Genomic DNA, 72,089 nt, shown 5'->3' on the forward strand with positions numbered 1-72,089 from the left:
TCAGAGATGCATGCCAACATTAATTCTTCCACCAAAGCAAACCAGGGCTGCCAGAGCCAGCACAGGACGTTCTAATAACCAAACAGCTGACTGGAAATTAACCCCAGCAAAGTAAAGGAAAACAGTCCAACCAATACGGTAACTTTTATTGGATTAGTCATCTAGCCCAGGAAGGAGCTGGAATGAGTTTGACTCAGGTACTTTTTTTTTTTAGTTTTCTTGCTATCTAGGTTTTCCCTAAATGCAAATTCTCTCTAGCCTGATTTTTCTGGGACAGTGATCTTCTTTAGAATACCAAAATAGCATAATATCCTCAGGCAGGTGAGTTTCAAATATGACAAATGGCTATTCAAATTAATTTTAAAGTCTGGGTTATCCCCAGGAGGGTGTTTATAATGTAAATGTTCAAATTGCCCCCTCCTTTGGAGGGCTTCGGAGCCCTGGTGGCACAGTGGTTGAGAGCTCACCTGCCAACCAAAAGGCCGGCAGTTTGAATCCACCAGCTGCTCCTTGGAAACCTTATGGGGCAGTTCTCTGTCCTACGGGGATCGCTATGAGTTGGAATCAACTCGACAGTAACAGGTTTGGTATTTTGATTTGGGAGGGCTTCAGGAAGTACAAGCGCATCCTAAGATATGGAAGGAAGAAAGTGGGCTCCCCCATGGGGTCTGAAAGTGGGGAACTGCAAACACACTGGAGAAGCCCAGTTACAACTTTCTCTTTGCTGTCTACAGCCAGCTCCTAAAAATAGCAATGGCCTTTGGATTTTCCAGCCTTATTCATGGAGAACCTTCCTGAACCTTCTCTCTTTGCACTGTTTGCTTCTCTCTTTCTGCTCTATACCTGTGCTTACCTGTTGCTTGACCCATGGGTGTCCTCCTCCATTCCTAGCCCTCACTCACTTTTGGGCAGGCTTCACACCTTCTAAATAGGTCTTTGCTTGGCATCAAATCTCAGACTCCATTGAACTCATTGGCTTACTACTTTGCCCAGGTAAGCCATTGACCCTTCAGCCAACACCCTCAGTGGGCCTGCCTGTGCACCCTGACCCATGGGAGACCTAGGCTGCACTTTCTACATTCTCTAATCCAGACTACACCATTATGGGAGTCTCGGGATGGCACAAATGGTTAGGCACAAATGGCACAGGCTGCGAGAACAAGGGACTCGGACAGGCTCAAGCTTCACCTCTCAGCACATGACGCCTTTTATTGTGAGACCCTGCCAAGTTGTCTGCTTTCATCTTTTACACTACCCCCATTGCACCTGGCAGTCCAGCCCCAGCGATTCTGCAATCACAATTCCCTAAAAGCCCCCATGCTCTTTTAAACCCTGATGTCTTTCGTGCACGCTATTTCTTCAGTGTAAAGTGCCCTTCCTCTCACTGGCCTATCTAATTTCTCCTTGCCCTTTAAAACACATCTCAGCGGTCGTTGTTGGGAAGACTTCTCTGCCACTATACCCTTTATCACCACCACGATCTGCAGCCTCCTCTCTGCTTCTTTTCTGGAATCCTCTGTGTACCTGTCTGCCTTTCCCAACTGACTACAAGCTCCTTGAGGTCAGACACTGTGCCATATTCGAGTTTGACTTTCTAGTCCTAACACATGCCTGGAGCAGAGACAGCAGGTGCTGTCAAGTCAGTTCTCATTCATAGTGACCCCATGTACAACAGAACAAGACACTGCTCAGTCCTGCGCCATCCTCACAATCATTGCTATGTTTGAGTCCATTGTTGCAGCCACTGTGTCAATCCGTCTCATCAAGAGTCTTCCTCTTTTTCATTGATCCTCTACTTTACCAAGCATAATGTCTTTCTCCAGGAACTGGTCCCTCCCGATAACATGTCCAAAGTGTGTGAGATGAAGTTTCCCCATCCTTGCTTCTAATGAGCGTTTTGGCCATACTTCTTCCAAGGCAGATTTGTTTGTTCTTCTGGCAGTCCATGGTATAGTCAATATTCTTTGCCAACACCATAATTCAAAGGCATCAATTCTTCTTTGGTCTTCCTTATTCATTGCCCAGCTTTCGCATGCATATGGAGCGGTTGAAAACACCACGGCCTGGGTCAGGAGCACCTTAGTCCTTAAAGTGACATCTTTGCTTTTTAACGCTTTACATCTTTTGCAGTTGTTGTTAGGTGCTGTCAAGTAGGTTCCAACTCATGACGACCCTATGCAAACAGAACAAAAAACTGCCTGGTCCTGCTCCATCCTCACAAGTGTTGCTATGCTTGAACCCGTTATTGCAGCCACTGTGTCAGTCCATCTCATTGAGGGTCTTCCTCTTTTTTGCTGACCCTCTACTTTACTAAGCATGATGTCCTTCTCCAGGGACTGATCCCCCCGATAACATGTCCAAAATATGTAAGATGCAGTCTCACCGTCCTTGCTTCTAAGGAACATTCTGGTTGTACTTCTTCCAAGACAGATTTGTTTGTTCTTTTGGCAGTCCATGGTACACTCAGTATTCTTCGCCAACACAATTCAAAGGCGTCAGCTCTTCTTCGGTCTTCCTTATTCATTGTCCAGCTTTTGCATGCATATGAGGGGATTGAAAACACCATGGCTTGGGTCAGGCGCACCTTAGTCTTCAAGGTGACATCCTTGCTTTTCAACACTTTAAAGAGGTCCTTTGCAGCTGTTTTGCCCAATGCAACGTGTCTTTTAATTTCTTGACTGCTACTTCCATGGGTGTTGATTGTAGATCCAAGTAAAATAAAATCCTTGACAACCTCATTCTCCTCTCAGTTTATCATGATGTTGCTTATTGGTCCAGCCATGAGGATTTTTGTTTTCTTTTTGTTGAGCTGTAATGCATACTAAAAGGTGTGGTCTTCGATCTTCATCAGTAAGTGCTTCAAGTCTTTTTTCACTTTCAATAAGCAAGGATGTGTCATCTGTATAATGCAGGTTGTTAACAAGTCTTCCTCCAATCCTGATGGCCCATTCTTCTTCATATAGTCCAACTTCTCAGATTATTTGCTCAGCGCTCAGATTGAATAAGTATTGTGAAAAAGCACAACCCTAACTCACACTTTTCCTGACTTTAAACCACGCTGTATCCTCTTGTTCTGTTCAAATGACTACCTCCTCGTCTAAGCACAGGTTCCTCATGAGCACAGTTAAGTGTTCTGGACTTCCCATCCTTCACGATGTTGTTCATAATTTGTTATGATTCACACAGGTGAACATCTTTCTGGTATTCTCTGCTTTCAGCCAGGATCCATCTGACGTCAGCAGTGATAGCCCTTGTAGTACTTTAAAAGCATTTGTAGAATGACTGAGATCTAAGATGCTTCCCAAGTTGTTGTCAGTTGTCATCCAGTCGGCTCTGACTCAAGGTGACCTATCTTAACAGAAGAAAACGCTGCCTGCTCCTGCGCCATCTCCATGATCATTGTTATGTTTGAGTCCATTGTTGCAGCTTTTGTGCCCGTCCAGACCGTGGAGGGTTTCCCTCATGTTCACCGACCCTCTCCTTTACCAGACATGATGTCCTTTTCTAGTGACTGATCTTTCCTGATGACGTGTCCAACGTAAATGAGCCAATGTCGTGTCATCCTTGCTTCTAAGGAGCATTCTGGCTGTATGTCTTCTAAGACTGATTTGTTCATTTTTCTGGCAGTCCATGGTATACGCCTCACTAACAACACAGTTCAAACACATTGAGTCTTCTTTGGTCCTCCTTTTTCAACTTTCCAGTTTTCACATGCATATGAGGTGATTAAAAAGACCATGGCTTGGCCTACATGCACCTTAGTCATCAAAGTGACATACCTCTTCCTTTTTTAAAACTTTAAAGAGGTCTTTTGCAGTATGGTTTCCAATGCAATATGTTGGTTGATTTCTTAGCTGCTGCTTCCGTGGGTGTTGATTGTGGATCCGAGCACACCGAAATTGATATTGATGACAACTCCATTTTTTTCCCATTTATCTTCATATTATTCATTGATGCTTCACATACATCTCTCATTTAACCCTCAGAAGTCTGAATTAATATCCCATTTGGCAGATGAAAACACTGAGGCTTCTCTTTCATTGCCTAATAGCTGGTTTAAGTCACACAATTACTGAGTGACCGAGATGTTTTGTGAGCTTGGGTCTGCTTGATTTGAAATCCTGCTCCCTTCCCATTGGAAACCCTGGTGACATAGTGGTTAAGTGCGACAGCTGCTAACCAAAAGGACAGCAGTTCCAATCCAGGGGCTCCTTGGAAACTCTATGGGGCAGTTCTCTGTCCTATAGGGTCCCTGTGAGTCAGAATCGACTCCACAGCAATGGGTTTGGTTTTTCTGTTTGTTTGTTTTTCTCTTCCCAGTGTATCAAGCTTCATCTACTACATGGAGCCAACCCGAGTGATGGATTTAAGTATACAATTAACCTCATGTGGATTTAACCCCCTCTGAAGGCTTCTAGACCCTGACAGAATGAAATATGCCGTTTATAACTACCTCCAACTGGTGGCTTTACAATTGAGATAGGCCTTGTTTCTGTAGAAAGCTGAAACAGCACTTTTGTACTCTTGTAATGGAAATTTTTCACCCCTCAAACCTATAAGGAAGAGACGGAGGATAGACAGGTGAGAGTGAGGGAAGGCATGGCGGAAGAAGAGAAAGCAAAATAAATGAAATGACAGAGGCTAGAGGATCAAGAGGAGTCCCTAGGTGGTACAAAGATTTAAGTGCTCGACTACTAACCAAAAGGTTGGTGGTTCAAATCCACCCAGGTACACCTCAGAAGAAAGGCCTGGCGGTCGACTTTCGAGAAAGCAGCCACTGAAAACCCTGTGGGGCACAACTGTACTCTGACACACGTGGGGGCGTCATGAGTTGGACTGACTCAGTGACAACTAGTCTTTGGTTTTGTTTTTATAGGATCGAGAAAGCCAAGGCAACTCGTGACTAAGAATGTCATGATCACATAACTTAATGGAAAGGCTGCTTGGCTGTAAGACATAGCACTTCACGATTGAGATTTCAAGGATCTTTTCTCCCAGCACACTCACTCAGTTTCCTGGTTGTTGTTTTTTTCTTTTTTAGTGACAACCTCTGGTGTGGCTTTGTGACTCCATGCTTTGAGCTCTGTGATGCCTTCTATAAGCAAAGAGTACCCTCTAATAAAACCTATGAGTAGGGTTTTCCATACCTGTCACTAGAATGCTGGGAAAATTCATTGTCACAAAAAATTAGGCCTGCAGGGTCTTTTAGACAAGTGTGTACCACAATTGGCTCTGCCGATATGGTGGTGCAAAGTGTGTGTGTGTGTGTGTGTGTGTGTGTTTGGGCATGAAATAGAGAGAGAGATAATATTTGAGGCCAAGATGAGATGCGTGAAGCAATATTAGTCAGCAATTAACAAGTATTGACAGGCCTAATAATAGTTTATCCTCAGCTAATCCTATAATTTGCTCCCATAATACTGTAGCTAATCACGTCAAGGCCTGGCCCTCTAGCAAGCTTGCCTCAGCACAAAGCTTCCTGCTGTGGGTGGGACACTAGGTAAATAGTGACTTGACGTATCTCTATTTTAAAGACACCCACAGCTGTGGGTGCTGTGTCTGTATTTTATTAATTCAGTTGTTCATTTTCTCTGTGCCAAAAAAAAAAAAAAAAACCATTGCTGTCAAGTTGATTGTGACTCGCGGTAACCCTGTGCGTGCAGAGGAGAACTGTGTTCCACAGGATTTTCATGGCTGTGACCTCTTGGGAAAAAATCACCAGACCTTTCTTCCAAGGCACCTCTAGGTGGGATTGAACTTCCAACCTCTGAGTTAGTCCAGTGCTTAGCCGTTTTCGCCATCCAGGGACTCCTTGTTTTCTCTATAGCCTCATTATCAACGTAAATTAAGATTTTCCATGTGATTGGCCCGGCCAGGCTGCATAAGCACCGAGTATAACTTCTTGAGTTCCTGTGATGGCAGAATACACCTTAGGAAAATTCTCTTTTTGCTCTTAAGGCCTTCAACTGATTGGGTAAGGCCCACCCACATTATGGAAAGTCATCTGCTTTAGTTAAGACCAACCGATTTAATCACATGTAACTATTCCATAACAGCAACTAGGTTAGTGTTGAGCTGAACAACTGGGCACCACAGCCTAGGCAAGTTGACATTTAAAATTCACCCTCACACAGTTCATTACATAAGGCTGTTTAAGAACTCTCAGAAGAGATGTATTTCTTTGGTAGTACTAGGAATAGATGTACTTCTTCTCAGCAAGCAGTTTTTACTATTTTATATACAGTACGATTGTGTAACTGTCAAGTTTCCATTTCCAAGTTGGTTTCTTGAAAAGGAGCCAAATCTGTAGAAAGACTCATCTGCTCTCTGGTGTTTGTCTCATTCTTGGCTCCCTTTTAGATCTCTGCCATTGTTTTCTGTTTTCCCCCCACGTCAAATTGATGTTATCCTGCCACATTTTATGGACCTGTGTTAGCTGCCTAGTAGGGGGCCGTGTTCGTGCCCACAAGCCTTGGCCCCCTGAAAATCAGGTAGTTGTTGCCATTGTCATGGCTCTCTCTAGCTCTCTGTACCTGTGGGGGAAGGTCCTTGTCTCTTTTCAGCTCCCGTTCCTCCATTGGCTCCTTGGTGATGTAATGTGGTACGTACTTGCCCTCCGTTTGTGCTTCTTGGTCTGTGCCTAATCTGCACCCTAAACTGATACGGTCTCATGAACTTAACAAAGAAGGTCCTATTCCCAAGTGGGACTACATACACAGGTATGAGGGTTTAGGGTTTACAACACATTTTTTGGGGGGGGTGAATAGGGGGCACAATTCAGTCCATAGCAAGAGGCCTTTGCATTAACCCAAACCTAAGGAGAGAGTTCACGCTCGTAAACTCCCCGAAGCTGTGGGAAAATCAAAGACCACAGACCCAGGGAAGAGTAAAACTCTTTTAGGGAATGGCCACAGTTAAAGGAGAAGGAAAAAACGGGCCAGCCAAAGGGATAGGATAAGGGCAGTGGTGTCTCGAGGCGGGTGCGGGGGTGCGGACCATACTGGGTGGCACTGTCAGAGGGGATGACACCAAAATGATGTTTATAAAATTTTTGTGCAGTGTCTCTGCAGAAAATTTTTATTTTTTATAAAAATATCCCTGTAGTTAATTATAATAACAAAAATATTTTTTGTAAGCCCAGCTTATATGTATCAATATGCCTACAAGGCTAAAACTCAACGCTTATTTACTTTTTGAACCTCCTAACTCGCTCTGGTCAGAGCTGTTATTATTACGCAGTCACAATGATGCTTCTAATTGCATGGTTTCATCTGCATGCGCCACAAGCAAGCACACGCTCTTGTTTACGTTGCTCCTCGTGTTTTTATAGTCTCTGATTTTGTCAAATGTTCTGGTGTTTTAGCTACAATATTGTGGTGCTTGCCATGCAGGGGTGAGGAGTGGTGTCCTGAATTACCACACTGGGTGACACCAACCCAGCATAGAGCCAGAAGGCTGCCGTAAGCCCTCCTTGCCCAGCCTGCTCTAATTGTAGGTGAGGACTCGGGCTGCCAAAGTGAACTCAGTATCACAAGGTCTTTGTCCCTGGGCTCGTTCCACACCCCCTGCTAGGAGGCACGCCAGGATATGGCAACATCAGAGAACGGCAGCAAGGGCGCAGAGGATAAGATACTCCTGAGAGAAGCCATTTGCCTCCAAACATCGCTGAGAATTCCTCTCTAACCCCATTAGCTTTGAACCTGTTCCTATTCGGATACCAATGGGGTGAGCAGCCGTGATTTACGCTGTCATTGAAGCTGCTCAGCATCACTACCTAGCTGCCTCCACTGACTTGGTGGCACTGATTTAGTGCTACTGCCCTTATTGACGGAACAAACAACTGCCGAAAGGCTGCAGTCAGGAAGAGGTTGATAGCCTTGCTGCCTGAAGAAAAATGGGTGAAGTCGGGATACAGTCTAAGTATCGTCCTCCTGCCTTCTCCCTCCATGCCGTAGTAAAAAATAAATATCTTATTTCTGGAAAGGCCTTATTTTTCAGGACCCACAGGGTAAGGCCAGATTTGGCACCAAGAGCCAGGAAAGGTGGAGGGAGGGTGGAGGCAGGCCGGCTGAGGAAGAGAGCACCACCTGTTCACACTTGAACCTGGCGTGAGTGCTGCCACTTACCAGCTAGGACGCTGGCCATCGCTTCTCTGAGATTCAGTTTCCTTGTCTGCCAAAAATAGTCCCACCGCTTTGTCTGTAGGCTGTAAAGGAGAAAATGTCTGACCGTTCTGACTACGTAAGGAGCATTCAAAAACAGCAGCTATGGCTGACATTAGATGCCTGGCGGGTACGAGCAGTTCATGCCCAGCTAACAACCGAGAGGTTGGCGGTTCAAAGCCACCCAGAGGTGTCACGAAAGAAAGGCCTGGTGCTCTGTTCCTATAAAGAGTGCAGCAGGTCTGCTCTGTAACACGTGGGGTCACCATGACTCTGAACCCACTTGGCAGCAATGGGTTCGAGCTTTTTATTTTTAGTGTCATTAAGGGAAGGAAGTAACACTCCTTGTCCACGTCCTCTGTGCCAGGGAGTGGCTAAGTGCTGCTCGCGTGAATTACCTCATTTAGCTCCCATACCCACCTTATGGGAGCCCTGGGGGCTCCGTGGTTAAGAGCTCGGCTGCTAACCAAAAGGTTGGCAGTTCGAGTCTCCCAGCTGCTCCTTGGAGACCCTACGGGGCAGTGCTACTCTGTCCTGTAGGGTCACTATGAGTCAGAATGGACTTGACGGCAATGAGTTTGGTTTTTTGGTTTTTTTATGCACCTATGTCACTGTCTTAGTTAGCTCTTACTGCTGTGAGAGAAATAGCACAAGTGGGTGGCTTTGAAGAACAAAAATGTACGTTCTCACGCTTCTGGAGGCTAAAAGCCCACACCTGAGTCTCATGCTGATTTTTCCGTGAGCCTCTCTCCTAGTTTCTAATGTTCGCCAGGGATATTTGGCGTTCCTGTGCTTGTAGACGGTCCTTGCATGGCACCTGTCTTCCTCCACGTCTGTGTGTCTGTACCTACTCTGCCCCTTTTATACCTCAGAAGTGAGTACATTTAGAATTCACCCTATTCTGGTGTGACCTCAACTGACTGATCACATGACGTTAGTTTACTGCCAGTGGTCAGAGATGTGGAGTTAATGCGCTCGACCGCTAACCAACAAGTTGGCAGTTCAAATCCACCCAGAGGCACCTCGGAAGAAATACTTGGTGACCTGTTTCCGAAGAATCGGCGCCTGAAAACCTGACAGAGCACAGTTCTACTCTGACACACGTGGGTTCACCATGAGTCAGGGTCGGCTTGGTGGCAACTGGTTTCTGGTTAGTTTCCCTGACCTTCAAGGTCTAGCTGCAACTTTGTCTCCTTAAAATGGAACAGAACATTTCTTTTTCCAATTGTGGCACCAGATTTATAAAAAATAATGAATAACCCCAAAGAAGCCATGATTCAAACCCAAGCATCGGGCTGTACAGCCTTGCTTATAACCACTGTATTCTACTACTTCCCCACTGATGCCGGATAATTAGCGTTAAAAACAATAGCGATAACTACTTGTGTTGCAATTCATTTAGCTTTCCCAAGGCTCAGTTTCCCCATCAGTAAAATGGGAATAATACCTCCCTTGGAAAATTGTGGCGACAGGTAAACTCTAACACGTGGAAAGCACCTAACCTACTAGTTCCAACTTGTGGCAACTCCCTGGGTATCGGAGTAGAACTGTGTGCTCCAGAGGACTTCCAGTGGCTGACTCTTCTAAAGTAGCTCACCAGGCCTTTCTTTCAAGGTGTCTCCAGGAGGCACTTTGAGTTAGTAGCAGAGGGCACTAACTGTTCGCACCACGCAGGGACTCCCCCAGCGCACCTAGTGGGGTGCATTGCGGTGCTTAGCCCCTGTTCCTACCCTTTCATTTGTCTGATGCTAAGATCTTCATTCATTTATACTCCTGGGCTTCGCTGAAAGAGTTGAGTGACTGTGTGTGCTCAATGAGAAACATGTCTGCAGACCGTCAGCAGGTCCCCAGCCCTTAACAGATGCATAAGGAGTATTTGTTCAACTAAATTGGACTGAATGGATAACTCACGGGGTAAAAATAGAAGGATGACGCTGTTCTATTCTGAGACAATCCTCGATCCATTTATCAGGAACCCTCAACCCATAGGGGATATAAACAACGTTTCTTGTGGATGAGGTAACTCTGTTTATGGTTGGCTTGATTTCAGTCCGGATTTAGGCTACTTTCTTAAAAGCTGCCTTTTTACATGCAGTTTGACTACCTTGAACCACTGAAGCCAATGGAAAACTGGTGTTTGGAGACCACCTGTAATAAGGGAAAGGGCAGCAAGCGGTACAAGACGCAGATTCACACAGGCACGAGTCACTGAATCTCTGACTGAAATATGGAACTAGGTATTATCTGGACCTTTCTTTCACGTTTAGGGTTGTAGAGACTCTACAGGAATAATCACTGTAATTACGTAATTTAAGATACACTGCTTTTAAATCCAGACCAAGGAGCAAAATCCTTATGCCACAAATGGACAACTTCTAGAAGTATACAATACTTTGATTTCACATTCTGGTAGGTTAAGTGAAGAAGATGAGGTTGAGTGGAAACAGAAAAATAAGTAACAGAGCAAAAGGGAGAGAGAGGAACAGGGTAGCGGAACAGAGGAGCTACAGGAAAAGAGAGAACCTTCAAGGGAAGAGACATAAATACAGAGAAAAAAAGAAGCACATAGAAGGCCCTGGTGGTTGTTACTTGCCATCGAGTCAGCCCCCGACTCACGGCGACCCCATGCACAACAGAACAAAAGACCACCCAGTCCTGCGCCATCCCTGCGATTGGTTGCCAGTTGGACCGTTGTGATCCGTACGATTTTCACTGCTGGTTTTCAGAAGTAGATTGCCAGGCCTTTCTTCCTTGTCTGTCTTTAGCCTAGAAGCTCCGCTGAAACCAGTTCTGCATCACAGCAACACAGGAGCGTCCACTGACAGGTGGGTGGTGGCTGCACATGAAGAGTACTGGCCAAGAAGGGAACTCAGAGCTCTCACAGGGAAGGCAAGAATTCTACCACTGAACTGCCAATGTCCCCACAGAAGACACTTACCAGTTACTGGTCGCCATCGAATTCATTCTGACTCATGGCAACCCCATGTGTGTCAGAGTAGAGCTGGGCTCCATAGGGTTTGAATGACTGATTTTTCAGAAGCAGATCACCAGGCCTTTCTTCCAAGGCACCTCTGGGTCGACTCAAACCATCGGCCTTTCAGTTAGCAGCTGAGCGCGCTTATCGTCTGCACTCCCCAGAGACCATAGAAGACCTAGGTTGGTAAAGGAAACCCTGGTGGCATAGCAGTTAAGAGCTACAGCTGCTAACCAAAAATCGGCAGTTCGAATCCATCAGGTGCTCCTTGGAAATCCTATGGGGCAGTTCTACTGTGTCCCTTAGGGTTGCTATGAGTCAGAATCGACTTGACGGCAACATTTTTTTTTTGGGGGGGGTGGTAAAAAAAATTCTCAGGTGGTTCTGAGGAAAACGGAAGAGTAAACTGCCTTGGCTGTGCCCTGATGCCACTGTTGCCCTCTGTGATTTCCATTTTATGTCCAGCGTTCATAGTCCTACCATAGCTGTCCCTGTTGTCACCGTCCATGAGAGAGGCTTCCCTCCCTCAGACACCCAGGACAGGAACCCAGAACATTCTTGAGTCCTCTCTCTCCCTCTTCACTGATTCCACGTTCTGCTGATTCTGACATCTACGTGTGTCCGAATCTCTTTGCAGGTCAGGGCTCTGCTCTAGGGCAGCCGCTCCTCTCTCCTCTGGATAGTAAGCTTCCCGCCCCTCAGGTCTGGGTCTGCGCTCCAGGCTCCGCGCTGTGCTTGCTCGGAAGGCAAGCCCAACTGTCCTGCTCAAGGTTCTTTTAGTTTCAAGTAACAGAAACTCGAAGAGGCTTAAGCCCCAAGTAGGGAAATGCATAAGGCATATAATAAACAACAACAACCACCAAAAAAACCCAAACCAGATGCCGTGGAGTTGATTCCAACTTATGCAACCCTACGTGGGTCAGAGCAGCGCTGTGCTCCATAAGGTTTTCAATAGCTGAGTTTTCGGAAGTAGATCACCAGGGCTTTCTTCAAAGGCACCTCTGGGTGGGTTCAAACTGCCACCTTTTCAGTTAGTGATGGAGTACTTTAACCGCTGGCGCCACCCAGGGGATCCTAATCCACATAACATGGTAGAGACTTTTTCCCCTGAAAAAGTGCCTCTTGCTCTGTGAGGGTCAGTGGGGATTGTTTGGGGAGAAGAAAAGAGAGCATCTTCCAGGAGTGCGGTGAAGAAAAACAAGACCGAGAAAGAAAAGGGGATGGAAAGATTTACTTGGAAATGGATGATGGTGATAGTTGCCCATGGTGTGCACGACTAATCACACACGTGAAGAACGCTGAAATGGCTAACATTTTGTGCATACATAAATCCCACAATAAAGAAGAAAGGAGCTGTGACAGCAGGGAGCCCCTGGTCCTGAGCCAGGCCCCTGAGGCAGCTGGGGCTCAGGGAATCTGTGGGGCTGGCACCTCAGGAGCCCAGGTCCAGGGAGTGGTACCATCTGCAGCCCCTCTAACCCTGGAGAGCTGCTGTGCCTGGGCAGGGGGCCAGCACCAGAGTTCCCACCCAGCCACATCACTGAGGACAAGACTGGCATGGTGAGGGGAAGTCTGTCAGACGCAGGGAGAACACCTTGCCACCACACTGCGGCACCAGAGCAAGCAAGCCGGCCCCTGGAACACAGGAGCACCTTGAGATGCCTGGATAGCGAAAGGGGAGGAGGTGGTGGACTGAGACTGGACTTCCTGCAAATGGGGCATGTGGGAGAGATCATCCGATTGGTTCGGGTGGGCCAGGTGTGTTCTCATGGCCCAGTCAGCCACAACCAAACAGACTTCTTTTTGTTCTCTTGCTTTAGCCTAGATAACAGTGACCTGAAGAATACTAAAACACAGAGCCCGGACCCCATCCCTGAGACTCTGACTTAATAGACTGGGATGGGGCCAGAGAATTGCATCTCCAAGAACTACACTGACTAGCAATGACCTGTGGGATGTGCTCTTATTGGTGCTAGTTGCAGTCTTATTTTAACATCAAAACAACCCTGCCATTTGGGCATTTTTATATCCTTTTGTCAGGCGATAGAGCTCTGGTGGTGCAGTGGTTAAGAGCTATGGTTGCTAACCAAAAGATCAGCTGCTAACCAAAAAGGTCGGTAATTCGAATCTACCAGCTGCTCTTGGAAACCTTATAGGGCAGTTCTACTCTGTCCTATAGGGTCACTATGAGTCGGAATCAACTCGACAGCAATGGGTTTTATTAGATAAGGAAACTGCAGGCTAAGCAACCTATACTTGATCACACAGTGTCAGGAACCAGAGTTCAAATTTACAGACCTTTTAGTTACCCACTAATTTGTCAAGATAGGGGTGTAGACACAGCCTCTGCTTTGTGTTTAACAACAAGGAGACAGTAAGACTCTTTGCATCCCTAAGTCATAGGTACGCCAGTGTCCCCTCATCTTATCTGCTTCTTAGGAGACATAGTGATTCTAAACCTTCATCAACAACTTTCTTTGCGTCCCAAGACCTTAAGAATAGGGCATTCCAAAGAAGTTTCCGGGATAAACTGAATGCTTCAAAGGTCAGCGGAGCAAGGACGGGGGTTTGGGGACTATGGTTTAAGGGGACTTCTAAGTCAATTGGCAAAATAATTCTATTATGAAAACATTCTTCATCCCACTTTGAAATGTGGCATCTGGGGTCTTAAATGCTAACAAGTGGCCATCTAAGATGCATCAATTGGTCTCAACCCACCTGGATCAAAGGAGAATGAAGAACACCAAGGTCACACGATAACTATGAGCCCAAGAGACAGAAAGGGCCACATGAACCAGAGACTTACATCATCCTGACACCAGAAGAACTAGTTGGTGCCCGGCCACAATCGATGACTGCCCTGACAGGGAGCACAACAGAGAACCCCTGAGGGAGCAGCAGAACAGTGGGATGCAGACCCCAAATTCTCATAAAAAGACCACACTTAATGGTCTGACTGAGACTAGAGGAATTCCGGCGGTCATGGTCCCCAAACCTTCTGTTGGCCCGGGACAGGAACCATTCCCAAAGACAACTCATCAGACATGGAAGGGACTGGTCAGCGGGTAGGAGAGAGATGCTGAAGAAGAGTGAGCTACTTGTATCAGGTGAACACTTGAGACTGTGTTGGCATCTCCTGTCTGGAGGGGGGATGGGAGGGTAGAGAGGGTTGGAAGCTGGCAAAATTGTCACGAAAGGAGAGACTGGAAGGGCTGACTCATTAGAGGGAGAGCAAGTGGGAGTATGGAGTAAGGTGTATATAAACTTATATGTGACAGACTGACTTGATTTGTAAACGTTCACTTGAAGCTCAATAAAAATTAAAAAAAAAGAACAGGGCATTCCTCCATGAGACCAGAAGAACTGGATGGTACCCGGCTACCATTATTAAACATTTTGATTAAAGATTCTATAGCTGAATCCTGATCAAAAGGGGGAGAAATGTGGAACAGGATTTCAAATTTTCATGGAATTCAGACTTTCTGGAGCCACTGAGGCTGGATGAAGCCCCAAAACTATTGCCTTGAGATCATCTTTAAACCTTAAACCTAAAATACCCACTGCAGCCTTCTTTAAACCAAATGCTAGTTTAGCTTAGCTAGTAAAGTATGTCTGCCTTGAGCCTTGTGCTCTTTTAAAGAACTACGTACATGGGATCAAACTGACAACAGCAATTTGAAAGGTTGGATAGGACATTTAGGGGACAGTCAGCTTACGTCAATGTGGGAGGAACAATTCAGAAAAGGAGTAAGAATGGGTGCACAACTTGAAAGATGTAATCAACGGTGCTGAACTGTACATGTAGAAATTGTTAAATTGGTGTATGTTTTGCTATGTATATTTTCAACAGCAACAACAATATAAAATAATTATTAAAAAAACAAACAAAAAAGAATAAGGCATCCCGTCCTCCCCCTTTCTAACATTTTCGTCGCCTCTTCTGTCTCTATCTTGGCACTGGGCAGACGTCTCCTCTCTTCAAGCAAACTGCACCCCAGCTGGACTTGCCATTTTTTGCACAAAGAAAGGCAAGGAGTAGAGAACCGAGCCTGGAGCTTTTCTCCTGGAAGCAGTGTTACCGCACATCAATTGCATACCTGTACCTGGGGCCTGGGGAGGTGGGGTGCGGGAGGTGGCAAGCTGAAAGGATAAAGCAAATAACCTCCTAAAATCATTCACCTGTATTCTCATGAAGTGGTTGATGAGGAATGGCAGCTATCAAAGTGACTTAAAACCGGCTTACTGCAGTTGTGGGTATAACTCTTCTGACAACAGATTTTCATGAAAAAAAGGGAGCTGGTGGTGGATAATGGGGTGAGCAGGTCCTGGAACAGAGTCATTACAACCACCTTAGTCCCCAAACTCAGCAGCCACTGCCGTTTGCTCAGTTCCTCCCCATCTCTGAGCCAGAGATCCCATATCCAGCCTTGAAATATCATCCTCTGGGGAACTTTTGGGGTCCCTGGATGGCGCAAATGGCTAGGCGCTCAGCTACTAACCAAAAGGTTGGAGGTTCAAAGCCCCCCAGCGGTGCCACAGAAGAAAGACCCAGGGATCTGTTTCCGTAAAGTTTGTTGTCGTTAGCTGCCTTTGAGTTGATTTACAACACACAGCAACCCCATGTAACAAAGTAAAACTGCCCCGTAGGATTTTCTAGGCTGTAATCTTTCCAGGAGCAGGTTGCCAGATCTTCGTCACGTAGAGCGGCTGGGTGGGTTTGAACTGCCAAACTTTTGGTTAGCAGCTGAGTGCTTAACCACTTCACCACCAGGGCTCCTTCCATAAAGATTACAGCCATGAAAATCCTATGAAGTGTGTTCTACTTTAACACACACGGGGTCGCCATGAGTCGGAATCCATTTGATAGCAATGGGTTTTCTGGTGGTTGTTGTTGGGGGAGGAGGGAGTTTTGAAAATGCAGATTCTCAGGCCTCATGTCCAATCTGAGGAACAAGAATCCTAGGGGAGTGGGACTAGAAATTAGTATTCGTTGGACTTTAGTTTATCATTGCTGTTATGTTGATGGAAACCCTGGTGGCACAGTGGTTAAGTGCTACGGCTGCTAACCAAAGGGTCGGCAGTTCGAATCCACCATGTGCTCCTTGGAAACTCTGTGGGGCAGTTCTACTCTGTTCTACAGGGTCACTATGAGTCGGAATCAACTCGACGGCACTGTTGTTAGGTGCCATCGAGTCACTTCTGACTCATAGCAACCCTATGTACAGGTTCATCATTGGTTGATTCTAATGCACCCAGTCACTCCAGGAACGAGCTGTCTTAATGGACATTGACGCACAAGAGAATTTTCTGGAAGAAACAAAACATCCTCCACAAGTTCCCTTGCTGTTTGGGATGTTTCTGGGTGGGCTGAAGACTTTCACCCACGTGAGCTTACCAGCATGAGCGCCTTAGTACGGTTCACCTCTTTTGCCAGGCCCCCTGAACCACTTGTTAGTTTTTAACATCTTTTCTGTGTAAGGAAACCCTAATGATTTTGTAACATAATATATTTTAATTTGTATTCAAGACACAAAGGAAGCCATACTTTGCTGACAGACAGAAACTACCACATTCCCCAGGGAGACACTTAGAGAAAGGAAAAGTGAGAACCCCGAGCCAGTTTTCCTTAAAGCTTCTCTCTTTATTAACACGTGGATGCCATAACAAAAGCTCAAAACCTGGCTAAGGTCAGCGTAAAGGGCGGGCAGCGAGCACTTTAATTCACGTCCTATGCCCAAAGCTCAGTTTTTGCTTAAGTAAGCAAAAGCTTTTCTTCCTGTCTCCTCTTTGTAAAATAACTATGTTCAGTGACGTTTGCATGGCACTTTACAGTTTCCAAATCAGTTCCCCTTTCAGAACTATCTCATCTAGTCATCAAAATAACCCAGAGAAGTAGGTATCATTGCCCCTATGTAGCCTAAAGAGGATGAGGCTCAGACAAGTTTAATGACATACTGAAGGTCAAATAGCCAGGAAATAAAACCAAGTCTTTTGACTTCAAGTCTTCTCGTGTAAATGTCTTGCCTTTATAAGGGCCTAACAAATATTGCTGAATGAATAAATTGAAGGATGGATGGATGGACGGATGGACGGGCGGATGGGCGGGGGGGCCGGGGGGCGGGGGGGAGGGATGGGGGAGGGATGGGTGGATGGGTGGGTGGATAAATAGATCTGTCATGAAAAAAACAGAATGGTAAAAATTCAAATTAACTTTAATATGCACCATTGGATATAACCAAGAAAGGCATCAATATCTAAATAAAACATCGGCATTAGAAATGGGCTGCCAAACAAAAGCCCAAAATGTGAATTTGGTCTTAGAATCTGAGTGAGGCATTTGTCGGCAATCTGTCTTCTGAGCTATCACAGAGAAGTATGACATAGTGATTAAAAGCATGGACTCTGGAACCAAACAGGTCTGCCACCTTGTAGCTATGTAACCAACGACAGGTTACTTAACTTCTTTGTGCCTCAGTTTTTTCTTCCACAAAATGAATAAAATAATACTGTGCAAAACTTACAGACAGGTTACAAGGATTAAAATAATTAAATACCTGGCACATAGTAAGTTATACATGGAGTCCCTGCGTGGCTCAAGTGGTTAGGTGCTCAGCTATTAACCGAAAGGTTGGAGGTTTGAATACATTCAGAGGTGCCTTGGAAGAAAGGCCTGGCAATCTATTTCCAAAAAATCAGCCATTGAAGACCCTATGGTTTTCTGACACACATAGGTTTCCATGAGTTGGAGTCAATAACAACTATTTTTTTGGGTTTTTTAAAGTTATACATACATTTCTTCTAGAGTAATAAAAACACCTGCTCGCACATAATCAACTCTCGATTGTCTACGTGTGGATTATTCACTGGGTTGTAGGTTTTAGTTGGCACTGGTTTTGTACCCTTCACATGTAGAGGTCAGCTGTCCTTGGGAAGGGAACTGCACTTGCAAACAAGTACCATGTGCCAGGCTAGGCCAGACAGTTCGCACATGTCATCTCCTTAGTTCTCACACCACCACCACAGCCCCCATTTGACAGATGAGAAAAACTAAGGCTCGAACATTTTAAAATAATCCGCTTATGATTCAGAGCTGGTAAGTGCTGAAGGGAAGATTATATTCAAGCCTTTTCCTTTCCGCAGCCCTAGCTCTTTCCGACTGCCTCTTGTTCGATATGGATATAAATGTCATCCTTCCTAAATTCAAACTGCATCTATCCGCCTTCCACCAAATCATGTAATACATCACAACCTAGCACCAGCTCTGGGGCAAACCTGATGGTCGGTAGAAACCACTTCTTGGGAAGGGCACAGGAGGATCGACCCATGGGTCAAGCCACCATCAAACCAGTGTTTACACTCAGCACCATCGGGGTGCCGTGGGCTACTATGTGCCGAGCACTGGGAGCAGGAACAGTACTCCAGCTACACCTTAGAAGGACGTTGTGATAGTTGCTTGAGTTATGACAACACTCACCACAGAGCGAGCACTCAATAGCTGTTAGGCGTGAAAGGCACTGCATTGTAAAGCTTAAGTGCACGCACACAGAGGGCAGGTATTCAGCTCCCCTTTCACTTACTAGCAGTGTGACCTGGGGCAAGTTATTTAATCTCTCTGTGTCTCAGTTGCTCACCTGCAAACTGGGGGTTATAATAGCATCTACCTCAAAGGGTTGTTACGAGGATAAAATGAACTAATACAAACGAAGCCTTAGAGCAATGCCTGGAACATTCACATAAAACACCCAAACCCAATGGTGTCAAGTCAGCTCTAAGTCACGGCGACCTCACGTGTTTCCGAGTAGAACAGTGCTCTGCAGGGTTTGCAACGGCTACGATCTTTCCGAAGGGGATCACCAGGACCTTCTTCTGAGGGGCCTCTGGGTGGGTCCTTGGGTTAGTAACTGAGTGCTTAACAATTTGTGCTACCCCGTTTCCGTCTGGAACATGGTAGCTGCTGTATAACTTAGTTTTATTTTTAGTATTAAGAAAATGATGGGTTGCATTTGGAAGAAACTCCTGGTTGATGAAATGTGGGGAAGCTGATATGTACATATACTGTTGGTGGGGTTTAAAATTGACACAACCTCGCCCCTGTGCGTTGCTGGTGGGAATGCAAAATGGTGCAGTGACTGTTGAAAAGTTTGTGAATTCCTCAAAAATTTAAATGTAGAGTTACCGTATGACCCAGCAACTCCATTCCTAGGTATAAAACCATGAGAAATAAAAACACATATTCACACAGAAACTTGTACAGAAATATTTATATCAGCATTATTCACAATAGCCAAAAGGTGGAGACAACCCAAATGTCCACTGATAGATGAATGGATAAATGAAAGCTGGTATAGACACACTAGGGAGAATTATTCAGCCATAACGAGGAAGGAACTACTGATACACACTATAGCATGGATGAACCTTGAAAGAATAAGGCTGAGCGAAAAACCAAACCCACTGCCATCGAGTCGATTCCAATTCATAGCAACCCTATAGGACAGAGTAGAAGGCAGATACAAAAGGTCACATATGGTATGATTCCTTTCAAATACATAAATCCAGAGTCAGAAAGATTGGTGCCTAGCAGGGCATGGGAGAAGGGAATGGGGAGGGATTACTTAACGCGTACAAGGTGTTCCACGGTGATGAAACCGTTTGGAAACTAGAGAGAGATGGCGTGTACCCAACATCATGGATGCAGTAAATGCCATTGACTTGTACACTTTAAAATGGCTCATTGAATGTTATATGAATTTCACCTCAATTTAAGAATTATGTTAACAGTAGTTATTTGGGGTTGAAAGATGAATTTTATTTTCTTCTTTGTACCTTTCTCTATTGACTTTTTTTTATATTGACCATGTATCTTTTTCTTTGATGGACTTTATTTTTTTTAGAGGATTTTTAGGTTTGCAGAAAGCACAGAGAATCCCAGCCATCCCCTCCTCCCCCTCCCCCTGCACACAGTTTCTCCTACCATTCACGTGTTGCGTTCCTGTGGTACATTCGTTACAACTGATGAACCAATACTGATACGTCATGATTAACTCAAGCCCATAGTTGACCTGAGGGTTCACTCTGTGTCCTACAGTCCCGCTGGTTTTGACAAATGCGTAATGTTGTGTGTCCAACATAAATCATACAAAATAGTTTCATCTTCCTAATCATTTGCTTAAACAACAAACTGCAAAAAGCTAGATTGTCCTGGATAATTCTAGATATCAAGAGCATGACCAACGGGCTGAAACAAATGTTCCTATTAGAACGTGAACATCGCATATAGAGATCACAGCAGTATGTACCGGCCCAAACACAGGGATCAGGGAAAGAATATGTATTCAGGAGCAAATGATGAGTGTTCTAAAGTTTCCAAATAGTCTGGGTTTTATCTCTATATAAACATCCGTGATGGTAATACAGGACATTCAAAGTTCCTATTTACACCAAGTGACAAATACTCTATCTAAGTGGGCACACTAATACCTAAACATCTAAAGTCCCAACCAGACTATATAGAAGGTAAAATAATCACCATCCCGAACTCCCTTGTGACCTAGATCTGGCCAATGAGAAGTAAGTGGAAGTTGCCGGGTGGTTCTTCCTTCTGAAATATCTTTTTTAAAAGGGTTCCAGTGTTCCTTTGTCCGCTTCTCTTTGTCTTTCCTTCTTCTCACAGCCTGTGACAGCGACTTGACCCCTGGTGGTACAAAAACCAACTTGCAACCAAGGAAAAAAGCTATTTGCTTAAAATCGCAAAGCAGTAGAGGGAACCTGGATCCCTGATGACATCCTTAGTATCTCCAAAAGCTCTAGACTACCAATCCTTGGGCATCTTGTCACAGGGGGAAAAGAAACGCCTATACGCAGAAGTCTGTATTTAGCGGCCTTTCAGTTACGTGCAGCTGAATGTACTCCTAACAGAAGCGTGATAAAATCTCCCTGCACTGACTCTACTTAGTCATCATTTGTGATGTTCTCACATAAGAATGAGCAAAAATTGATTTTTGAAAAATTAATTTTGAAAGCAATCAAGAGTGAAATAACGGAGACAAGGAAAATCATTAACTTTCTTGAAAGATAAGCTGCTCATGAATGTCAAGCCCTTCAGCAGTCCTCGAGCACGCAGTTACATGCAAACGACTGACATGTCAGCTAAAATCGCTGTTATCTATCCCAGAGACCCTTCTTGGTGACGCCTTGCCAATCCAGTTCCAGTCTGATCTTCAATGCAGAATAGGGGCTGTTCTCGTGGAGTTTTTGGAAATGAGCTTTCTGCTTCAGTTGTGATCTAACATCTACAAAAGATTCCTGCTCATGGCAACCCCACGAGTATCGCGTAGAACTGTGCTCCACAGGGTTTTCAGCAGCTATAATCTCAAAGAAGTAGATCACCAGGCCCTTCTTCTACAAGACCTGTATAACCACAAATATATTTATTCCAAATCTATTATTTGTGATTCTCAGGGACTGTAACTCCCCCGATGGTTCTTCTTTGTTTCCAATGAATATACCATGGACTGCCAAAAGAACAAACAAATCTGTCTTGGAAGAAGCACAACCAGGATGCTTCTTAGAAACAAGGATGGCGAGACTGTGACTTACATACTTTGGACAGGTTGTCAGGAGGGATCATGCTTGGTAAAGTACGGGGTCAGTGGAAAAGAGGAAGACCCTGAACGAGATGGACTGACACAGTGGCTACAACAATGGGCTCAAGCATAACAACGATTGTGAGGATGGCACAGGACCGGGCGGTGTTTCGTTCTGCGGTGCGTAAGGTCTCTATGAGTCGGAACCGACTCGACGGCACCTAACAACAGCAACAACGTAATTCCCCCCCCCACACATTTACCACCTTGGGTCTAACTTTTCTGCTCTGACTTTACAAACAGCCCTTGCACTGCAAACACCATACTTTTTTTTTAAGGCCCACGTTTATGCTTTATTTTTTAATCGTACTTTAGATGAAGGTTTACAGAGCAATCTCGTTTCTCATTAAACAGTTAGTGCACATACTGTTTTATGACATTGGTTAACAATCCCACAACATGTCAATACTCTCCGTTCTTGACCTTGGGTTTCCTCTCACCAGCTTTCCTGTCCCCTCCTCCCTTCTCATCCTTGGCCCTGGGCTGGGACGCCCCTTTAGTGTCCTTTTGTTTCTTGGGCCTGTCTAATCTTTGGCTAAAGGTGAGCCTCGGGAGTGACTTCATTACTGAGCTGAAAGAGTGCTGGGGCCATACTCTCAGGGTTTCTCTAGGCCAGTAAGTCAGGTCTTTTTTTTTTTGTGAGTTATAATTTTGATCTACATCTTTCTTCAGCTCTGTGTGGGGCACTCTATTGTGACCCCTGTCAGAGCAGCCAGTGTGGTAGCCAGGCACCATCTAGTTGTACTAGACTCAGTCTAGTGGAGGGCTTTGTAGATGTGGTCCATTAGTCCTTTGGACTAATCTTTCTCTTGTATGTTTCGTTTTCTTCATTCTCCCTTGCTCCTGAAGGGGTGAGACCAGTGGAATATCTTAGATGGCTGCTCACAGGTTTTTAAGAACCCAGATGCTACTCACCCAAGTAGAATGTAGAACATTTTCTTTATAAACTACGTTATGCCAGTTGAGCTAGATGTTCCCCGAGATCGTGGTCCCCACAGCCCTCAGCCCAGCAGTTCGGTCCCTCAGGGAGTTTGGATGTGTCTGTGGAGCTACCACGGCCTTGCCTTGTACAGGCTGTGCTGGCTTCCCCAGTACTGTGTACTGTCTTACCCTTCACCAGAGTTACCACTTATCTAAGGACAATATATGTTGGGAAGCGGCTCAGAAAGTATTTACCTACAGTACATAATTTTGACAGAACTGATAACCACTGACATACAAAAAAGCACCTTTAGGAGTAAAACTATATAGGACATTCTGCTAATGTAACTGAATCATCATCAGTCATGTGTAACCCTTCCTTTTTGCCACATTTAAACATTTTCAGAGGACAGTTCTATTCCAATGTTCTCCACGTACCATCCGTTCAAGCACATTCCTTATATTCTTACGAGGCTTTTGCAGATGCCACTTTTTAAGTCGGCCAATCTCCCCAGGAGCATCTTCTGGCTCCCGCCATCACCCTGGCTCCAGGGAGCCCCAGTCATGGCAGTCCTCCAGCCTGGGAGCAGATGTTCCCTTTTCCCTGGTGGCGCTCCCTCTCATGGCGCATTTTCTCTGGCATGCAGATTTTGAGGTTGGAAAAGCACCTTTAAGGTAAAAGCATTTCCCCCCAGTGCTTTCTCTCTGCATCGCTGCAGGGCTCCCAGCATCTCTGCTGCTCCTCTGCAGGTGTGACGAGAGTCTCCTGGCTCAGAGCGGAGAGACAGAGGCAGAAACGAGAGACAGAAACCATGAGAGACCCCTGGAAAACCAGAGCAAGTTTCGTGCAGCGCTACGTCAAATCATACAAAGCTAAACTTTTTAAAGGACAACAGATCTGGGCCTCAGTGGGGAGTAAGCAAGGTTCTGTGGGCAGAAGAGAACATATTGGTTTTGGAAGGTACTCGAAATACAACTGTGACTACCCGTTGCCTTGGAAACCCTATGAGGCAGTTCTACTCTGTCCTGTAGTATCGCTATGAGTTGGAATTGACTCGATGGCAGTGGGTTTGATGTTTTGTTTGTTTGTTTGGAATCTCTACAGGAGCAGACTGCTACATCTTTCTCTTGCAGAATGGCCGGTGGTTCAAACCACCAACGTTTCAGTTAGCAGCCGAGTGCTTAACCACTGTGCCACCAGGGCTCTTTATAACTGTGACTACCTACCAACAAACCAAACCAGTTGCCATCAGTTGGTTCTGACTCACAGTGACCCCACGTGTTGCACAGAAGAACCACTCCATAGGGTTTCCAAGGATGTGACCTTTTGGGAGCAGATCACCAGGCCTTTCTTTCAAGGTGCCTCTGGGTAGGCTCAAACTGCCAGACCTCAGCTAGCAGAGGAGCACTTAACCACGGTGCCATCCGTGACTCCCTAGACAACACTAAATGGAGGACTGAAAAGTTTCCCAGGGAATTAGATTAGTGAAGGCAATTCATTTGGCTGACTGATCCCAGGCTCTCCACCAAATACCAGGATCTGGTATCTAAATGACTCAGAAACATTCCTTCCAAGTTCACAACTTGCTTGTCGCACACAGTTACAACCTGAATATGAAAGATGTATGCAATGATGGTGAAACAATGTCAGGTTAGGAGGAAAAGGGTTAGGAGGACGGTTCTACAGTATGGCATGCTATTAACGCACCTATCTGCAACACCCTGGGCAAGTCACCTGTCCTATCTGACATCTCAAGGTCCTTACCTCTAAAGTGAAGGGTGGGCCTAGATGACCACGTAGATCCCTCCCAGTTTGAAAGTAGCACAGTGTCTTCTATGCAGTTGTCGTCAGCTGTCATCAACTCAGCCCTTGGTTCATGGCGACCCCATGCACAATGGAACAAAATGCTACCCCGTCCTGCACCATCCCCGTGACTCACTGCAGACAGGACCACTGTGATCCACAGCATTTTCACGGGCTGACTTTCAGAAGTGGATTACCAGGCCTTTCTTCCTAGTCCCTCTTAGACTGGAAGCTCCCGTGAAACTTGTTCGGCATCATAGCAGCATGCAAGCTTCCACCAACAGATGGGTGGCGGCTGCCCGTGAGATGCATTGGTCGGAATCACACTCGGGTCTGCCACATGGAAGGTGAGAATTCTACCACTGAACTACCACCGCCCCCTGTATGCTTACGACAAGAGCTGTTGCATCAGCTGGGGCCAGAAAAGCCAAAAGGAACCATACTGAAAGACTGTCCATGTGTGTTTAGGAGGATGAGAATCTAAACAAAGGGTTTCTAAGTCAGGGACACATCGTTGGGGCTTACACATCCCGCCAGGGCACCCCAAAGAGAGGAAAGTACCAGAGTGGCAGGCGGGTGTGCCCCAGATTCTAGAGCCAGCTCTGCCAGCCCCTCGCTGAGCCCCGCCAGGCAGGAAAGCCTGCATCCCTGAGTCTCAGGCTCTTCACCTTTTGAAAAAGGGAATGGCATGGATCAGCGTGTTTTGGGAAAGTGGCTGCACCCTCCCCACTCATCTGATCACAAGTCATCAAGGGAAAGAATGTTTACTTACAAGCTGATCATCCCCTATCATTCACTCTTCTTTTTCCCAAACTCACAGACAACTTTAATTCAGTCAGCACGAATTCCAACCGACTGAGACATTTTGCCACCCGTCGCTGTTCTCATTCATTCTGCACTTCACCTAGAGCTAGATGGGCACCTTTGCAGAGAAGGAGGTTAACACCTAAGTAATTCATTCACCAGGCTTCAAGAGTCTCAGGGCTTGTAAGGAGACTACTCTTTTCTCCTTTATTGGGGGTTGGAGGGATGATTGTTTCTTCTAATCTCTGTTTTGGCTGGGGTGTGAATTATCCAGCTCCTCATTGACTCCCCCCTTTACAAGTGCATCTTAGCCATTTACTGAGGGGCCTTCAAAGGCCATAAAGGAAATGCAAATTCCCAAGGACATGCCAACGCCCTTTCTCCCTTTCTTCTCTCTCCTCCTCCCTCTCCTTCTCTCTTCCTCTCATTCTCTATCATCTCCCTCTCCCTCTCTTCCTCTTTCCCTCTCTTTCAGAACTTTCTTGTTAGTCTCCATAGTGTCATCTCCGATTCACGGAGAGCCCACGTACAACAGAATGAAACACTGCCAGGTCCTGCACCATCTTCAAGATCGTTGGCGTGCTCGAGTCCATTGTGGCAGCCAGTGTGCATTCTGAGCGCCTTCCAATCTCAGAGGCTCATCTTCCAGCACTTTATCTGTTGTGACGATATTCTGTTGTGATCCATAGGCTTTCACTGGCTGATTTTTGAAAGTAGATTGTCAGGCCTTTCTTTCTAGTCTAGTCTGGAAGTTCCACTGAAACCTATCCACCACGGGTGACCCTGCTGGTATGTGAAATACTGATGGCATAGCTTCCATTATCACAGCAACACACAAGGCACTACAGTTCCACAAACTGACAGAAGGGTGGTAATGGCCACGTTTAAGTATGTTCCAGCATCGCGGCTGCAATGGTTAAGGTTGTGGGACAGCTTGGCTGGGCTGTGACGCTCAGTGGTTTGGCAGCTATGATGTAATCACCTCCATAATGTGATCACCTCCATGATGGGATCTGCTTTGAGCAGCCAATCAGTAGAAAGGGATGGGGGGGGTGGGGGGGGCCCTGCATCCAACGTAGGTGGACTTTCTGGCAAAGTTCTCAGGCTTTGGCTCACTCCTGTTCATCCTACCTCTGGTTCTTGGGACTTTAGCTAGCAGCTTACCTGCCGATCTTGGGATCTGTTGGCCCCCACAGCCTATGAGTCAGAGGTCTGTTGTCTGACCTGCTGGTCTTGGGTTTGCCAGCCCCTGAAGCTATGTGAGTCAGGTGAAGCCTCCAGCCTAATCCAGGGACTTGGGACTTTCCAGCCTCTACAACCTTGTGAACTATTTCCTCAATGTAAATCTCTCTCTCTATATAGATATACATACAGGCACTTCACTGGTTTTGCTTCTCTAGAGAACCCAGCATAAGACAGTGGCTGGGCAGGACTGCAAGTCCCTGAGAACATCTTCTATTACAGACTCCTAGAATCTAGGAGAGAAACATGGCACAGTTCTTCTCTCAAAGCCCCCCAGAAGGGATCGACATGGCCAAAACCCTGATACCCTGATACAGACTTCTAGCCTCCAGAACTGTGAGGAAATAAGTTTCTGTTCTTTAAAGTCACCCACTTTTTGGCATTGCATTACGGCAACCCCAAGTAACTAAGGCATCTTCCAACCAACCCTGGGATTCTACCTTGAAACATGCACTTATGCTTTAAGAGAGAAAGACAGACAAAGGGAGGGAGAGAGAGAGACTGACGAACGGAGCAGACTGGACTCCAGAGCAGAGCTGCTAAGGAGAATCCATTTGAACAAAGGTGGCCCTGTAGAGCTTGGGTACTAACCAAAAGGTGGGCAGTTTGAATCTACCAGGTGCTCCTTGGAAACCCTATGGGGCAGTTCTACTCTGTCCTGTAGGATTGCTATGAGTGGGAATTGACCTCGATGGCAATGGGTTTGGTTTTGGTTTGGTGAATGGATGGGAGGGAGATCGTTTCAGATCTGATATGATGGAAACAAAGGGAGCCGACCTGCCCTGGGGCCAGTTTATCACCATTATACTGCTGTTTGTCATCCCTGCTAATGAAAGGCTCAGCAATCTACCTCTGAAAACTCAGCTGTTGGAAACCCTATGGAGCACCGTTTTACTCTGACAAAATGAGGTCGCTGTGAGTTGAAGCTGACACAAGAGCAACTGGTTTTGAACTGAAAGGCTGACAGGTGAACCCACCCAGAGGCACCTCGGAAGAAAGGCCTGGCAATCTGTTTCCAACAGGTGACAGCCACGAAAACCCTGTGGTAAGCGTTCTACTCTAACACATGTGGGGTCGCCTTGAGTCAGATTAGACTTTTGCCAACTGGTGAGGTGCGGTTTTGGTTAGGGCAGAGAGTCTACACTCTCCACCACTAAGCATAAAGACCCCGGCATCCTGCATCTATCTCCGTAGGCATACAGGGTGCACTTCCTAAGGGCAGGGCCGGCCGGCATTTTTATTAGCAATAATCTCAGCCTTCTTTTTATCTACAGATTTCAGACCACATAATCACCCTGGACGTCACAGAATGGAGGGAGGGCGGAGGAAAGAGGCTAAGAGGCTCTAAATCCCTGCTAACACTTGCTTCTTCCCTAGCAGCAAGATTAGAGCAGCCAGCAGCGTCGCATGTGTCAGACCCGTGGATGTGGGGGGCTGGCCAGGGCCTCAGGGGCAGCTCAGAGGGCAGTGCCTGGGCCCTGGGTGAGCTGGTCCAGGCAGAGCGGGAACTGATTCTCGCTCCTCCGGCCGTGAGCAGGCTAGGGACGCCACGCCAGCCAGGAAGGAAAAGTGTAGCGACCACCTGCCCCAGCTATGCTGAAGCAGAGCGAGCGGAGGAGGTCTTGGGGCTACAAGCCCTGGAGCACCTCGGATAGTGAGGATGCATCCCAGGCAGGGGGCAGCCACCACCGCAGAAGCATCTGCTCGGTGAGCGCGCGCTCCAACTCCCAGGCCAGCATCCCCCCGTGGACCGAGGGCAACTACAACTACTACATCGAGGAGGACGAGGATGGCGAGGAGGAGGACCCTTGGAAGGACGAGCCGGCAGAAGAGATCAGCAGCGCCCAAGCGGACCTCCTCTCCGACACTGCGTCCCTGTCGTCCACGCTGAACGTAAACGTGGGCGGCCACAGCTACCGCCTGGACTACGGCGAGCTGGCCTGCCACCCCAAGACGCGCCTGGGCCGCCTGGCCACCTCGGCCAGCCGCAGCCGCCAGCTGGGCCTGTGCGACGACTACGAGGAGCGCACGGACGAGTACTTCTTCGACCGCGACCCGGCCGTCTTCCAGCTGGTCTACAACTTCTACGCGTCGGGCGTGCTCCTGGTGCGCGACGACCTGTGCCCTCGCAGCTTCCTGGAGGAGCTGGGCTACTGGGGCGTGCGGCTCAAGTACACGCCGCGCTGCTGCCGCATCAGCTTCGAGGAGCGGCGCGACGAGCTGGCCGAGCAGCTGAAGATCCAGCACGAGCTGCGCGCCCAGGCGCAGGCCGAGGAGGCGGAGGAGCTCTTCAGCCACATGCGCTTCTATGGGCCGCAGCGCCGCCGCCTCTGGAACCTCCTGGAAAAGCCCTTCTCGTCGGTGGCCGCCAAGACTATCGGGGTGGCCTCCAGCCTCTTCGTGCTGATCTCCGTGGTGGCGCTGGCGCTCAACACGGTGGAGGAGATGCAGCCGGCGGGGGCGCGGGGCGCGGGGGGCAGCAGCGAGGCGCGGCCGCTGCTGGAGCACGTGGAGATGCTGTGCATCGCCTTCTTCACGCTGGAGTACCTGCTGCGCCTGGCCTCCACGCCTGACCTGCGGCGCTTCGCGCGCGGCGCGCTCAACCTGGTCGACCTGGTGGCCATCCTGCCGCTCTACCTGCAGCTGCTGCTGGAGGGCGTCACGGGCGAGGACGGCCAGAGTTCGGCGCGGGAGCACGACCTGGAGACGGTGGGCCGCGTGGGCAAGGTGGGCCAGGTGCTGCGCATCATGCGCCTCATGCGTATCTTGCGTATCCTCAAGCTGGCGCGCCACTCCACCGGGCTGCGCGCCTTCGGCTTCACGCTGCGCCAATGTTACCAGCAGGTGGGCTGCCTCCTGCTCTTCATCGCCATGGGCATCTTCGCCTTCTCGGCCGCCGTCTACTCTGTGGAGCACGACGTGCCCGGCACCAACTTCACCAGCATCCCCCACTCGTGGTGGTGGGCCGCGGTGAGTCCCACGGCCCCAGGCCCCACAGAAGCGGGGCTTCCCTGTCCTTGGTTATCCGGGCAAAGTCCTGGTCTGTCCCCAGCTTTGCAAAACGACCTCTACTCCCGCGTCTCATCACTGCCTCCTGCTGAGACAACAGGCGGGGCAAGGGCAGTCAACTGCAGTGGGGTCTGTTGCACGCAGGGGAGGGTGTTAAAGGGTTGGAAGGCAGAGACACTGTAGTCCGGTAAGTAACCGAATTTGACTTGGTCCTGTTGTTGTTGGGTGCCTGGAGTTGATTCTGAGTTTTAGCGACTGCATGAGACAGAGTAGAACTGCCCTGTAGGGTTTTCTTGGTTGTAAAAAAAAAAAAAAAAATTTTTTTTTTTAACCTTTACAGAAGCAGATTGCCAGGCCTTTCTCCTGTAGGGCTGCTGGGTGGGTTGGAACTGCCAACCTTTCAGTTAGCAGCCAGACACTTAACAGTTGCACCTTCAGGGCTCCTTTGACTTGGTCCTAAACCCCAAAACCACACCCATTGCGGTGGAGTCAATTCCAAGTCCTAGTGACCCTATAGGACAGAGCAGAAGTGCCCCATAGGGCTTCCAAGGAGCAGTTGGTGGATTCGAACCGCCGAGCTTTTGGTTAGCAGTGGTAGCTCTTAACCACTGTGCCACCAGGGCTCTGGCTTGCTCCTAGGAATCCCCAAACCCAGATTTAGTCAAAGTTCTGGGCGGGTGAATTTAAGGAGGATTCATTATTCATGTAGATGCAAGTGGTTTTACCACTTCCTGAGCACCTGCTGTGTAAAGTGGAGTCCCAGGTGGTGCAAACAGTTAACGCGCTCAGCTGCTAACCAGGTAGGAGGTTCAAGTCCACCCAGAGGAGCCTTGGAAGAAGGCCCTGGCCATCTATTTTCAAAAAATCAGCCATTGAAAACCCTGTGCAACACAGTTCTACTCGGACACATGTGGGGTCGCCAAGAGTCCATTCAGCGGCAGCTGGATTTTGGTTCTGTACTGTGATCAGAGAAGAAGAGTACCTGCTGCCAGTCCCACGTCTGCCAGTAGTTAACTGTGACCCGGAATAATTAACTGTGACACCTCGCCCCACAGTCTCTGGCCCTCAGTCTCCTCTTTGGAAGGGAAAGTTAGACGTATAGAGAAAGACCCTCAACGAGGTAGACTGACACAGTGGCTGCAACATTGGCCTCAAACAAAGCAATGATTGTGAGGATGGTGCAGGACTGGGGAGTATTTCATTCTGTTGAACGTAGGGTCGCTGTGAGTGGGAGGTGACTCAATGGCTCCTAACAGCAACAGCAACAGTTCATTGACCCTCCGTTCTCTGGGAGTGGATTGTTCATGAGTACACCAGGATTTGCAAGCTTTCCTCAGTGGTGGGATGACATTAGACTCCTCCTAAAAGAGCTAGCCAAAGGCCACTCCTCTGATCATATTCCACGTGGCGAAAGGTCATCCCCATAGTAGATAAACCGTGTGTACAGATGGCACTGATGGAGGGTTACATGTCTCTAGCAGATGACATGCCCGTCGGCCGTGAGTAAAGCTAAAACCACAACGGAATTTTAGAGTCAATTTGCCTCCACTGAAGTACCTTAAAGGGCACAGAATCCAGTGGGCTCTTCGATACTGCAGTTTTAACCGATAAAACCTTTTTACTTTTGGTATATTAATCTAATGATTTTGTTAAGAGTTCTATTACTAATATTGGATTTCCATTTTTTTTAAAAAGAGAATTTCTTGAAGTGAATGCCCAATGATCTTGCTTAATTTCCTGATCTATTTCGTGTACAACAAAGTTTAAAACTTCTAAAATGCTCCCTTTGTATCTCGACCGAAGGTATTTGACTCAGGATCAGTATTTTCCATACATTTTGCCATAAAAATTGATTCACCATTCAGTTTTTATCCTTAACATTTTTTTTTTTTTTTTTAACCAGCAATTGCTTTTGCCAAGGTGAGTTTTCTTCTGTGGCCGTTGTCTCTAGCAGGCACTGTTTTCACAGGCTGGATTTTGCCCATCTCAGCCTGACCATGTGCAGTTCTGGCCTTTGCCCAATTTATTCTCTGAGAATTATTTATACTAGTAAAATCATGAATTAGATAAAAGACTGGTAACTTGCCTTTGTTTCTAAACTAATATGAAGACATGAGAACAGTACACACAGTAAGAGCAGTCCCCCTCGGGTGTTCTAAGGCTGCTCTATTCCCCAGGACTGATACATCGTTAATCCAATTCTTCTCTGTACTTCCCGTTACACTGCATCATGTGTACTAAGCATCCCTGTTCTCGGTAGAGCAGAGAGAATAGATCACTGTTAAAATTACAGGGACAAAATGCCTTGTGTCAGATGTGTAGGTCCAAAGTGAAAAGATGCCCAATAGTGGGACCAGTTCCTCACGTAAGCGCAGAAATCTATCTTACTCACTTATCCAGCAAAAAACTGTTTAGTGCCTCCCACGCGCCAAGTAGGGCACTCAAGACTGAAAACGCAAAACCACAAAACCAGGCAACCCCACGTGCTACAGAGTAGAACTGTTCCCCAGGGCTTTCAAGGCAAGATCGCCCTGCCTGTCTTCCTAGGCACCTGTGAGTGAATTTGAACTGTCAACCTTTCGGCTAGTACTTAAGTGCTTAACCCTTTCCACCATCCAGGGATTCCTCTTTAGGTTAGTAATGGAGTGCAAAGAGCTCTGGTAGCACAGTGGTTAAGTGCTTGGCTGCTAACCGAAAGCTCGGCAGTTTGAACCCACCAGCCGCTCCACGGGAGAAAGACGTGGCAGTCAGCTCCTGTAATGATCATAGCCTAGGAAACCTTATGGGGCAGTTCTACTCTGTCCTATAGGGTCACTATGAGTCAGAATTGACTTGACAACATACAGCAACAGTTGAGTGCAAACCATTTGCTCCACCCAGAGACCTCTACGAAGGATACGGAGTGAGAGAAAAAAGGGTATAGTTCCTTCCTTCAGGAAACTTACATTCTAGCGGACGAAGACAGATAAATATTTTCAGATATTTGTGTGTCCTTTGTAGGATGATGGAGCCCTGGTGGTGCAGTGGTTAAGAGGTTGGTTGCTAACCAAAAGGTTGGCAGTTGGAATCCACTAGCTGCTCCTTGGAAACTTTATGGGGCAGTTCTACTCTGTCTATAGGGTCACTATGAGTCAGAATCTACTTGATGGCAGTGGGGCTTTTTGATTTTTGTAGGATAATAGAATGGCGAGGGACTTGGGTGGTGGAATCTACCTTCGATGAGATAGTCAGAGAAGCCATACTAGAGAAGGTGACATTTGAGCTGAAATTTGAATCATGAGAAGATACTCATCGAAATACGCATGGCTAAATAGACATGAGAATTTGAGACATGGAATCCTACAAGTTACTCCGATCCAGTGGTCTCCAGCCATTTTATCGATCATACACCTCATAAAGTAAAAGGTTGTGCGCATACACCCATGATAAATATATATTTAGTTATTTAAAAATTATATAACTTTATTGTTCACTTGTTGCCATGATAATGCCGCATCACAAACAACCCAAAAACTCAGTGGCCTCACACATTAAGCATTTATTTAGTTCACAAGTTGGCAAGTCAGCGGTTTGGGCTGGCCTAAACTAGAAGGTTCTTCTAATCTGGGCTGGGCTCACGCACACGTCTGAGGGCCAGCTGACTGACTCTGGGCCACACGTCCCCCACCTTCCAGCAGGCACGTACCTCTGGCTGTCGTACTGGGTAAGAGAGAACACGCAAACCCAGCCATGCAAGCACTTCTGCTCATGGCACTCGCTCAGTCCGTTGGCCAAAGCAAGTCACATGGCCAAACTCAGCATCAAGGGGTAGAGCAGGTTAGCCCGCCCACTGTAGGAGGGCACCGCCAGCTTGGATGGCAGAGAGCTTAGATATAGGAAGATACAAAGAATTAGGTCCAGTAATACAGTCATTCTACTGCACTAGTGGTTCAGTGGTAGAATTCTCGCCTTCCATGCAGGAGGCCAGAGTTCAGTTCCTGGCCAAGGCACCGGATGCACAGCCACCACCCATCTGTCGGTGGAAACCCTGGTGGTGCAGTGGTTAAGAGCTAACCAAAACGTTAGCAGTTCAAATCCACCAGGTGCTCCTTGGAAACTCTATGGGGTAGTTCTACTCTGTCCTATAGGATCACTATGAGTTGGAAGCGACTCTACAGCAACGGGTTTGGTTTGGTTTTTGGTATGATGCTGAAGAGGTTTCAGCAGAGCTTCCAGACTAAGAGAGACCAGGAAGAAAGGCCTGGTAACCTACTTGCAAAAATCAGCCAATGAAACCCTGTGGATCACAAAGGTGCAATCTGCAGCCTATCATGGGGATGGCACAGAGCCAGGAAGCATTTCATTCAGTTGTGTGTGAGGTCTCCATGAGGCGGGGGCCAGCTTAAAGGCAGCTAACGACAACTGCAGCAGTATATTACTCCTCAAATATGTTATGCACATCAGAAAACATGTACTCGCAAGTTGGAATTTTAAAGATAAGAAAACTATGGCGGGTGTTTTCTTCCACCACACCAATGCTGTATCCCTTGTGGAGTATTTACCCCGTATTAAAGACAGAGTCTCTAATCTGTTCTTTTCTGTGTTTACAGTACTTTTAGATAACCCCCAATCTGATCTGCTTTTAATGACCATCCCTCTCTCTGCTGCCAAGAATCTTGCAACCTTCCTCTGTAATTCAGCTCTTGGGTTTTAAGAGAAATACAGTAATTTTCGTTATTGTGAATTGTGCTACAGCTGCAGAACAAATCCCTCCTGGCCAGTTATGCCTGCAAATGCTTGTGCAGAGGGATACAAGACAGACCCAACTTACTCATCTGTCAAACAGAGGTTATTTGTGAGCATAAATGTAATAGGAAACACCTGTAAAATGCTCACCCCAATAAATAGAAGCTACCATATCTGAGTAGTTCGCTAGTCTTCATCACATGGAAGCAATAACTTTCGCTTCCAGCATCGTTGTAGGGAAAATAAAACAGAAGTGATTCCTTCTCTCCTGGGGGAAAGAGAGAGACTGTGATCCATACAAAAGGGCCAGCTGTTCGGTCTTGGGAGACCTTCGGAGTGTCCGGATCGACAGGCCCCCGCCTGGAGCAATTCCAGCCACATTGGGGCTGTCCGGGTTCCATGGGTGTGGGAACTGCGTGGCACAGCTCAGCAAGAACAATTAGCTCTATGATGAAGCCCTAAGCCTTGGCCTCCTGGGTGGGTGTGTTTTTAAATAAATCTGAGCAATCAACCACTTCCTCGTGAGCTTTCCAGAGCAAGTTAAACTTGTAAAAACCAAACAGGAAACCATGTCATGAGCGCATTCCTTCAAAAACAAACAAAAACTCTTCATGTAAAAAATTGACCTTTAACTGAGACATCCGACCCTTCCCCGCTCCACCTCTGTTTTCCTAAATAAAGTACGTGATCGTTTCTTTGCAAGGACGTGGCACTTACAAGCCCACTGAGATTTAGTGATTGATGGAGAGATTGCTCTGAAGAGCCTCATTTGGAAGGTGAATTCAGGTAACAGCCAGGAAAACAGAAACCAAGTTGGGTTTTTCATAAGGCATGGTTGCGGGGTGGGGGAATTGGAGTTGGAAGGCTGGAAGAGCAAAACGGGGGAGCGGAAGTAACCCAGAGATCAGTAGCTGCAGGAAATAGCTGTCAGCCCTAGAACTGGGGGAACAGGGAGCAAAGGCAGTGTTACCAGATCCAAGGAGCAGACTGTGTGGCTGTTGCTGGGACCCCGGAGGGGGCACCATGAGGTTACGTCATGGTGTTGAAAGATGCCAGAGCTATAGCTGTCTGCTGTTGTTGGCAGGATGATGACAGGACCAAAAAACAGTAATAAAAATCCAGTTGTTGTTGAATTGATCCTTACTCATGGCAACCCCATGTGAGTCGGAATAGAACTGTGCTCCTTAGGGTTCTCAGTGGCTGATTTTTGGGGCAATACATCACCAGGCCCTTCTTCCAAGGTGCCTATGGGTGCACTTGAACCTCCGACCTTTTGGTTAGCAGCAGAGCACTTTAGAATAGAGACTCCTATCCCCTCTTCCCGCCTTCCAGTCTCCTACCACTGTTTCCCATTGGTAGAAAGCAAACAGAGAACAGCGGCAAGGGCGTCTGGGAAGTGTAGCTGGCAACTCCCAGGTGCTGAGTTACAGGAAAAGAGTTCAGAAGGGTGACGGGTTTGGGGCTGACAGACAGCGGGTGCATATCTGACACAGAAGGCATTAAAGTTCTCCTGGCACCTCCAGAAATAGCACCCCAAGTCAAAAAACAAACCCACTGCTGTTGATTTTGACTCACAGTGACTCTATAGGACAGAGTAGACCTGCCCCACGGGGTTTCCAAGGCTGTACTCTTTATGGACGGTAACTGCCACATCCTTCTCCCTCGGAGCAGTTGGTGTGTTCAAACTGATGACCTTTTGGTTAGCAGCCGAGCGCTTCAGCAGCAGGCGACCAGGGCTCCCTTCAGAAATAGCCCAGGAGCTATAAATGGGACAGAGGCTAGTAGGCACTTTAATCCCTTTTTATCTTACAGGCTGATGCCCTTTTGTCTCCTTAAACTATGCTTCTCCTGTTGGCCACGATGGCTGGGGCGGGCACCGCAGAGCTGTGGCGGCAGGGAGAAGTCCCAAGGAAGCCGAGGGTGCTGACTGGCTCATGACTGCGGACCTTGCTCTGGACAGATGAACAGATCCCCAGACTTGCATTATTATGGTTTTGCCTTACCCCAGGCACCAGTTAATCAGCTGCTGCCCAGGACGGAGCGTGGACGATGAGGTGGAGGGATACAGAGGAAGGAAAAGAATCACACGAAGCGCCTGTTTTAAAAGTTCGCTCCAGTCTTACATTGGTTTTACTTTACTCCTGACCCCAACTTTTTTTTCTTTTGGCTGACCTTAGATTGAAAAGTCAAAAGCTAAGAGTCGGGACTGACTCGATAGCAACTAACAACAACAACTAGTTTCCCCCGAGGCATCTCTGGGGGGTGCACGTGGTTACCTGCTTGACTACTAGCTGGAGGGCTGGCAGTTCCAACCCACTCAGAGGTGCCTTGGGAGACAGGTCTGGCTGTCTGCTTCCGAAAGCTCACAGCTTTGAAAACCCTATGGAGCAAGCAGTTCTACTCTGCACACAGGGGGCTGCCATGAGCCGGGATGGACTCGACGGCAACTAATAACAACGGCAACGGTTTTCCCAAAGAATCTGAGGTGGTAAAGGCTGAAAGTTTGGGCTAATATTATTACACAACCAAATGTTGTCCTTCGAAGGATTCAACTTTAAAAACCTCTCCTTAGCCCATCCATGCTGCTGTCGCCGTAGTTTTGGAATCCCTCTTTTGGGTTATCATCTGCACAGAAGATTCAGTGGCCTGACCTTGCTGCAGATAATCTTATCCACCCTGGTGGTTAGCTCTAGGTGCCGATCTTACACTCAAGCGGCTTTTAACTATTTTTGAATATTGACTCCACCCTCAAAAAGGTAAAGACTTAGCGCCATTACAAAGCAGCACGCGGACATGTCAGAGGCCCTGGAGATAATTCTTCGGTGGAATTCCAAGCATGTTTTGATCAGTGGAAGTAGTGTTAGAATGAGGTCATGGGTGACCACCTTGCGGGGAACGATAACCCTCACCTATATATTAAAGTTCTGACATGTTTGCCACTGGTACCATAAGGGGGAGGTGGTGAGTCCCTGAGTGCAAACAGTAATGTGCTCTGCTGCTAACCTGAAGGTTGGAGGTTCAAGTCCACACAGAGGCACCTCAGAAGAAAGGCCTGGTGATCTACTGCCAAAAAAATCAGCCATCAAAAACCCCATGGAGCACAACTGGTTAGCTGGTGCACAGGGCAAAGCACCGTTTCCACAGCCTAACCCACCAGCCGCTCCTTGGAACCGTAAGGGGCGGTTCTACTCTGTTGCTATGAGTTGGAATCAACTCGACGGCAGCTAGTTTGTTTTTGTTTTTGTTTTTTTAATGGGTCGAATAAGCCTAAGAACTAACATTATTGCTCGAACACCCTGTGCCCAGCACGCATTCAGTTCCCATAACCACCCTATGAGCCAAAACCAAAACCAAACCCGTTACCGTGGAGTCGATTCCCATACATAGAGACCCTATAGCACAGAGCAGAATGGCCCCATAGGATTTGCAAGGCCCTGGTGGCACAGTGGTTACCAGCTCATCTGCTAACCAAAAGGTGGAGTTTGAATCCACCAGCCACTCCTTGGAAAACCGAGGGAGCAATTCTATTCTGTCCTATAGAGTCTCTATGAGTCTGAATCGACTAGAAGGCAATGGCTTTTTTTTTTACATATATAAATCTTTACAGAAGCAAACTGCCACATCTTTCTCCCACGGGGCAGCTGGCGGGTTTGAACCACCGATATTCTGGTTAGCAGCCAAGTGCTCAACCACTGCACCACCAGGACTCCTTTTTGACAACCCTGTGAAGTAGGTTCTATTCTTATCCCCATATTTCAGAAGGAGAGACTGAGGCATAGACAATTTAGGAGGCTTGCCCAAACCACACAACTGGGAAGTGGATTCAGACCCACTTAGTCAAGTGCCGTGCCCATTTCCTTAGCGTGGTCTGCACCCCCCTGCCTCTTTTCGGTGCTTGCTCGCATCTTTCCACGGTGGAAAGGGGCAGTCCACTCTCAGCAGGCCCCTCACTGCAGATGGAGCAGCAAGAGATGGTAAGTCACCCGCCCCAACAGGAGGTGCACGCTTTCCCTTTCTACGAGCTGGTGCGGCTGTGGTTCTTATTAGCTCCCCAGATGTGGCCAGCCGGTTCACTTCTCCACTTCATTCTAACCACAGACACACTGATTCAGGTTCAAACCAGCCCTTACAGCATCAGAACAAAAGGTCTAACGGCCACCTTGCTGCCAACCAAGAAGGTGGCTTTGTACATTGACTGCCACTCGCCGGAAAATTGTGATGATAACTATACAAATCGGTGAAGCAAATGGTGCATCCTGGCAGTGTGCAACGCACAATTTTTACAACGGTCAGCAACCACCAGTAAAAAGAAAAGCCAGTTGCCATCCAGTCAGCTCTGACTCATGACAACCCCATGTGTGTCATAGTGGAACTGCGCTCCCTAGGGTTTTCAATGGCTGATTTTTTCAGAAGTAGATCTCCACACTTTTCTTCCAAGGCACCTCTGGGTGGACTCAACCCTCGCTTGCCAATCTCTGCTCTAAAGGAAACCGACTCACATATGTTTTCTACGTTGTATAATAAGTACTGAGTGTTTATATCTAAGCCTTTATAAGGCTTTTTAAAAATTTCTTGGTTAAAAAGTAGTGGAAACCCCCTGCCCTTATGGCTGAGATTAAACTCTAAAAATTTTGGAAAATCCTGAGGTAGAAGCCAGAATGGGGCCATCAAGTCGGCTTTCCACGCATGACGGAATGAAATGCTGCCAGGCCTTGCGCCATCCTCGTGATCAGTTGCAGATTGGACCTTTGTGACCTGTAGGGTTTTCATGGAATGATTTTCAGAAGCAGATCGCCAGGCCTTTCTTCCCAGGTACCTCTGGGAGACTTGAACCTCCAGACTTTCGCTTAGCAGCTGAGCGTGTTAACCATCTGCACCACCCAGAACTCCCTGTAAGCAACAACTCTGCCTGAAGGCTTCTATTAATTTAGCCAGTAGTCTGGGGACCGAAGGGAATCTTAGCACATGAGGCGTAGAAAACAGGCCCCTGGGGACCTTCTCTGGGCTTTTTCTGGCTACACTGACTGATAACTACTCCCCTGGGTATCTGCATTTTAAAACAGAAGCTTGTTAACCCAAATAAATCGCTAATTAGTGGAACTTAAAGCAGTGTGACAAGAGTGATGGGAAGAATTTCATGCAGGGTGAGCATATTTTTGGTCGGTGATGTCATACAAAAGTCCCTTCATAAAATAATAAGAGTATGTTTCTCTGGATATTTGCCATTAAAGCATCTGCATGTAAAATTTCTCATCTGAACTACATAACAACTCTGAGAAGTATTATAACTGCATTTTAAAGATGAGAAGAGAACGATGGCAGAGTTTGTTCACTGCCTTCACTATACCTAATAAAAAAAAAAAAATTTTTTTTTTTTTTTACTTGGCTTAAAACCCAAAGGAAACAAACCAGTTGCCATCGAGTCAGTTCCAACTCATGATGACCCATGTGTGTCAGAGTAGAACTGTGCCCCACAGGTTTTCAGTGACTGATTGGCTAGTAACCAAAAGTTTGGTGGTTTGAACCCACCCAGAGGAGCCTTGGAAGAAAGGCCCAGAGATCTGCTCCTGAGAGGCCACAGCCAAGAAGACCCGGGGAGCACAGTTGTACTCTGATGCACATGGGGTCACCATGAGTTGGCGTCGACTCGGCTGCAGCTGGATTGGTTTTGGTTGGATCTTTTGGAAATAGATCACCAGGCCTGTCTTCCGAGGGGGTTCCAACCACCAACTTTTGGTTAGTACCTGAATGCTCAACCATTTGCTGAAATATTTTTATATATGGAATATATATGTTTGTATTTATAAACAGATATATTTACATGCTTAATTTACACATTTGTATTTCATAAATACAACTCTATATAAATATAAACATACATAGGAAATATGTATCGTTTTTCACCTTGTTTTGCTCAGCATTTTAGTCTTTTGAAATGTATATGAAATAAAATATAAATATAATATGAAATATATAAATGTGTAAGTGAAGTATGCATATTTCATATACGTATGAAATATATATGTAGGAAATACATTTATGGGTGAAACACATCTTTATGTGTGAACACATGTTCCACACGTCCATTATCTTATTTAGTCTTCATAAGACTCCTGAGGAAACCCTGGTGGTGTAGTGGTTAAGAGCTACGGCTGCTAACCGAAAGGTCAGCAGTTCGAATCCACCAGGGGCTCCTTGGAAACTCTATGGGGCAGTTCCACTCTGTCCTATAGGGTCACTATGAGTCACTAATCGCCTCAACAGCAGTGAGTTTTGAGTTTTTGAGACTCCTGAGAGTGAGGTGTTACCCTCCGGTTTTAGATGAAGAAAGCAAGGGTCTGAGTGTCTTGCCCAAGGTCAGAGTAAGGACTTGAACCAGGTCGGACTGGTTCTAGGAGCCCTGGTGACTCAGTGGTTACAGTGCTCAACTGCTAACTGAGTCAGTGGTTTGAAACCACCAGCAGCTCTGCAGAAGAAAGATACGGCAGGCTACTTCTGTAAAGATTTATAGCCTTGGCCACCCTCTGGGGTTGCTTGGAGTCATAATCATCTCAAAGGCAGTGAGTGGTGGGTCTGACTGGTTTTAAGCTCAAACTCCAGTACATTTGTAACGTAGACAAACCTAGGAAGCCTGTTCGAAAAACTGACTGCAGCTGAGGGGAGACAAGGGCCAACATATATTGAGCACAACCTACACCAGGAGTTTACAGTGTTGGGGTACAAACCAAAAGGTTGGAGATTCAAGTTCATCTAGAGGCACCTCTGAAGAAAGGCCTGGCGATCTACTTCCAAAAAGTCATCTATTGACAAACTCTACAGATCACAGTTCTTCCCTGATACATACAGGGTCACCATGTGTCTGCAACTGGTCTGGTTATTTTTTTGGCTACACATGCATCTTATGTGCACGTCACAACCACCCTTTAAAGAAGGTCTCATTTCCCCTCTATCGTACATAAGAAAACTTACAAGTGATAGTCAAGATCTAAACCCACGTCTTCCAGCTCCAAAGCCTGTGTTCTTTCCATGACTCAGGTCTTGGAGGCAAACGTTCTGTCCCAGTGCCGCTCCATGGAGAGCTGTTATGTGACCCACATACACCTCCAGGGAGACAGAGAACCCACATGCCTGCTTCTCCCCCTTTCTTCTCCTCCCTTGCTAACAGCCCCATCCCTTCTGCCTTCCCCTACAGGTGAGCATCTCCACTGTGGGCTATGGAGACATGTACCCCGAGACCCACCTGGGCAGGCTCTTTGCCTTCCTCTGCATTGCTTTTGGGATCATTCTCAACGGGATGCCTATCTCCATCCTCTACAACAAGTTCTCTGACTACTACAGCAAGCTCAAGGCTTACGAGTACACGGCCATTCGGAGGGAGCGGGGAAAGGTGGACTTCCTGCAGAGAGCCAGGAAGAAGATGGCTGAATGCTTGGCTGCAAGCAACCCGCAGCCCACCCCCAGGCAAGAGAACTAATATTCAGTAGAACATGCTGCTGGTAGAGCCCATGAACTTCAAAGCTGCATTGCTCCATCTTTATTTATTATCAGGATTGTCCATGAAAGGACACGTGAAGCAGGCATTCCCAAAGGGCATTCCATTCAGAAGTTCTACCACTAGAAATGCTCATTTTGGCCCAGACTCAGACTGCCTGGCATTGCTCTGTATCTGTGCTATGTGAGAGTCTGCCCTTCCTGATGACATGGATATTGAAAACTACTAGAAAAGAGCAACATCTTAGAATTCTGTTGTAGCTCCTCATGGCACCTAGCTCGGTAAGTATGTTTGGACTTGAGTTGACTTGAGAAGATTTGCCTTGTTTAAAGGAAAAAAAAAAAAAAAGTCTTAAATTTCTAGACCAAGGGAGTGTTGCAGCAAGAACTATATGGGGTTGGGAGCTAGACCAACCTAGATCAGAATCCCAGAATGACCAGCTGTATGGTTTTGGGCAAGTTACTTTAATCCTCTGAGGCTCAGTTTCTCTAACTGTAAAGTGTAGATAAGAAGACCTACCTTGTAATACAATCATGGGGACTGGAGATCATATTTGTAAGTGCCCAATAAATGATAGCTGTTAAAATTATTTCAGTGGCTGCTCTGTAGTAGATTCTCTGGACCAGTGGTTTTCAACCAAGGGCAAATTTTCCCCTTATGGGACATTTGGCAATGTCTAGGTCCCTGGGAAGGAGCCCTGGTAGGGCTGGTGATTAAGGGCTCGGCTACTAAATGAAAGGTTGGTGGTTTGAACCCACCAGCCATACCATGGGAGAACAACGTGGCAGTCAGCTTCAGCAAAGATTACAGCCTAGAAAACCCTATGGGGCAGTTCTACTCTGTCCTATAGGATCACTATGAGTCGGAATTGACTAGACGGCACACAACAACAACAGATCCCTGGAAACACTGGTGGTGTAGGAAACCCTGATGGCCTAGTGCTTAAGAGTTTGGCTACTAACCAAAAGGTCAATAGTTTGAATCCACCAGGCACTCCTTGGAAACCCTATGGGGCAGCTCTACTCTGGCCTATAGGGTCCCTATAAGTTGGAATCAACTTGACGGCAAGAGGTTTTTTCTTTTTTGGGCGGTAGCACAAATGGTTTGCCTTAGGCTACTAACCAAAAGGTTGGTGGTTCTAATCCACTCAGGGGTGCTGTGGAAGGCTGGCTGGCACAGCCGTTGAAAACCCTGTGGAGCATTGTTCTACTCTGAAACACACGGGGGCGCCATGAGTTGGAGCTGACTCAACAGCAACAGGTTTAGCTTTTTGGTTGGAGACATTTTTTAATTGTCACCATCATGGAGGAGGGTGGAGAATGCTCCTGGCATCAAGTAGGTAGAGGCCTGGGATGCTGCTAAATATCCTACACAGGACAACAAAAAATTCCAAAACTCATTGCCATGGAGTTGATTCCGACTCCTAATGACCCTATAAGACAGAGTAGAACCGCCCCATAGGGTTTCCAAGACTGTAATCTTTATGGAAGCAGACTGTCACATCTTTCTCCCTGGGAGCGACTAGTGGGTTTGAACCGCCGACCTTTTCGTTAGCAGGCGAGAGCTTAACCACTCTGCCTCCAGAGATCCTTAACAGAGAATTATCTGACCGGAAATGTCTATAGTGCCAAGGCTGAGGAAGCCTGATCTAGACTTACCGTGTGAACCCCAGACTTGGCCTGTGAAGCATTCCAGAGTGTGCTGGCCTCTCCCTGCCTGGAAAGACACCCCCATATGATCTTCAGTCCCAGTGCCTCCTTCCTCTCTCCTTTCCATGAGAAACACTGCCATTTGGATAACTGGCTAAGCACAGATCAAAGAGAATGAAACAGACAAATAGACGTGGCCCTCCCTCTAGGCCCAGTCTGTGGCTTCGCCAACCAGTTCCACAGGAAGAAGGTCCTTTGTCCCCACTCTCCTTTTTCTCTATATTCATCTCTGTCTCTGCAGGACTATTGGGAATTGAGGTGCTGGAAATCAAAGACTCGTTTGACCTGAGCAGAGATTGCCCTTGTAAGTGGGGCTCGCCATGCTGACCATCAGATTTAGCTCAGAGGGTCTACCAAGGGCTTCCCTGTGCTCACTTCCCAATCTGTAGTGAGCTGTTTCACATGGTTTTCACTACATTGTAAATCTGTGCTTACCTTGCTTACTGGATCATCTGCCCCCATCAGGACTGTAAATTTGAAAAGAGGCTTTGATTCCACGGGAAGGTGCTACGAGGTTGGGAGGGAGATGCTGGCCATACCTAGAAGCAGAATCTTCGATGTGGTGAAAAAATGTGAAATTGTTCACTACAGATGATCTGGTAAGCAAGGTAAGCACCGTACTTACCTTGCCTATTGGATAATCCACCTCTGTGGTCTATACTTGTGTTGTAAAAATAAGCCTAATTATTTTTTGAGTTCTTAAAATGACAAGCTCTGTGAGTTATGTGTATAGTATGCAACTTCATTTAATCTTTAATGCATCGCTGAATAAGGTACCATGTTCCCTTTGTTATTCAGGAAGAAGTGGAGGCTTAGAGAGGTTAATCAGTCCAAGCTCACGTAGCCAATAAATAGTGGATGTTGTTAGTGGCCATCAAGTCAGCCCTGACGCATGGCGACCCCATGTGACAGAGTAGAACTGCTCCATGGGGTTTTCTAGGCTGTAATCTTTACAGAAGCAGATCACCAGACCTGTTTCTTCCTAGGAGCTACTGGATGGGTGCGAACCGGCAACCTCTGAGTTAGCAACTGCTGGCCAACCCCCTTGCGCCATCTGGGCGCCTTTATAAATGGCGGAACTGGGCTTCCGCCGTAGATCTGTCTGGTCCCTAAAGTTCTCAAACTGCATCCAACCAGCTGGAAAGCTTGTTGAGGCACAGATCCCTGGCCCCGCCCCCAGGGTTTTCGACTCTGTATTTCTAACAGGTATCAAGAGGTGATGCTGACGCTGCTGGTAGCAGGACCACACTTTGAAAACCTGAGTGTAAATTACTCTGCCTCTCCCACAAGGAGCTGTAGTTATAAACCTGGGTACAGTCACCAGAAGGAAACTCCATCTCCCTCCCCATTTCTCCCAACCCTTCTTACCAAAAGGAAAAAGAAAGGTTGCCATTGAGTCAATTCCAACCCATAGCGATCCTATAGGACAGAGTAGAACTGCCCCACAGGGTTTCCAAGGGGTGACTGGTGGATTTGAACTGCCAACCTTTTGGTTAGCAGCTGTAGCTCTTAACCAGTGCACCACCAGGGCTCTCAAGCCTCCTTAACGTCGTCATAAATGTAGCTCTGGCCTCTGAAGACACCACTGTTGTAAGGTTGCTAGATAAAATACAGGGTACCCAGGGAAATCTGAATTTCAGAAGAACGACAATTTTTTTAGTAAAAGTATGTCCTAAATATTGCATGGTACCTACTTCTAAAAAAATTTACCTATTGTTTATCTATGGAGCCCTAGTGGTACAGTGGTTAAGCACCTAGCTGCTAGCGGAAAGGTTGGCAGTTCGAACCCATCAATGGCTCCATGGGAGAAGATGACAGCCTAGGAAACCCTATAGGGCACTTCTACTCTGTCCTATAGGGTCGCCATGAGTTAGAATCAACTCGACGGCATCTAACAACGTTTATGTAAAACTGAAATTTTAACCTGGCATCCTGTATTTTCATTCGTTAAATCTGGCAACCCCAGATTATTGTTTTTGAGAGTCAAAGCTTACCATCTGTGGATGGAAATTACCCATAAGACCTAAAACCCACCCAAACGGCAGGCCCCTCAGCTGGGGTGGGGGGGGGTAGGAGGGGGGCCCTTCTCCCTTCCATTGCCAAATAGAAGGGGGAAGAATTTGAATTCGATTTCTTCCAGATGCAGTCATGAGAAGGCTGTTAGTTGTGCCGGTGGTCCGGGACTCCCTCTGTATAACCACCCATCACACCCGCGTACACCTGCACCCTTCAAGGCCCTCAGCCCGCCTCCAGCCTTCAGGCTCCTTCGAGGCCTCAGAAGGGGAGGGCTTGGTGGTGGAGCACACCTGGCAAGGCTGTTAGGGGACTCAGGGAATACAGAAGGGCCCGAGTCCATCACCTCCTCCTCAGCTCAGGGCTTAGACTCCCTGAGAGAGAGGTGGGGGCCCCCGGGGGAGGAGGAGGTCAAGAGGGGGAAGACAAACTGGCCAATGGCAGTAAGCCCTCCTCCAGTCCCCACTGCCTACATCTGGCCTGACAGCTGTGCGCTGTCTCCAAGCGCCTGAGACAGACGGAGGGGAGTTAAAACCAAGGAGCCAAGGTTTCAGGAGCCCCACGTGTGCACACCCATTCACATGATCTCGCGCAGTCCTTCAGCCACCAGTGATGGAGGTCTCAGGGTCATCGCTTGCAAAGACCCAGACACGTGGAGCTGGGCACAGGCTCCGGAGTCAGATCTAGTTTTGAAGCCTGGCTCTGCCACTTAGTATGCGGCTGGACCATATGAAACTGCCGTTTTATTGTACAGGGAACCATCAAATATTGGCAACTTCATATGGTACAACCTCATAGCCGTGTGGCCTCGAGCAGGTCATTCTCCGAGCCTACGTCTGTCATCAAAACGGAGATGGTCTTAGTGTCTTCCTAAGACTGCGGTGGTCATTAAATGATGTCATGTATTGAAAACCCTTAGCACACTGTTTGGCACATGTTAAGTACACGTGGATTGCTATTATTGTCATCGCCGTTATTATTGTGCCTGATAGTCACTTACTGAGGAGAGGATTCTGTGGGTGAAGACAACTTTTGAATCCTGTTGCCAGCCCCCTCGCCCTTCCAAAGCTGTGCACACGGATCTAGTCTATCTAACAGAACTTTTTGCGACAATGGAAACGTTTCGCACAGTCTAGTACGGTATTCACCAGCCACATGTGGCTATGGAGCACTTGAAATAAGGCTTGTGTGACTCAAGAACTAGATTTTTCATTGTATTTAATTGCAATTAACTTTATTATACAGGTAGTCCCCGACTTACGACAGGGCTTAGTTCCGACGACTCCGTCAGAAGTTGGTTCTGACGTAAGTTGGATATCTCAATTTTTTTTTTTAGTTTTCATTATTATTGCCATTTATTATCAGTAGCTTTATAAATCTGATTTTTGTCTTTGGGAGTTGGAAACATTACATATAAACTTACAGATATAAATACATACATACGTATATAAAAAAATACCTAAATCATAAAAATTTACTCCAGTAATGAAGTAGAGTTGGATGACCTTGGTGTTTTGTCGGTTTCGGTAGTAATTCCACTTGTGGAAGGTTCTGATTCATCTGGATTATCCCTGGGAATAGAGATGGTGTTTCTAGTCACAAAATTAGTGAGAGTTGTCTGTACGGTCCTTTTCTTCTTTTCCTCATATATTTCGCGATAACATCTCATTGCTTTCCTAATCTGCCTGTCTACTTTAGCAAAGCAGTCAGTGTTTGGGTCCATGTTTTCAAGCAACTGAAACCCCTGATTTAGTTTAGAAAAAACTTTAGCTAATCCCTTCACTGTAAGAATTTTCGACAACTTCTCCCTTTCCTCTTCCTCGTTATTCTCATTATTAGGCACGCACGAAGTTCAACTGTCATATGTTGTTAGAGCTGAACGCTGCTCAACTTTCTATCTATTTCGATTCCCTATGGCACTGACGCTGACCAACACAGACTTCATTGTAGACCAGGCCATAGCCTGCTACACGGCAGTGTTTCGGTCTATAAATCACAGCACTGAACATTTGAGAATGACAGCATCAGTAAATTACATACTGCAATACTGTACGTAGTACATACTACTAACGATAAGATGTACCAAAAAAAAAAGTCATAAGCGCGGTTCGTCATAGCTCGAGTACCTCATAAATTGTGGACTGCCTGTAAATGTAAATAGCCACATGTGGCTACAGGCTGCCAGTGCAGTTCTAGGCCTTTCTGCTCCGCCCTTATGGCACCGGCTTCTCTGAGGTCAGGAAGGGTTTTTGACTTTTGTGGGAGAAAGGAACCAAGAGAACAAAGAAGCCAAGACAGCCCCAACCCCCCATCCCCAAGTCTGGCCTGGGGGCTAGGATGGGCTCTCAGGAAAATACATACAATACTGGAAATAGGGGTTGTCGATCTGATTGGTGGACTGGAACCGCCTCCCTTGTTAAAGAAGAAAGAAGACAAAACCTTCCAAAGTGTGAGCAACAGAAAAAGAGCTCTGAAAGGACCATCTCCAGCTTTAAGTGGGTCCAGCCTTCCCGCTGAGGGCCTTTTGGGTTTCCTCATTGGTAAGTCCAAGTCCATTAACCATCTACATCAACTTCAACCCAAGCAGGTCAAAACACTTCTCGTTGCACCTCAGCTTCATGGAAGTAAGCAGACATGCTCACAAGAACTTGTCTAAATACTAAGGGAAAGCATTAGGTTATCCCCTTTAAAAAAAAAAAAAAAAAAAAGCTTTCAAAGATTCGGGATCTGCAGTTTCAGGAAAGTACGTTTAAGTGGAGCTCCAAATTCCCTTTTTCTGGGCTGACATACCCTGGCCCCCACAGATGAGGATGCTTGCCAACCTCTATGCTCTAAACTGGCTTCCTTCCCTCCCTCTTCTCCGACCATCTCCCCTGATGTAATATCTTTACAACTCCCCTGATGTAATATCTTTACAACTCATGTGAGTTTTGTATTGTACTTTATGCATCTATTCTTGTGTGCAGGGTGTTATGAATTGAATTGTGTCCCTTCCCCCAAACTATATGTAGAAGTCCTACCCCTGTACCTGTGAATGTGATCCTGTTTGCAAAAAGGGATTGTGTTTTGTTACGTTAATAAGGCCATGCTGGACTAGGAGGGGGCCTAAACATAATCCCTTCTGAGTGGTGTCTTGTTGTTAGGTGTCGTAGAGTCAGTTCCGACTCATAGTGACCCCATGCACAACAGAACGAAGCACTGCCTGGTTATATTCCATCCTTACCATCGTTGTTATGCTTGAGTGGTGTCTTAGAAAAGGGGAAAACAGACAGGGAAACACAGACATACACAGACACAGACATAGACACAGACAGACACACACACACAGGGGGAAGGGACTGTGTGAGGAACCATCTACGCGCCAAGGAACCCTAAGGAACACCCGGGACTACCAACAGGACAAGGAAGGACCCTCTGCTGGGCGATGCCTGGATTTGGACTTCTAGCCTCCAAAACTGTGAGACAATACATTTTTGTTCTTTGAAACCACCCACTTGTGGTATTTCTTATATGGCAGGACTAGGAAACTAAGACCTGGGTCTTCTCCATTTGCCCTTCCAGAGCCATTATTTGCCCTTCTCTGTCCTGCTGATGGCCCAAAGGGGCTGTCACCCCTGGACTCTATCACCCAGGCTCCCTTGCCCTCTGGCAGGATCGAGCAGGTGAGGGGAGCACATACTCAGGGTATCTGCCCCCAGCCCTCTCCCTGTAAGGCTGCAGTTTGGGCAGAGCCTGAGCTCCTATACCCACAGCTCGGGTGAGCAGTCTTCTTTTGGTCACAGCTTTTCCAGGTTTCAGGAACACCTCCCCCTCTTGTCCCTTCAGCCCAGGAGTAGTACCAACTGCTCGTCATTGAGTATTTCACCACCCTTTGTGGGTTCCCTCAATCTTGACCACACCTTTGTAAATAGAATCTTAATTAAAATCTCCTCAATTAAACCCTTTGAGACTGCCATCTATTTCTTGTTAGGACCCTAATTAATACACCTCATCTATCTTGAAAATACATTGCTTGTATTCCTGTGATGAAATGAGTTCCTTTAGGTGCCCCTTTGCCTTGGTTCTTTGGAAAAACAACTTGAGAGATTTTCCCCCCTAAGCCCTCATTTTTCACCCCAGAGGTTTGTTAACTTTTGTCCAGGTTGATTGACATTTCTTAGGGGAACTATAAACAACTTGATGGCTTGCCACCTTTTTTCTGGTCTTGGGCCCCAGCCTGCCCTGTGATTGGTCTATTTTATGCACCTTGCAGGAATTGATCAGTATACTTACACAAATTAAGTGACTATAGCCTACTATGCAAAAGAAGTGCCTGTAGCCTACTGAGATAGGATTGGTCAGTTCGTGGCTCTGGTGGGAGGGCCGTCCTTTGAAGCTGACCACAGGTTTGCTTATATATGAAGCCAGCCGCACAGAGGTTGACAGACAGAAGAAAGAAACAAAAAGGAAAAAAGGCAAGAGAGAGAAGCAGAGAGGGAGGAGGTGAAGAACCTCTTAAAAGAGCTGCAACATGGGTCAAGGGCTGTAACACTAAACTTGGCAAGAAGCCTAGAAGGTGCCCTGCGGCAGAGCTGGTGGTGACAGCAGAAACCTGCTGCCAGGATTGCAGCTAAGAGAGCTGAATAAAACTGCTACACTAGCTATGGGCTGGGTCAGTTAGCAGTGGAGAGGTTGATGGCAGGGAGGCCGAAGGCAGAGAGGCCTGTCCTGAGGGGGCCAAGAGGAGGCCAAGAGGAGGCCAGCATAGCCGAGAGGGGACATGAATGGCAGAGAGTAGGGCCTGCATGGCTGAAAGGAGCTGAAAGAGCTGTCCTGCACTGAAGAAGGAAGGGATGTGCTCGCCACTTTGGGGGAGCCTTCCGGACTTTGCCTACATGCTTCCTAATCCTGATCCCAAGTTATACCCTGTTACTTCCTTAATAAACCACTTAACCCTAAGTATGGTCTGTGAGTTCTGTGTGGCCATTGCAATGGATTACCAAACTCAGCAGACAAGTAGAGTGCCATGGGAGGGACAGCTGGTGTCAGAATTGGTAAAGAGGTTGGAGAGTGGATGTATGTCTGACCTCTACTTCTCAGGGATCAGCTTTGTGCTGATGGTGATTCTCATCATCCCCGTTGAAGTTAGGTTCTGATGCTACTACTACCACGTGACGATTCCCCCAATCACCATCAAAAAGCAAAAAAATGGAAACAACCTAAGTGCCCATCAACAGATGAATGGATAAACAAACTGGTACATACACACAATGGAGTCCTATGCAACGATAAAGAACAATGATGAATCTGTGAAACATCTCACAACATGGATGAACCTGGAGGGCATTATGCTAAGTGAAATAAGTCAATGACGAAAGGACAAATACTGTATGAGGCCACTATTACAAAAACTCATGAAAAGATTTACACGGACAGAAACAATCTTTGTTACATGGGAGGGGAGAAGTGGAGAGGGAAAAACACTAACTAGACAACAGACAAATGGTAACTTTGGTGGAGGGTAAGACAGTACACAGTACTGGGGAAGCCAGCACAACTTGACCAAGGCAGGGCTATGGAAGTTTCATAGACACATCCACTGAGGGAACGAATTACTGGGCTGAGGTCTATGGATCGTGGTCTAGGAGGGTATCCAGCTTAATTGACATTACATAGTTTATAAACAAAATGCTCTACATCCCACTTTGGTGAGTAGTGCCTGGGGTCTTAAAAGCTTGTGAGTAGCTATCTAAGATACTCCACTGGACCCACCCCATCTAGAGCAAGGAAGAATGTAGAAAACCAAAGACACAAGGGAAAGATTAGTCTAAAGGACTAATGGGTCACAACTACCACAGCCTCCACCAGACTGAGTCCAGCACAACTAGATGGTGCCCGGCTACCACCACCGACTGCTCTGACAGGGATCACAATAGAGGGTCCTGGACAGGGCTGGGGAAAAATATAGATCAAAATTCTAACTCACAAAAAAGACCAGACTTACTGGTCTGACAGAGATTGGAGAAACCCTGAGGGTATGGCCCCCGGACACCCTTTTAACTCAGTACTGAAGTCACTCCTGAGGTTCACCCTTCAGCCAAAGATTAGACAGGCCCATAAAACAAAATGAGATTAAATGAGCACACCAGCCCAGAGGCAAGGACAAGAAGGTAGGAGGGGACAGGAAAGCTGGTAAAGGGGAACCCAAGGTCAAGAAAGAGAGTACATGTCATACGGTTGGCAGCCAATGTCACAAAACAATAGGTGTATTGTTTAATGTTGTTGTTGTTGTTAGGAGCTGTCGAGTCGGTTCTGACTCATAGCAACCCTATGTAAAACAGAATGCAACGCTGCCTGGTCCTGCACCATCCTCACAATCGTTGTTACGCTTGAGCCCATTGTTGCAGCCACTGTGTCAATCCATCTTGTTGAGGGTCTTCCTTTTTTTCGCTGACCCTCTACCAAGCATGATGTCCTTCTCCAGGGACTGATCAATCCTGATAACATGTCCAAAGTATGTGAGAAGTAATCTTGCTATCCTTGTTTCTAAAGAGCATTCTGGTTGTACTTCTTCCAAGACAGATTTGTTCATTCTTTTGGTAGTCCAGTATATTCAATATTCTTTGCCAACACGACAATTCAAAGGCGTCAGTTCTTTGGTCTTCCTCATTCATCATCCAGCTTTCACATGCATGTAAGGCAATTGAAAACACAATGGCTTGGATCAGGCGTATTTTAATCCTCAAAGTGATATCCTTGCTCTTCAACACTTTAAAGAGCTCTTGTGCAGCCGATTTGCCCAATGCAAGATGTCTTTTGATTTCTTGACTGCTGCTTCCATGGCTGTTGATTGTGGATCCAAGTAAAATGAAATCCTTGACAACTTCAATCTTTTCTCCATTTATCATGATGTTGCTTATTGGTCCAGTTGTGAATGTTTTGTTTTCTTTATGTTGAGGTGTAATCCATACTGAAGGCTGTGGTTTTGGTCTCGATCAGTAAATGTTTCTAGTCATCTTTGCTTTCAGTAAGCAAGGCTGTGTCACCTGCATATTGAAGGTTGTTAATGAGTGTTCCTCCAATCCTGATGCCCCGTTCTTCATACAGTCCAGCTTCTTGGATTATTTGCTCCGCATACAGATTGAATAGGTATGGTGAAAGGATACAATCCTGATGCACACCTTTCCTGACTTTGAACCATGGAGTATCCCCTTGTTCTTTTCAAATGACTGCCTCTTGATCCAGGTACAAGTTCCTCATGAGCACAATTAAGTGTTCTGGAATTCCTGTTCTTCACAATGTTATTCATAATTTGTTATGATCCACACAGTCTAATCCCTTTGCACAGTCAATAAAACACAGGTAAACATCTTTCTGGTATTCTTGCTTTCAGACAGGATTCATCTGATATCAGCAATGATATATCCCTGGTTCCACATCCTCTTCTGAATCTAGCTTGAATTTCTGGCAGTTCCCTGTCGATACACTGCTGTGGCTGTTTTTGAATGATCTTCAGCAAAATTTTACTTGCGTGTAATAGTAATGATAGTGTTCAATGATTTCCGCTTTCAGTTGGATCACCTTTCTTGGGAATAGGCATAAATATGGATCTCTTCCAGTCTGTTGGCCAGGTAGCTTTCTTCCAAATCCCTTGGCAAAGGCGAGTGAGCACTTCCAGAGCTGCATCCATTTGTTGAAAACATCTCAATTGGTATTCCTTCAATCCCTGGAGCTTTGTTTTTCGTCAATGCCTTCGGTGCAGCTTGGACTTCTTCCTTCAGTACCATCAGTACTTGATCATATGCTACCTCCTGAAATGTCTGGATGTAGACTAATTCTTTTTGGTATAATGACTCTGCGTATTCCTTCCATCTTCTTTTGATGCTTCCTGCATTGTTTAATATTTTCCCAGTAGAATCCTGCAATATTGCAACTGGAGGCTTGGATTTTTCCCTCAGTTCTTTCAGCTTGAGAAATGCTAAGCATGTTTTTCCCTTTTGGTTTTCTATCTCCAGGTCTTTGCACATGTTATTATAATACTTTACTTTGTCTTTTGGAAGTGCCCTTTGAAATCTTCTGCTCAGCTCTTTTACTTCATCATTTCTACCTTTTGCTTTAGCTACTCGACATTCAAGAGCAAGTTTCAGAGTCTATTCTGACATCCATTTTGGTCTTTTCTTTCTTTCCTTGTCTTTTTAATGAGTTTTTGCTTTCTTCATGTGTGATGTCCTTGATGTCATTCCACAACTCGTCTGGTCTTTGGTCATTAGTGTTCGATGTGTCACACCTATTCTTGAGATGGTCTCTAATCCTCATTGGGAGGATTAAATGATACGTGAATGCAAAGTACCTGGCACAATCTCTATCGTATAATAGGTGTTCAGTTCATCATACTTCTTCTTATTCATTCTTCATAACCAGTTACCAGTTGTCATAAGTCGATTCCAACTCATGGCAGCCCCATGCTTGTCAGAGTAGAAGTGTGTTCCATAGGGTTTTCAATGGCCAATTTTTTTTTTTTTTATAAACAAATAAAAGTTTATTTTGTTTTTCACCTAAAGAATCATGCATATTCAAGGCAAGAAGAAAGAGGAAAGGAGCCAGGGATCCCAAGTTTATACCCTGAATACTTTTCCAGAGGTCCCTAGAGCATATTGCCCCTTTGGTCTCATTGACTAGAGCTAGATGGCATGGTCACCCCTAATTTCAAGGGAGCCTGGGAAAGTGGGGTACAGCATTATCATAATTGACTTAGACAAGACCCATAATCCAGGTTCAGGCGTATTCCCTCTTTGAACAATATAGGCAGTTCACATAGCAAACAAGGAGTGGTATTGGGTAGGCAGCTACCAGTGTCTACTACAATTGATATTGCCTCTACCATGACAGGTTTCTGCCTGCTCTGTCTTGCATCCCCTGGGTATTTCTGTATCCCCTCTGGACAACACCATCTTTGGCTACAGATGCAGCCCCCAGGTGGTCAAGTTGCCCTGGGAGGTAGCAGCCAACATAAGCAAATACTTCTCCTTTCATGCTACACTCTGTTAGAATTATCTCACAACAGTACGTCTTGTTCCCAAAACATTATAGAATTTTTAGTAAAACAGCTCGTAATCCTCTCCTTTGCTAGGACCTCGATACAAGTGCCTGGGGCTAAGCCTACAGAGATTCAAGTGAGAACTACCATACTGTGCACAACTGCCCCCTCTCAAGACCAGAATTTATGATTGTGTCAAGCTGATTATGCAAGGCACTGTCTTTCCTTAGGAAGAGTTCTTTCCCAGGAGGCAATGTGTTCTTCTATTTCCAGTTGCCATTAAGTCAGTTCCAACTCATGGTAACCCCATGTGTGTCGGAATAGAACCATGCTCCATAGGGTTTTCAATGGCTGATCTTTCAGAACTAGATTGCCAGGGCTTTCTTCCAAAGGGGAGTCTGGGTGGACTCAAACCTCCAACCTTTCGGTTAGCAGCTGAGCATATTAACTGTTCGTACCACCCAGGAACATGTGTTCTAGTGAGCTGGAAATCTAATCTGAATCTCTACTCAGGCTCTAGCTTGGACCTTGGCTACAAACTAAGCAAGCTAAAAACTAGAAAACCATATTGGCTTCAAGCACTTTTGAACTTGGAAGACAAGGCAGTTTTGAGTGTGTTTAGCTAGCTGGTGAATCAAGAAATCTAATCCTGGCACTAACTGGCTAATCAATCCCAAACAATTTGACTTCTCTCTCTAGGCTTCAATTTCCCCATCTGAAAAAAATAAAAGAGTTGGACCAGCTGGCCTCTCATGTTCAACCCAGCTCATCTCTTTTTGGAGTCCACCCCATAAGAATATGCAAAGGGAATGCCCCAGTGGGCCCTCAGGATGTGTCATCCTTTAATATTTTTTTTTTAATATTTTTTATTGAGCTTTAAGTGAACGTTTACAAAACAAGTCAGTCTGTCACATATAAGCTTACATACACCTTACTCCATAATCCCACTTACTCTCCCCCGAATGAGTCAGCCCCCTCCCTCCTTCCAGTCTCTCCTTTCGTGACAATTTTGCCAGTGTCTAACCCTCTCTACCCTCCTATCTCCCCTCCAGACAGGAGATGCCAACACAGTCTCAAGTGTCCACCTGATACAAGTAGCTCACTCTTCATCAGCATCTCTCTCCAACCCATTGTCCAGTCTCTTCCATGTTTGATGAGTTGTCTTCGGGAATGGTTCCTGTCCTGGGCCAACAGAAGGTTTGGGGACCATGACCACCGGGATTCTTCCAGTCTCAGTCAGACCATTAAGTCTGGCCTTTTTATGAGAATTTGGGGTCTGCATCCCACTGATCTCCTGCTCCCTCAGGGGTTCTCTGATGTGCTCCCTGTCAGGGCAGTCATCGGTTGTGGCCAGGCACCATCTAGTTCTTCTGGTCTCAGGATGATGTAAGTCTCTGGTTCATGTGGCCTTTTCTGTCTCTTGGGCTCATAGTTATCGTGTGACCTTGGTGTTCTTCATTCTCCTTTGATCCAGGTGGGTTGAGATCAATTGATGCATCTTAGATGGCCGCTTGTTAGCATTTAAGACCCCAGATGCCACATTTCAAAGTGGGTTGCAGAATGTTTTCATAATAGAATTATTTTGCCAATTGACTTAGAAGTCCCCTTAAGCCATAGTCCCCAAACCCCCGCCCTTGTTCCACTGACCTTTGAAGCATTCAGTTTATCCCGGAAACTTCTTTGCTTTTGGTCCAGTCCAGTTGAGCTGACCTTCCGTGTATTGAGTATTGCCCTTCCCTTCATCTAAAGTAGTTCTTATCTACTAACTAATCAGTAAATAACCCTCTCCCACCCTCCCTCCCTCCCCGCCTCGTAACCACAAAAGTACTTGTTCTTCTCAGTTTATATTATTTCTCAAGATCTTATAATATTGGTCTTATACAATATTTGTCCTTTTGCCTCTGACTAATTTCACTCAGCATAATGCCTTCCAGGTTCCTCCATGTTATGAAATGTTTCACAGATTCGTCACTGTTCTTTATTGATTCAATGGCCAATTTTTTAAGAAGTAGGTCATCTCCAGGCCATTCTTTGGAGGAACCTCTGGGTGGACTTGAACCTCCAAACTTTTGGTTAGCGGCCAAGCATGCTAACCATTTGCACCACTCAGGGACTCCCATTCTTTATAAATAGAGTGCCAGTGATGCCCACCCCCAGAGCTTGCCCTTCTGTGGTGGTCATTAGGGTCCACAATGATTAGGTCCACAAACATTTTCATTCTCCTGGGATACATACATGGGGGATTGTATTTCTCCTCCACGTTCAAGTTACTTGTGGCCAAGTGGCTTTCTTTGGCCAAATAAATGTGAGCAAAAGAGGATTCCAGGCAGAAGCACTTAACTACTGTTCCTCCATTTCAGTCCTCCTTTTCTCTGCTTGGTAGTTGTAGAAACATGTCAAGATGGAGCCTCTACCAGCAAAGAGCCCTGTATGGCAATGACGAGCAGAACCCAGTGCTGACCCCTGCTGAACATGCAGTGTAAGTGAGAAATAAACCTTTGTTGGGTAAAAAAAAAAAAAACAGTTGCCATTGAGTTGACTCATGGTGACCTCATGTGTGTCAGAGTAGAACTGTCTTCCATGGGATTTTCAATGGCTGATTTTTGTGAAGTAGATTGTCGGGCCTGTTTTCTGGGATGCCTCTGGGTGGGGTTGTTCCTTACTGCAGCATAACCTAGCTTATTATGACAAATGTTTCATTCTGTATCAAGGTTCCAAGGAAGCTTTAATTGCTCTGTCCACAACAGAGTGTTGAGTTAAATACTCACACATCTTGAATGTTCTTGTCTCCCAGATTCGTCCTCTACACAGTGCAGGACAGTCATGCTAGTTCTAAGGTATCAAACGCACATTATGGGCCAAGCACTGTCATGGGCAATGTAGACAAGCTCATGTGCACACTTAGCACCACGTCGGGCACATGGTGTTTGAGTTATCATTATTGAGCATCCTTTCCCACCTTCAAAACACCCAAAGAGGTAGTATGCATTATTATCTCCACTTTACAGAAAGGGAATCTGAGACACAAAGTAGTTCAGTATTACGCCCAAGGTTTCAGAGGTTGAAAATAATGCAGGTGGAATCTGAATCCAAACCACGGACTTGTCAATCACTCCATACGCATGTGAAAATTGGACAATGAAAAAGGAAGACCAACACCTACCAATCTGTAGAGATACATGCATTGGGTGCCTAAGGTACAGCTGCAGAGCCCACCCACCAAAGTGCTTTAGGAATAGAGACACACCTACCTCACTGGCACTCGGGGGAAGCCTGTCAGCATCCTGCCCCCCTGGAGTGTGACCCCTTGCTGCTACTAGAATCTGGTGCACACAACTATCACCACTACTCCTCTAAGTGAATAGGTGACAGTCTACACCACACACTTGGTGACCCAAAATCAGATTCTACTCAAGAATAGCGAATGGACTCTTAGACTTATATATCTGGTAACAGCCCAAACCACCTGGTAATAGGACATAAATGATTCAAAGGCTATAACAATCAAGACAGTGCAATCCAGTAGCCCATCTACGTATATTGAAAGAAAACAAAACAAGATAAGACTCAGTGAGCAAATATAAAATAAATCATTACAATATCTTACAGACGGCTCAGAGACAGCAGTCAATATCAAACCACATAAAGAAGCAGACCATGATTGCTTCTACAACTCCCCAAATTAGAGAATCAAAATCTTTCCCAAATGAAGATACAATCTTGGAATTGCCAGATGCAGAATATAAAAAACCAATTTACAGAATGCTTCAAGATATCAGGGATGACATCATCAATGAAATAAGGAAATCTACAGAAAAAGCCAAGGAACACAATGATAAAGCAGTTGAAGAAATCAAAAAGATTATTCAAGAACATAGTGGAAAAATTAATAAGCTGCAAGAATCCATAGAGAGACAGCATTCAGAAATACAAAAGATTAACAGTAAAATTACAGAATTAGACAACTCAATAGGAAGTCAGAGGAGCAGAATCGAGTAATTGGAATGCAGAGTCGGGGAGCTGGAGGATAAGGCAATTGACACCAACATGGTTAAGGAAAAATCAGATAAAAGAATTTTAAAAAATGAAGAAACCCTAAGAATCATGTGGGACTTTATCAAGAAGAATAACTTGCGTGTGATTGGAGTTCCAGAACAGGGAGGGATAACAGAAAATACAGAGAGAATAGTTGAAGATCTGTTGGCAGAAAATTTCCCTGACATCATGAAAGATGAAAGGATATCTATCCAAGATGCTCATCGAACCCAATATAAGATTGATCCAAAAAGAAAATCACCAAGACATATTATCATCAAACTTGCCAAAACCAAAGATAAAGAGAAAAATTTAAAAGCAGCCAGGGATAAAAGAAAGGTCTCCTACAAAGGAGAATCAATAAGTTCAGACTACTCAGCAGAAACCAGGCAGTCAAGAAGGCAAAGGGATGACATACATAAAGCACTGAAGGAGAAAAACTGCCAGCCAAGCATCATATATCCAGCAAAACTCTCTCTCAAATATGAACGTGAAATTAAAACATTTACAGATAAACACAAGCTTAGAGAATTTGCAAAAACCAAACCAAAGCTACAAGAAATGCTAAAGGAAATTGGTCATAAAATCAATAATATCAGATACCAACACAACACAAGGTCACAACAGAACATCCTGATATCAACTCAAATAGGGAAATCACAAGAACAAATTAAGATTAATGTTAAAAAGAAAAAAATGCTCAAAACAGGGAATCATTGAAGTCATTATGCAAAAGACCACAATAATCAAAAAGAGGGACTGAATATAGGAGGCATAGAACTGCCATATGGAGAGGAAAACAAGGCAATATAGGATGATACAAGTTAGGTTTTTACTTGGAAAAATAGGGGTAAATATTAAGGTAACCACAAAGAGGTATAACAACTCCATAACTCAAAATAAAAACCAAGAAAAACATAACGACTCAGCAAACATAAAGTCAAATACTATGAAAATGAGGAACACACAATTTACAAAGAAAAAAGTCTCAGCACAAAAAAGTGGAAAAATTAAATTGTCAACAACACGCACACACAAAAAGGCATCGAATTGACAGCACTAAACACATAAAAAAATACTTATCTATAATTATGCTGAATGTAAATGGACTAAATGCACCAATAAAGAGACAGACAGTCTCAGACTGGATAAGGAAACACAATCCATCTATATGCTGCCTACAAGAGACACACCTTAGACTTAGAGACACAACCTAAAAATCAAAGGATGGAAAAAAATATATCAAGCAAACAACAATTAAAAAAGAGCAGGAGTAGCAATATTAATTTCTGACAAAATAGACTTTAAAGTTAAATCCACAACAAAGGATAAAGAAGGACACTACATAATGATTAAAGGAACAATGGACCAGGAAGATACAACCATATTAATTATTTATGCACCCAATGACAGGGCTGCAAGATACATAAAACAAACTTTAATAGAACTGAAAAGTGAGATAGACACCTCCACAATTATAGTAGGAGACTTCAACACACCACTTTTGGAGAAGGATAGGACTTCCAGTAAGAAGCTCAATAGAGACACGGAAGACCTAATTGCTACAATCAACCAACTTGACCTCATAGACTTATATAGAACACTCCACCCAACAGCTGCAAAGTATACTTTTTTTTCTAGTGCACGTGGAACATTCTCTAGAATAGATCACACATTAGGTCATAAAACAAACCTTTGCAGAATCCAAAACATCGAAATATTACAAAGCATCTTCTCAGACCACAAGGCCATAAAAGCAGAAATCAATAACAGAAAAATCAGGGAAAAGAAATCAAATACTTGGAAACTGAACAATACCCTGCTCAAAAAAGACTGGGTTATAGAAGACATTAAGGAGGGAATAAAGAAATTCATAGACTGCAACGAGAAAGAAAACACTTCCTATCAAAACCTCTGGGACACAGCAAAAGCAGTGCTCAGAGGCCAATTATATCGATAAATGCACACATACAAAAAGAAGAAAGAGCCAAAATCAGAGAACTGTCCCTACAACTTGAACAAATAGAAAGCGAGCAACAAAAGAATCCATCAGGCACCAGAAGAAAACAAATAATAAAAATTAGAGCTGAACTAAATGAATTAGAGAACAGAAAAACAATTGAAAGAATTAACAGAGCCAAAAGCTGCTTCTTTGAAAAAATTAACAAAATTGATAAAGCATTGGCCAGACTGACTAAAGAAATACAGGAAAGGAAACAAATAACAAATAAATGAGATGGGCCATATCACAACAGACCCAACTGAAATTAAAAGAATCACATCAGATTATTATGAAAAATTGTACTCTAACAAATTGGCAAACCTAGAAGAAATGGATGAATTCCTAGAAAAACACCACCTACCTAAACTAACACAATCAGAAGTAGAACAACTAAATAGACCCATAACAAAAAAAGAGATTGAAACGGTAATCAAAAAACTCCCAACAAAAAAAAGCCCTGGCCTGGACGGCAGGGTTCTACCAAACTTTCAGAGAAGAGTTAACACCACTACTACTAAAGGTATTTCAAAGGATAGAAAATGATGGAATACTACCTAACTCATTCTATGAAGCCACCATATCCCTGATACCAAAACCAGGTAAAGACACCACAAAAAAAGAAAATTACAGACCTATATCCCTCATGAACATAGATGCAAAAATTCTCAACAAAATTCTAGCCAATAGAATACAACATATCAAAAAAATAATCTACCATGACCAAGTGGGATTTATACCAGGTATGCAAGGCTGGTTTTTTTTTTTTTTTTTTTTTTTATGCAAGGCTGGTTTAGTATTAGAAAAACCATTAATGTAATCTACCATATAAATAAAACAAAAGACAAAAACCACATGATCTTATCAATTGATGCAGAAAAGGCATCTGACAAAGTCCAACACCCATTCATGATAAAAGCTCTCAGCAAAATAGGAATTGAAGGAAAATTCAGCAACATAATAAAGGGCATCTATATAAAGCCAACAGCCAACATCACCCTAAATGGAGAGAGCCTGAAAGCATTTCCCTTGAGAATGGGAACCAGACAAGGATGCCCTTCATCACTGCTCTTATTCAACATTGTGCTACAGGTCCTAGCCAGAGCAATTAGGCTAGACAAAGAAATAAAGGGCATCCGGATTGGCAAGGAGGAAGTAAAATTCTCTCTATTTGCAGATGACATGATCTTATACACAGAAAACCCTAAGGAATCCTCCAGAAAACTACTGAAACTAATAGAAGAGTTTGGCAGAGTCTCAGGTTATAAGATAAACATACAAAAATCACTTGGATTCCTCTACATCAACAAAAAGAACATGGAAGAGGAAATCACCAAATCAATACCATTCACACTAGCCCCCAAGAAGATAAAATTCTTAGGAATAAATCTTACCAAAGATGTAAAAGACCTATACAAAGAAAACTACAAAGTACTAGTGCAAGAAACTAAAAGAGACCTATATAAACGGAAAAACATACCCTGCTCATGGATAGGGAGACTTAACATAGTAAAAATGTCTATTCTACCAAAAGCCATCTGTACATACAATGCACTTCCGATCCAAATTCCATCGACATTTTTTAATGTGATGGAGAAACAAATCGCGAACTTCATATGGAAGGGAAAGAAGCCCCGGATAAGTAAAGCATTACTGAAAAAGAGGAAGAATGTAGGAGGCCTCACTCCACCTGATTTTAGAACATATTATATAGCCACAGTAGTCAAAACAGCCTGGTACTGGTACAACAACAGGCACATAGAGCAATGGAACAGAATTGAGAACCCAGATACAAATCCATCCACATATGAGCAGCTGATATTTGACAAAGGCCCAGGGTCAATTAATTGGGGAAAAGATAGTCTTTTTAACAAATGGTGCTGGCATAACTGGATATCCATTCGCAAAAAAATGAAACAGGACCCATACCTCACACCATGCACAAAAACTAACTCCAAGTGGATCAAAAATCTAAACATAAAGACTAAAATGATAAAGATCATGGAAGAAAAAATAGGGACAACATCAGGAGCCCTAATACAAGGCATAAACAGAATACAAAACATTACTAAAAATGACGAAGAGAAACCAGATAACTGGGAGCTCCTAAAAATCAAACACCTATGCTCATCTAAAGACTTCACCAAAAGAGTAAAAAGACCACCTATAGATTGGGAAAAAATTCTCAGCTATGACATCTCCGACCAGTGCCTGATCTCTAAAATGTATTTGATTCTGTTAAAACTCAACCACAAAAAGACAAACAACCCAATCAAAAAGTGGGCAAAGGATATGAACATGCACTTCACTAAAGAAGATATTCAGGCAGCTAACAAATACATGAGAAAATACTCTTGATCATTAGCCATTAGAGAAATGCAAATTAAAACTATGATGAGATTCCATCTCACTCCAACAAGGCTGGCATTAATCCAAAAAACACAAAATAATAAATGTTGGAGAGGCTGCGGAGAGATTGGAACTCTTATACACTGCTGGTGGGAATGTAAAATGGTACAACCACTTTGGAAATCTATCTGGTGTTTTCTTAAAAAGTTAGAAATAGAACTACCATACAACCCAGAAATCCCACTCCTCGGAATATACCCAAGAGAAATAAGAGCTTTTACATAAACAGATATATGCACACCCATGTTTACTGCAGCACTGTTTACAATAGGAAAAAGCTGGAAGCAACCAAGGTGTCCACCGACGGATGAATGGTTAAATAAATTATGGTATATTCACACAACAGAATACTACGCATCGATAAAGAACACTGACGAATCTGTGAAACATTTCATAATGTGGAGGAACCTGGGAGGCATTATGCTGAGTGAAATTAGTCAGAGGCAAAAGGACAAATATTGTATAAGACCACTATTGTAAGATCTTGAGAAATAGTATAAACTGAGAAGAACACATTCTTTTGTGGTTACGAGAGAGGGGAGGGAGGGAGGGTGGGAGAGGGTTATTTACTGATTAGTTAGTAGATAAGAACTACTTTAGGTGAAGGGAAGGACAATACTCAACACAGGGAAGGTCAGCTCAACTGGACTGGACCAAAAGCAAGGAAGTTTCCAGGATAAACTGAATGCTTCGAAGGTCAGCAGAACAAAGGCAGGGGTTTGGGGACTATGGCTTAAGGGGACTTTTAAGTCAATTGGCAAAATAAATTCTATTATGAAAACATTCTGCATCCCACTTTGAAGTTTGACGTCTGGGGTCTTAAATGCTAACAAGCGGCCATCTAAGATGCATCAATTGATTTCAACCCACCTGGATCAAAGGAGAATAATGAACACCAAGGTCACACGATAACTATGAGCCCAAGAGATAGAAAGGGCCACATGAACTAGAGACTTACATCATCCTGAGACCAGAAGAACTAGATGGTGCCCAGCCACAACCGATGACTGCCTTGACAGGGAGCACATCAGAGAACCCCTGAGGGAGCAGGAGATCAGTGGGATGCAGACCCCAAATTCTCATAAAAAGACCAGACTTAATGGTCTGACTGAGACTAGAAGAATCCCAGCGGTCATGGTCCCCAAACCTTCTGTTGCCCAGGACAGGAACCACACCCGAAGACAACTCATCAGACATGGAAGGGACTGGACAATGGGCTGGAGAGAGATGCTGATGAAGAGTGAGCTACTTGTATCAGGTGGACACTTGAGACTGTGTTGGCATCTCCTGTCTGCAGGGGAGATGCGAGGGTAGAGAGGGTTAGAAACTGGCAAAATTGTCACGAAAGGAGAGACTGGAAGGAGGGAGGGGGCTGACTCATTAGGGGGAGAGTAAATGGGAGTATGTAGTAAGGTCTATATAAGCTTATATGTGACAGACTGACTTGATTTGTAAACTTCCACTTAAAGCAGAATAAAAAATTTTTTTTTAAAAAAAGGAAGACTGAAGAAGATTTGATGTGTTCAAACTGTGGTTTGGTAAAGAATATTGAATATACCGTAGACTGCAAGAACAATGAGAAAATCTGTCTTAAAAGAAATGCATCTAGACTGATCTTTGGAAGTGAAGATGGCGAGACTTCAGCTCGCTTACTTTGGACACATCATCAGGAGAGACCAATTATTGGAAAACAACATCATGGTAGTTGGTAAAGTAGAGGGTCAGCGAAAACAAGGGAAACACCCAATGAGATGGACTGACATAATAGCCACAAGAACGTAGTCAAACAACAATCATGAAGATGGTGCAAGACCAGGCAACATTTCGTTCTGCTGTGCCTAAGGTTACCATGAGTCAGAGGTAAGTGGATGGCAACTAAGAACAACAGCAAAAAACAACATGCCTGAAACCAAAGTCCTTGTTCTTTCCATGCTGCTGCTATCCAATGAAGACTGCAAAATTCCTGGGATACCTCTTCCCTCTAAGGGGGTGGGTGCTTCAACATCATAACTGTCCCCCTGGTTGCACCACATGCAGCTATTGCAGGCTAATAAATTCAGGAGGGAGAGAGAGTGGACTCCCATAGGCCAACTCATCCATGGAAATGGGAACTTGGCGTTCAAGATGAGGATATTTTTCTACTAGCTTCAAGTTCAGTCACCTCACTACTAAGAGGGGTTTCTCCCTCCTTCATTTTCTTCAACATCTCGAGGCTCCTGTCGTTCATCTCTATTTTCACCAGTAGCATGAGTGGGCAAGGGGCCAGAGACAAGCCTGCCCTGCCCGCCCCTCAAAAAGCCAAACAGGGAGGGAGCGAGGAGCCAAGACATGACAGACCCACCTACCGGCCTTCTCACCACGTCTTCCTCCAGGCCATTTATTTCATTAAAGCAGAGGATGCTCAAGGGAACTCCAGGAAAGGGGATGATTTCATCTCCCGTACACCTTGGAAACCCTTTCTGAAGAATAATTTGCTTTGGTCTTTGAGAAAACTAAATGGGAAAGGGGGTCAGGGAGTCAGAGGCATCGCTAGCGTTGGTGTCACCTCCCCACACTACTTACCACAATATTATAGCTAAAACACCAGAAAATTTGACAAAATCAGTGACGATAAAAACACTGGCAGTGAGGCGGGGCCAAGATGACAGAGGTAGTCAGACACTTCTGGTGAGCCCTCTTACAACAAATACCCGAAAAAACAAGTGAAACAAGTATATTTATGACAAGCTAGAAGCCCTGAACATCAAAGGCAAAGTTAGAAAACGAACTGAGCAGCACGGGGAGGAAGAGACGGTTCAGAAGTGGAGAGGAGTTACCACACCAGAATTGCTGGGAGCCCTTAGGCACTATTCCCAGGAGCGGGTGTGGAGGCTGGTACTAGCGTTCGGCTGCAGTTTCCTAAGGGAGGAGCAGCCAGCCACACAGACTACTCACACTTCTGGAACCAGAGAATAACTGTGCTCTTGGCAAAAGCTAAGTACTTGCGTATATTTTACCATGGCCCCCACCCCGAAGGCAGCTTCAGCAGCTGTTGATTTCCCTGGGCCTGAGATAGGCCCCATTGAGCGCCTAAAGCCATCCCTCCAGCCTTGAAGGAAGAATAAATTTGCAGTTTGGGGAAAAGATAATTTGCCAGCTCCGCTAACCTGGAAAGCTCAGGACAGAAGTGGCTCCTGTCCAGGCATAAATAGTCCGTGGACTTTGAGTATCTTTCCCCTCTTCGTGGACCTGTGTGGGTCTATTTCAGGAGAACAGGCCCTTGTTGGCAGACTACAACTGTTTCAGTTGTGCGGTGGAGAGATGGGTATTTGATGTTTGACACCGCTTTACCTATTAAACAGGGTTCTTACCTACCCATATCAGGGGCCTAATGACAGGTCACCCAGCCACCTGCAACAGGGGTCCAAGGATAACTGGTACCTCCCAGTCCTCACAGCCAAAAACTTTACGTGCCCATGGTCTGTCTGCAGAACCCACTCATCTGTACGCTCTAGGGAAGAGGGACACACTTTCCTCAGAAACACGGGGACGATTCTCAGCCCCCCTGCCTTGTTCAGAGCGTGAAACCCTGCTGCAACCAGATACCGGTACCTACACCAACCACCCCTGCCCCTCTAAGACTGTAGGACAGAGCCTGTACCACACACTTGATGAGGAGTACCTGGACACCTGAGCTAAATCCATACAAGAAAAGTGAATGGACTCCTAGACTGACATACCTGATAACAGCTCTAGCCATCTGGTGACAGAACCTCAGAGATTCAAAGGTGAAAATAATCAAGCTAGCTCACTCAAGCAACCCATTTGGGTATATCAAAACAAAACAAAGCAAGAAGGATACAGTAGGACACAGTAAAAAAACACAAAATAAACTAATACAATAACTTATAGATGGCTTGGAGACAACAGTCAATATCAAATCACATAAAGAAACAGACCATGATCACTTAAACAAGCTGTTAAAACAAAGAATCAAGGGATCTTCTAGATGAAAGTGTGTTCCTGGAATCACCAGAGGCAGAATACAAAAGATTAACATACAGAACCCTTCAAGACATCAGGAAGGAAATGAGGCAATACGCAGAACAAGCCAAGGAACACACAGATAAAGCAGTTAAAGAAATTAAAAAGGTTATTCAGGAACATAACAAAAAATTGAATAACCTGGAAAAATCCATAGACAGGCAGCAATCAGAAATTCGGAAGATTAACAATAAAATTACAGAATTAGACCACTCAATAGAAAGTCAGAGGAGCAGAACTGAGCAAGTGGAAGGCAGAATTTGTGAACTTGAAGATAAAGCAATTGGCAACAACATATTTGAAGAAAAACCAGATAAAAGAATTTTTAAAAATGAAGAGTCACGTGGGACTCTATCAAGAGAAATAACCTACGAGTGATTGGAGTACCAGAAGAGGGAGGGATAACAGAAAATACAGAGAGAATTGTTGAAGATTTGTTGGCAGAAAACTTCCCTGATATCATCAAAGATAAGAAGATATCTATCCAAGATGCTCATTGAACTCCACATAAGGTAGATTTTAAAAGAAAGTCACCAAGACATATTCTAATTAAACTTGCCAAAACCAAAGATAAAGAGAGAATTTTAAGAGCAGCTAGGGATAAATGAAAAGTCACCTACAAACGAGAGTCAATAAGAATAAGCTCGGACTACCTGGCAGAAACCATGCAGGTAAGAAGTCAATGGGGTGACTTATATAAAGAATCGATGGAAAAAAACTGCCATCCAAGAATCATATATCCAGCAAAACTGCCTCTCAGATATGAAAGTGAAATTAGGACATTTCCAGATAAACAGAAGTTTTTAGAATTTGTAAAAACCAAATCAAATCTATAAGAAATACTAAAGGGAGTTCTTTGGTTAGAAAATCAATATCAGGTATCAACACAAGACTAGAACAATGGACGGAGCAATCAGATGTCAACCTAGACAGGGAAATCACAAAAATAAATCAAGACAAAAAAATGCTCAAAACAGGGAAACATCGATGTTATTCGGTAAAAGGAGACAACATTAAAACAATAAAGAGGGACTAAGAAATGTAATCATAGATCTTTCATATGGAGAGGAAGACAAGGCGATATAAAGAAACGAAAGTTACGTTTAAATTTAGAAAAATAGGAGTAAATATTCAGGTAACCACAAAGGAGACAAACTATCCTACACATCAAAATAAAATACAAGAAAAAAATAGAGACTCAGCAGAAAAAAAATCAACAATGAAGAAGAGGAAAAGATAACATATAAAGATAAACTACTCAGCACAAAAAATTAAGTGGGAAAAGGAAACTGTCAACAACACACAAAAAAAGACATCAAAATGTTGGCACTAAATTCAGACCTATCCATAAATACACTGAAAGTAAATGGACTAAATGCACCAATAAAGAGACAGAGAGTGGCAGAATGGATTAAAAAAAAAAAAAAAATGATCCGTCTATATGCTATCTACAAGAGACACATCTTAGACTTAGAGACACAAACAAAAACTGAAAAAAATATATCAAGCAAACAATAATCAAGAAAGAGCAGGAGTGTTGGAATATAGCCTAGAGAAATAAGAGCCTTTACATGAACAGATACATGAACACCCACGTTCACTGCAGCACTGTTTACAACAGCAAAAACATGGAAGCAACCAAGATGCCCATCAACAGATGAATGGATAAATAAATTACTGTATATTCACACAATGGAATTCTATACATCGATAAAGAACACTGATGAATCTGTGTAACATTTCACAACATGGAGGAATCTGGAAGGCATTATGCTGAGTGAAATTAGTTGCAAAAGGACAAATATTGTATAAGACCACTATTATAAGAACTTGAGAAAAAGTTTAAACAGAGAAGAAAATATTCTTTGATGGTTACAAGAGGGGGGTGGGAGGGAGGGTGGGAGAGAGGTATTCACCAATAAGAGTAGATAAGAACTACTTTAGGTGATGGGAAAGATGACACACAATACAGGTGAGGTCAGCACAACTGGACTAAACCAAAAGCAAAGAAGTTTCCTGAATAAACTGAATGCTTTGAAGGCCAGCGTAGCAGGGGCGGGGGTTTGGGGACCATAGTTTCAGGGGACATCTAAGTCAACTGGCATAATAAAATCTATTAAGAAAACATTCTGCATCCCACCTTGGAGAGTGGCGTCTGTGGTCTTGAATGCTACCAAGCAGCCATTTAAGATGCATCAATTGGTCTCAACCCACCTGGATCAAAGCAGAATGATGAACACCAAAGACACAAGGTAATTACAAGCCCAAGAGACAGAAAGGGCCACATAAACCAGAGACTACATTAGCCAGAAACCAGAAGAGCTAGATGGTGCCTGGCTACAACCGATGACTGCCCTGACAGGGAACACAACAGAGAATCCCTGAGAGAGCAGGAGAGCAGTGGGATGCAGACCCTAAATTCTGGTAAAAAGACCAGACTTAATAGTCTGACTGAGACTAGAAGGACCCCAGTGGTCATGGCCCCCAGACCTTCTGTTGGCCCAGGACAGGAACCATTCCCAAAGCCATCTCTTCAGACAGGGGTTGGAGTAGACAATGGGTTAGAAAGGGGTGCTGGTGAGGACTGAGCTTCTTGGATCAGGTGGACAGTTGAGACTATGTTGGGATCTCTTCCCTGGAGGGGAGATGTGAGGGTAGAGGGGGTTAGAAGCTGGCAAAGTAGACACAAAAAGAGACTGGAGGGAGGAGCGGGCTGTCTCATTAGGGGGAGAGGAATTGGGAGTATGTAGCAAGGTACATATAAGTTTTTGTGTGAGAGACTGACTTGATTTGTTAAACTTTCACTTAAAGCACAATAAAAATTAAAAAAAAAAAAAAAAAAAGAGCAAGAGTGGCCATATTAATTTCTGACAAAATAGACTTTAAAGTTAAATCCACCACAAAGGAAGGACAGTATATAATGATTAAAGGGACAATATACCAGGAGGATATAAACCCCCACCCAGTGTTGTTGCTTCGATTCCGACTCTTATGCACCCAATGACAGGGCTGCAAGGTACATAAAACAAACTCTTAGCAGCATTGCAAAGTGAGATAGACAGCTCCACAGTTATAGTAGGAGACTTCAACACACCACTATGGTAAAGGACAGGACATCCAGAAAAAAGCTCCATAAAGACATGGAAGATCTAACTGCCACAATCAACCAACTTGACCTTATAGACATATACAGAAAACCCCACTCAACAGCAGTCAAGTACACTTTCTTTTCTAGTGCACATAGAACATTCTCTAGAATAGGCCACATATTAGGTCATAAAACAAGTGTTAGCAGAATCCAAAACACTGAAATATTACCACGCATCTTCTCTAACCATAAAAAAAAAAAATAACCACAGGCTGTAAAAATAGAAATCAATAACAGAAAAAGCAGGAAAATAATTCAAACACTTAGAAACTGAACAATACCCTGTTCAAAAAAGACTGGGCTGTAGAAGACATTAAGGATGGAAAAAAGAAATTCATAGAATCCAATGAGAATGAAAACACTTCCTATCAGAACCTTTGTGACACAGCAAAAGCAGTGCTCAGAGGTCAATTTATATCAATAACCGCACACATACAAAAAGAAGAAAGGGGCAAAATCAAAGAATTATCCTCATAACTTGAAGAAATAGAAAGAGAGGAGCAAATGAAACCCTCACACACCAGAAGAAAGCAAATAATAAAAATAAGAGCAGAATTAAATGAAATAGAAAACAGAAAAACAATTAAAAGAATTAACAAGACCAAAAGCTGGTTCTTGAAAAAATTAACAAAATTGTTAAACCATTGTCCAAACTGACAATAGAAAAACAGGAGAGGAAGCAAATAACCCAAATAAGAAATGAGATGGGTGCTATTACAACAGACCCAACTGAAATTAAAAGAATCATATCAGATGACTATGAAAAATTATACTCTAACAAATTTGAAAACCTAGAAGAAATGGATGAATTCTTAGAAACACCCTACCTACCTAAACTAACACAAACAGAGGTAGAACAACTAAGTAGACCCACAACAAAAGAAAAGGTTGAAAAGGTAATCAAAAAACTCTCAACAAATAAAAAGCCCTAGCCCAGAGTGCTTCACTGCAGAGTTCTACCAAACTTTCAGAGAAGAGTTAACACCACTACTACTAAAGGTATTTCAGAGCACAGAAAAGGACGGAACACTCCCAAACTCTTTCTATGAAGCCACCATATCCCTGATACCAAAACCAGGTAAAGATACCACAAAAAAAGAAAATGACAGACCTATATCCATCATGAACTTAGATGCAAAAATTCTCAACAAAATTCTAGCCAATAGAATTCAACATGTCAAAAAAAAATGATTCACCATGACCAAGTGGGATTCATACCAGGTATGCAGGGATGGTTCAACATTAGAAAAACAATTAACGTAATCCATCATATAAATAAAACAAAAGGCAAGAACCACATGATCTTATCAATTGATACAGAAAAGGCATTTGACAAAGTTCAACACTCATTCATGATAAAAACTCTTAGCAAAATAGGAATAGAAGGAAAATTCTTCAACATAATAAAGGGCATTTATACAAAGCCAATAGCCAACATCATCCTAAATGGAGAGAGCCTGAAAGCATTCCCCTTGAGATCAGGAACCAGACAAGGATATCCTTTATCACCACTCTTATTCAACATTGTGCTGGAGGTCCTAGCCAGAGCAATTAGGCTAGATAAAGAAATAAAGGGCATCCAGATTGGCAAGGAAGAAGTAAAAGTATCTCTATTTGCAGATGACATGATCTTAGACACAGAAAACCCTAAAGAATCCTCAAGGAAACTACTGCAACTGATAGAAGAGTTCAGCAGAGTTATCAGAATACAAGATAAACATACAAATATCAGTTGGATTCCTCAACACCAACAAAAAGAACATGGAAGAGGAAATCACCAAATCACTACCATTTATAGTAGCCCCCACGAAGATAAAATACATCGGAATAAATGTTACCAGAGATGTAAAAGACTTATACAAAGAAAACTACAAAACACTACCACAAGAAACCAAAAGAGACATATGTAAGTGGAAAAACATACCTTGCTCATGGACAACCCAATGGATAAAAAAAAG

At 44.9% G+C, this 72,089-nt stretch overlaps 1 protein-coding gene across 1 annotated transcript; it reads left to right on the top strand.

Moving 5' to 3' along the window:
* Positions 1-27,909: 27,909 nt before the first annotated feature.
* KCNV2 (potassium voltage-gated channel modifier subfamily V member 2) lies at positions 27,910-41,821 on the top strand. Its single transcript, XM_003420478.3, has 2 exons — positions 27,910-29,523; positions 41,480-41,821. Exons 1-2 carry the CDS (start codon positions 28,147-28,149, stop codon positions 41,759-41,761), a joined length of 1,659 nt encoding a protein of 552 aa, XP_003420526.1. The 5' UTR covers positions 27,910-28,146; the 3' UTR covers positions 41,762-41,821.
* Positions 41,822-72,089: the final 30,268 nt, after the last annotated feature.

This window comes from Loxodonta africana, chromosome 9 (genome assembly GCF_030014295.1).
Source record: "Loxodonta africana isolate mLoxAfr1 chromosome 9, mLoxAfr1.hap2, whole genome shotgun sequence".
Lineage (NCBI taxonomy): Eukaryota > Metazoa > Chordata > Mammalia > Proboscidea > Elephantidae > Loxodonta > Loxodonta africana.

Bases quoted from the DNA above. Each gene is read 5' to 3' on its own strand.
- KCNV2 (XM_003420478.3), top strand. From the start codon at position 28,147: ATGCTGAAGCAGAGCGAGCGGAGGAGGTCTTGGGGCTACAAGCCCTGG. The intron at 29,524-41,479 runs GTGAGTCCCACG...CTTCCCCTACAG, and splicing joins ACTCGTGGTGGTGGGCCGCG to GTGAGCATCTCCACTGTGGG.